The 62,835-nt window shown below is 41.3% G+C and overlaps 5 protein-coding genes across 7 annotated transcripts; all 5 read right to left on the minus strand.

Moving 5' to 3' along the window:
• Nucleotides 1–764: 764 nt before the first annotated feature.
• hsf4 (heat shock transcription factor 4) lies at nucleotides 765–17,468 on the minus strand. 2 transcript variants are annotated; one of them, XM_061076024.1, is made up of 13 exons: nucleotides 17,343–17,468; nucleotides 14,870–14,978; nucleotides 14,651–14,778; nucleotides 13,966–14,090; nucleotides 12,320–12,395; nucleotides 11,639–11,706; nucleotides 11,032–11,131; nucleotides 10,648–10,766; nucleotides 9,877–10,107; nucleotides 9,614–9,731; nucleotides 9,297–9,362; nucleotides 4,239–4,304; nucleotides 765–3,606 (listed from the first exon to the last, which is right to left on the minus strand). In XM_061076024.1, exons 1-12 carry the CDS (start codon nucleotides 17,466–17,468, stop codon nucleotides 4,245–4,247), a joined length of 1,326 nt encoding a protein of 441 aa, XP_060932007.1. In that variant the 3' UTR covers nucleotides 765–3,606; nucleotides 4,239–4,244. The 2 variants fall into 2 exon arrangements, with proteins under 2 accessions (XP_060932007.1, XP_060932006.1); XM_061076023.1 differs by lacking the exons at nucleotides 765–3,606; nucleotides 4,239–4,304 and having other exon boundaries at nucleotides 9,086–9,362.
• Nucleotides 17,469–18,450: 982 nt separating this feature from the next.
• LOC133008745 (cytochrome P450 2F2-like) lies at nucleotides 18,451–23,252 on the minus strand. Its single transcript, XM_061076019.1, has 11 exons — nucleotides 23,055–23,252; nucleotides 22,380–22,542; nucleotides 21,828–21,992; nucleotides 21,454–21,614; nucleotides 20,605–20,673; nucleotides 20,070–20,174; nucleotides 19,839–19,977; nucleotides 19,521–19,606; nucleotides 19,321–19,422; nucleotides 19,040–19,181; nucleotides 18,451–18,948 (listed from the first exon to the last, which is right to left on the minus strand). Exons 1-11 carry the CDS (start codon nucleotides 23,214–23,216, stop codon nucleotides 18,737–18,739), a joined length of 1,506 nt encoding a protein of 501 aa, XP_060932002.1. The 5' UTR covers nucleotides 23,217–23,252; the 3' UTR covers nucleotides 18,451–18,736.
• Nucleotides 23,253–23,615: 363 nt separating this feature from the next.
• LOC133008742 (cytochrome P450 2F2-like) lies at nucleotides 23,616–32,061 on the minus strand. 2 transcript variants are annotated; one of them, XM_061076016.1, is made up of 13 exons: nucleotides 31,653–31,882; nucleotides 29,805–29,967; nucleotides 29,047–29,199; nucleotides 28,675–28,835; nucleotides 28,508–28,576; nucleotides 28,305–28,409; nucleotides 27,457–27,595; nucleotides 26,571–26,656; nucleotides 26,292–26,393; nucleotides 26,074–26,215; nucleotides 25,558–25,741; nucleotides 25,196–25,254; nucleotides 23,616–25,109 (listed from the first exon to the last, which is right to left on the minus strand). In XM_061076016.1, the coding sequence occupies exons 1-12, from the start codon at nucleotides 31,812–31,814 to the stop codon at nucleotides 25,209–25,211; spliced, it is 1,512 nt and encodes a 503-aa protein (XP_060931999.1). In that variant the 5' UTR covers nucleotides 31,815–31,882; the 3' UTR covers nucleotides 23,616–25,109; nucleotides 25,196–25,208. The 2 variants fall into 2 exon arrangements, with proteins under 2 accessions (XP_060931999.1, XP_060932000.1); XM_061076017.1 differs by having other exon boundaries at nucleotides 23,616–25,254; nucleotides 31,653–32,061.
• Nucleotides 32,062–33,429: 1,368 nt separating this feature from the next.
• LOC133008757 (cytochrome P450 2K1-like) lies at nucleotides 33,430–35,304 on the minus strand. The gene is made up of 5 exons (XM_061076034.1): nucleotides 35,291–35,304; nucleotides 34,623–34,708; nucleotides 34,340–34,441; nucleotides 34,114–34,255; nucleotides 33,430–33,819 (listed from the first exon to the last, which is right to left on the minus strand). The coding sequence occupies exons 2-5, from the start codon at nucleotides 34,635–34,637 to the stop codon at nucleotides 33,650–33,652; spliced, it is 429 nt and encodes a 142-aa protein (XP_060932017.1). The 5' UTR covers nucleotides 34,638–34,708; nucleotides 35,291–35,304; the 3' UTR covers nucleotides 33,430–33,649.
• A 10,659-nt stretch (nucleotides 35,305–45,963) lies between these two features.
• LOC133008749 (cytochrome P450 2J6-like) lies at nucleotides 45,964–58,979 on the minus strand. Its single transcript, XM_061076025.1, has 11 exons — nucleotides 58,818–58,979; nucleotides 58,200–58,362; nucleotides 55,889–56,041; nucleotides 55,516–55,676; nucleotides 52,981–53,049; nucleotides 52,693–52,809; nucleotides 52,182–52,308; nucleotides 48,051–48,136; nucleotides 47,675–47,776; nucleotides 47,452–47,593; nucleotides 45,964–46,366 (listed from the first exon to the last, which is right to left on the minus strand). The coding sequence occupies exons 1-11, from the start codon at nucleotides 58,977–58,979 to the stop codon at nucleotides 46,179–46,181; spliced, it is 1,470 nt and encodes a 489-aa protein (XP_060932008.1). The 3' UTR covers nucleotides 45,964–46,178.
• Nucleotides 58,980–62,835: the final 3,856 nt, after the last annotated feature.

The raw sequence follows: 62,835 nt of genomic DNA on the forward strand, positions 1-62,835 counted from the left end.
TTCACACAAAATGAATGTTTCTAAAAATATCTCTTCAATGTCCCGATGGCAGCGCTGAAAAGAAGCTCTGTAAAAAGGACAGGCTGTTTCTACAGGGTTGTTTATTGGTGACATGTAGAGGACAAAGGAACATTTGCATTTCCAAATGAAAAGCAATTTATTTCGAAGCCATGTGTTTGACGGTGTGTGTTAGTTATTACGGATGAGTCCACCTTTGGTTGGTTGTCCTCACAGGCCCAGAGAAGATAATACATGTATTCAAAATAGGGTTTTTTACATTACGGGAGGAAAATGTAGAAGGAAAACTAAACAAGCAAAGAGAATGTGGCGAATGGACATAGAATTGATTTTGAATCATGTCACTTTATAGTGGAGGTACAACCAGCACTGTGCATGGGACAACGTCCAGGTCAGAACATTACCACCGCGTGAAGCAGCTCTTCATGATGTCCCCGAGAAACATTGGCTCAGGAGGTAGAGCGGGTCGTCCACCATCCAGAGGATTGGCCCTACGATGTGTCCTTGGGCAAGTAACTGAGCGGGCAGCGTGTGAGTGACGTACACAATAAATAATTTTCCCATAAACACGATTTCTGTCATTTTCAGTAGATGTTTTCTCTGGTGCTCATTTAGGTTTTTGTTCATCATGTTGCCAACTGGGACGAGTGCTTTGTTCAGACAGGAGTTAAACTAACGAGGCACAAGGATTCAGAAGACACGGAAAGTAAATGCATAAAAAAGAAGGAAATCATAGTCCCTTAGTCTTTCTTTCTCCATTTTTATTTGTTTGAACAACTTAAATATTTCATACACAGGTGGAATACATGTCCAGTTCCTTTGGGTCTGTGTTACAATACACTTTAGTCTTTGCAAAAATCCACGTAAAACAATTCACATGTTCAGCAGGTTGTGGCCCACTTTCAAAAGCAGCTCGGCACTAAGACCCTCTGTGTGTGTGTGTGTCGTCTCTGACAGCAGCTGCATGTTGTCGGTTGATGCTCCACACTGACTGGTGGCGTCCCCTCATAGTGCCGAGGTGCTTTCTGGATGCCAGAGATCGTTTCACTCACAAAAATACTTCTATTTGCAATCCTGACAAGTATAAATGTCATTGGAACACACATCCGTTTATTTCCAGTGCAAATGATTAAAATGGGTAAAAACAGAATAAGTTAAGAACACAACAGCAACTGAATGTGTGTATTTGTCACTCCTTGGAAAAAATAAATCATTAACACTCATATTATCATGAGGAACAAGAATAAATGCTATGTCTAAAATGTACCTTATACTCGCAATTATCATACATGTGTGATTTTTTTTAGTGCAATTTCACTTGTTACACACCACAGCTTGCTTTTCCTCCCTTCTCCTCAAAGCATGCACGTGCACAGATGGAGGGTCTGCCGGGAAAATGTTAACCAGCAGGGGGCAGTCTGCGTGGGCTTAATAACTGAAGCATAATGTTTACGTAAATCAATATGAACACATTCTTTAAATTGCTTCAAGAGCATCTCTAACCGTTTATTGATGAGGCTTCCAGTCTGTTGTGTAAAGAGCTTTCAAGTTCCTACAAAGTTAGCATTTAGCAGTAGCCTGGTCCTTGGCTCACGCTGGGACACATCTTAGCTATTGTGCCTCCCATTTGTAAAGATGGACGCCATGACAGCTTTCCAAAAGTGAAGCCAAAACATCTGGATCACACTCTAGTCGCTGCTGATTCGTAGGACGTGGTTAATATAAAGTGTTTATGGCAAATAAATTATTTTCAAAGATGGTTTCTGTCATCTTATCTAGTTCTTATCACAATAATGTTAAAAGTGTTAATTTATCCAATAAGTTCGCCATGATTGACATGTGAGACTGACTCGCTATTGGTCGAGCGAGTCTCGATACTGAGACCCCGCCCCACGCTGACTTTGGCACAGACTCTGCCTCCAGATGACATCACCAGGGCAAGATGGCCGCACCCATATCTGGTATATTTTGGCTTCACTTCTGCAAAGGAAGTAGAGATGTGGCATCCATCTTTATTTACGGATTGTGTTGCCTCCCCTGGACTTTAAACACAATTTGGGCTTCTATATTCGCAGGCTAACATTCTCCTCCGGCAGTGCATCTCCCTGTGTTCCTGTCCACCACTCACAGTTGTTGTTTCCTACATTCCTATGGTCATCCATGTATTGCAATTTTGTGAGTTCTCACAGTTCTGTACATTATTGCACAATTCAACTCTATATTCAACAGTTTAAGTGTTGCCTGCAACCAGCGCTGAGGATTAATATTTTACATCGAATGGCATAATCATTAAGAATTTTTTCATAATCAAGAGAATTCATATGCATTTCTTCAAGCAGGTATTCAAAGTCTTACATCAGATTAAATTCTCAAGTAACCACCCCACCATACATTGAATAAAACATAGTGAACCATGATGATGATCTTTTTAAAGACTGGCTCCCGGACAAGTATGAAAACCAGCGTCTCGACTGTTTATCGTTAAAGTTCCTCAGTCTCGACTTGTGGTCTTTGTTTCCAGATGACAGCAGCAGTCACATTCAGACACCTCCTGGTGAACGTCCTGTTTCTGAGTTTTTGGAAAAGTCCTGCCGCTGTGGCCAGTATCTCTATTAGACACACATGTCTAGAGCCACAGAGTGTTAGTCATCTACAGACAAACAGTAACTGACCTGTTGTCTATATAACTAAATATATCTAGTGATACAGGTTGTGCAAAAACGCAGCGGTGTTCATGCTTTTGTCGATGAGAAGTCTTTCTTCACACTTCAAACTTCACATGTAAATGGACAGAAGAGAAGGAACTAAGTCTCTGGCGACATGTCAGACATGTGCAGAGATAAGTTGAGTCTTAAAATGTGTAAAATCTCAAAAATCTAAGGTTTCTTGCAGGATTTAAAATTTTCGCTATAGAAGAACCTCTGATATCACAAAGGTTAACGCACCTCTCGTCCGTCTCAACACATTTATCGTCGTGTGAAATGCATTAATCATCTGAGGAGCCCGTAAATTTCCTACACCTTTACACAGACAGACAATATTTACATAACGTGTAATATATTCTACGTTGTCCACCAGTGACTTTTTTATATATATTTTTTTTTAACTAAAGTTTGCCCCTCAATAAAAAAGTTTTTTGTAATAAGCATAAAATATAAAAAAATATTAAATAGTAGATTATGTAGAGGAAGAAGAAAAATCACTTCCACAAGCAGGAACTCCCTCTCACACAAAGACTAAAGTGCTGGAGCCACGAATGCAAGGTCTGCATCCAGCTGGCTGAAAACTGGAGTCTAGATAGAATCATATCTCATAACACACTAGTTTTTTTGGGGGGAGGCGGGATATGTGTTGAATACTCAGACCAGCGTCTTTGCCAATGCTGGTAGTTTTGATTCCCACGGAGCCAGTAGCTGATCGATAGCTCTCAGTTAACCAGGAACTATAAGCTTTTATCAGTTCTTTAAAAACAAAAATCATCCACATCACCTGTAGAGATCTGTTGTATGTATGTGGATGTAAGAATGCAAATAAAGCAAGCAAACTCCTGCAGAGTGGAACCACGAGGGAAACAGCAGCGTCTGGGGCCTGAGGACAGAAACAAGGTGACAGGAAACAACAGATTCATTAATCACCTGCAACTCTTCACCTTCACCTGGTTTCCTGTCTGAGTCGCTGCATTCAGTTATAGACACGAATTATTCGAAGTCAGCGTTTGTCAGACAGATAAAATAACCTGTAATGTCCTGACTATTACGACATATAAATGGTAGATCTGCCACGTGTCCACATTACAGCTGCTCAATAAAAAGCACCTCCATGTCACCATGGCAATGAAATGATTATTTGATAATGTGCAGTTTCAGGGGAAAATAGTTTGACTGAACTCAGTTTTCTAGGAAAAACGCAGTCGGTTCCTCGTATCTGTAATGTCTGACGTGTGATTCTCCGGTTTTCAGGAGCCAATGCCCTTCTGACATAAGTACTTATCAGTTAGATCCCCATTTCTAAAGAGTCTCCAGAAACTTTTTGAGTTTGAGTTTTAAACCAACAGTGATTAACCTGATCGGAAATGTCTATTTTGTGGCTGGATGCTGCAGACAGATGGAAAGCATTTAAAGACACAATAAGACAATGCAGGTTTTCATTGGATTCAGGGACATAAACACAAAATGTAAAAAGTCTTATATGTATAACAAATAAAGTCACATGACTCTTACCTTCCATCACTGTTCCTCACAGCCTGGAGCTGGAAAAGCCTCCGCCTCCTGATTCTGAAACATGTACTGTAGGAGAACATAAACACACATTAAACACATTACTCTGCATGTCATAAAAACAATATAATATACAATACACTCCATAGTGCACGTGAATACAACAAATACATGAGTTGAAGAACAACACAACACTATGTCAGGGAACGTTTAGGGACGACTGCTTCATGGTTTCCTGTAGAAGTGGTGAGTAGAATAAAGAGGAAGTAAAAATATCTCAGTGAAAACCCAGAAGTTTGGCTTTTGAAAGACAAAGAGAAAACAGACGATAACGAAATGTTATTAAGTTAGAAAAAATGTTACAGTGCTGCTTTTAACCTTTTAGCTTTTTAGTTGTGTTTCCAATTCTCCTTAATGTACTGACACGATGTATAATCTATTACATGCAGGTACAACTAAAGTAAAATGTGCTCTACTGGTGTGAGATTCCCTCAGTGCTGCATGGAGCCAGCCTCATATGTTATCTATCTCATTACAGTGTAAATGCCACAGGTCACACAAGCTCAGCTCTTCTAGTTCGTCTCCTAAATGAAGTCCCTGGAGCTGAATGAAAGGAGCACGGCTTCAACAGGAAGTTTAACCCTAACTTCCACTTTCCGTCACGGCCACCACATCCTCGTATGAAAGTGCTGCTGCTGAGCTGCTCAGCACAGATGGAAGGAAAGGAAGCAGCAGTGGTGAATAGGGTAGAGGTGAGAACACACACACACACACACACACACACACACACACACACACACTCACACACACACACACAAATACAGTCACAAAAAATAATGTAGAGAAGGAAGGTTGTAAGTTGTCTGCTGGCCCTGAGAGAAGAGAAGACAGTGACAGACACGGTGTGAGGCAACCAGCACAGAAAGAGAAGCCTCAGCACTGGAAGGCAAAATCATTTCTCAGCTAATAAAAAAGAGATTTTCCCCCGTGAACAAAGAGAGATCTCTGAGTCGTGCGGAGGCTTCTTGCACAACGTCTTCGGGGTATAAACGGCACGGAGAGTATGTTATAAATTACCAGAGCGTGAGGCAAAAAAAGGGCTGTGACAGGATGCGGAAGAACCTGCAGCGCTCTCTAATTAGAGGGAGGATGGTGCTAACTGTCAGCGGCACACAACAACACAAAAAGAACAGACACAAACTCTATTTTAAATACGTTTTTTACAATGAGCATGAAGAAATCTGCTTCTTAGAGCGAGGACTCTGGATGATGGATGATGATGACTCTCTCTCTCTCTCTCACAGGAGCTGTTGACGTATAACGATCCAGTTTTATATAGAAGCACTTACAGGAGAGTAAGGCTTTAAAAGGATTTTTGTTATTTGCACAGCTCAGTTGCAAAGAACTGTTCATTACATCGGCACAGGTTGTGATATATACTGAAAAATCCTTTTCCATCAGGGTGTATTTTAAACTGTTAATTCTAGGATATACAACATGATTGTAAATGAGGGACAATCATCAATTAATGAGAATAAATATAATGATAAATTACTAATACAAATTTTGAATTTGCTTGCTTGAATATGAATCACTGCACCGCGTCATCTTATGTCTGACTTGCTGGGAAGGCCCTGCATTTATCAACTATCTGTTAAATGTAAACATTGATTAATTATTGTAAACATAATTTATTAGTGGCTTGACAAAATCAAGCATTGGTTCTAAGTAGTCCAGGTCCATTTTGCCTTGGGCCCCCAAAGTCCCCTGAAACACTCTTCTTCATAATTGCAGACTTAATGGCTAATTAGATAGAAACTCACAAGCTTCAATAACGTTTTGACCAGTGAAGTTTCTCAGTTTGAAGGCTTATGACTCATAATAATTTATTAAATAACAGCATGAACGTCATTAGTTACAACTCATAAACCTTTTTTAAAGTCTCCATGAGAAAATCTTCATGGCTCATTGGGGACACGTTTGTCACTTTGGGGGAAAACACGGCAAAAATTAGATGTGAAGATCAATACCCCTTATCTTCTGTGTGTGTGTGTGTGTGTGTGTGTGTGTGTGTGTGTGTGTGTGTGTGTGTGTGTGTGTGTGTGTGTGTGTGTGTGTGTGTGTGTGTGTGTGTGTGTGAGTCATGCAGCTGGAGCCAGGATATGATCAGTGTAGCTCAACATGAATAATGGAAGCACGGGGAAGCAGCGATTGATGCTGTACTCAAAATGTAAGAAAATCGATTAATTCCAGCTCCTGTAAAAACGTTGTAACCATCACACATGTGATTCATCTGAACGAAAACACGTAATAAAGCATCCCAGCATATGGGGGGAATATTGAATCGTATTCAGCTGTTGTTGATCATTTCCAAGAGAGAAATAAGTAGCTTTTTACATTTCCAACATGTGGTCGAGTTATCCAGATCATTCCTATTGGAATAAAAGAAAATGATATATATATAAATGCAATGATCACAGCTAGTGAGGTCTACATTACAGCTGTGTCTGACTGTCACTTAGACCTGAGTTGAGTTATATTGCAGAAGGATTGATTGCACGTCCTCAGGAGTTTGGACTTTTGAACTTCTTGGAGCCAAACACTTGAAACAAGGTAGGTCGACTTTCTGTCTCTGAAAGTACTGCAGAGCACCAGGGACAGACATAACCCTCCTTCAGAAAACACTGTATTCTCCTAATGCCACCACTGGGGCTTTTAAACATGGGACTCTTTGTGAAAGCACTCAGGTTGTGACCATAAACTGTAAATAAAGATGTGAGGCCAAAATCATGATCGCCCCCTAGTGTCTAACTACAGCATAGCTCATAAACCTCACCTCCTCCATGTTGGCATAAGGGGTTTAGACCAAACGTTTCTGGTAAGTTTGGATTTAATGAATTATTTGATGCCGTAAAAACGATGACAAACATCATGATTGACAGCTGAGACTGACTCGTGATTGAACACCTCGACACACATCTACAATGGGAGGAAAAGAAAACGTGCCGGCCGTCTTTCAGGAGTAGAAAACACTTCCATTACGAGAAGGTCAAAGATTAGTCGTTTTCAAGAGACACTTACCTTCTGATATTTAGGGTCAACGATGAGGACAAACACAAATTCACAGTGTGAATCATCAACTCACAGAACCAATTTCCCGTCTAATGTCTCCGAAGCTGTTAAACACGATGCAGCAGATGGCAAAGTATTTTCAGAGAGGCACTGTAAACTATTAGCTGGGGGTGAGAGAGCTTTTCATGGGGTGAAGTGCATGATAAACTTTTAGAGGTTCACAATATATCAAGAGCGGCCTCATTATCCTGTCTCTCCGGAGCAAGGTGGATAGAAAATTGGACTTCAATGACGTTATTGATTCATTTGCCTGCACAGAGTTACTCATGGGCTCTGCAGGTACAGACAGTAAACACGGGGTCGGGGGGGGGCAGATGTGTTTTTTTTTAGCTGTGACCCAGTTCTGCATCCTGGTTCTGTGAGTGACATCAGAGAACGTGATCGTCATCCACAAGCACAACTGTTCAGTTTGGTAGATAACCTCCCCCTGGTGGTGTGTTTCCACTCTGCAGTGTGGTTAACTACAGCCTCCATGTTAATCAGACATGTGTCTTTGTGCCTTAACGTTAACTCTGCATCAGAAAACAGAAAGCAGCTTCAGTTACCTCCTTTAAACCAGCAGATGTCTCGATGAGGACATTTCTACCAACATCCTGTTGAAACACATTTCTGGATGACGACCAATGTTAATAAAAAATACTGGATTGCTGTCGAATGGAAGCTGTGGAGTTTGGTGACTGGGACTTGTGGACGTGTGACTCAGACGCTGCCTGCACACCAACGCAGCCCATGTGTTGTTCAAGCTGTTCATTCTGAATGCAAAGACTGAAGGTGCAATGCAGGGAGATCCCCCCCCCCCCCGCCTCATTCATCCAACACATCACTTCTGTGCAGAATGTGTCAAAAGGTTGAGATTTGAGTACAGTATATATTTTGTATATTGATGCTTGATGAAATAAGTAAGGTAACGTGAACAGCGTTGCTCACAGTGATGAACCCACGGAGAATGATATTAGTGTTTCAGCACATTTCAGCTCATTGCTTCAGTTGCTATGGCCACAGCTTCACTGTTTTCAGTTCAGCATCAAAGCTCTTATCAGTGTCAGCCCCCCCAGCCAACATACAAAACTAGCTAGGAACACAATAGAGAATTTAGCAGCTAAAGAACAAGATATTTTCTTTCAACAATTTAAATACTAGAATTTAAATACAAGATATAAATTCAACAAGTGGACAGAACGATGCTTGTTCGATGGCTCACATTCACCCTAACAACCTTATATATGTATGTTGATAATATGTCAGTGCTGTGTTGCAGTGCCCCCAGGTGGCCAAAAGGTCAGTTGTTGCAAGTTGAAAGAAAGTAAATTTAAACAAGAGGCCTCTCAACATCCAAGAAGCTAATCTTTTCAAGAGATAAAGAAAATCCCTGAGTCTGATGTTTTGACCATCTATTCTTTTAATGGGTCTCTGGCCCTTTGTTTAGTCCTTAATCTTCTTACTCTTGTTAATTATTGATCAGTAAAGAAACTGCAAGAAAATTGCATTAAGATTAAAGGTGGAGTTGGTTTAGTGTAAAGTCATCATTCTGCTCCGTTGTATCTTCATTAAGTGGTTTGGTAAATTAGCTTTTACATCGCGCTTTCATTTTAAATAGATTATGATGACCACTTTTACCCGACAGTTATGTTTCACCCTTTTACACACACACACACACACACACACACACACACACACACACACACACACACACACACATATAGGCACATTGCATCTATAAGCGCAGCACTTTATCCCTTCATCCATCAATCACACACTGCGGTGAAGGCATCAGGAGCAATTTGGATTTAGTATCTCGCCCAGGGATGATACGTCATTGCAGAATGACATAGACAGGGATCGAACCACCATCGTACTACTCTGTGGACAACCCGCTCTACCTCCTGAGCCCAAACCGCCCAGATACATAGCAGAAACTTTGTGACTTACTGATTTGAGGTTGGACTCCATCTCTGTGAAGTTCCACTCAGTGAGAGGTAGGTTTAGACTGAAGGGCTGCAGAGGCACAGGGGAGACAAGTCAGGTCAGTGATAAATAATAGATCACTTAAATGTCTGCTGTGTATAAAAAAAGACGGAAACAAGTACCGGTTTGAAATTTTAAATATCAGTTACTTGAGGACAACCTGACGCCTGTCAGAGTGTTTCTGTGTGTGTGTGTGTGTGTGTGTGTGTGTGTGTGTGTGTGTGTGTGTGTGTGTGTGTGTGTGTGTGTGTGTGTGTGTGTGTGTGTGCAGGTTCACTGACGTCCATCACAGCGCTGGTCCCAGCTTCCACAGAGCTCTGCTGGTGACTCCTGAGCAGCAGCTGCTGCAGCTCCTCAAGGCTCATGTCCACGTTCTCCACTGCATCTGAAACCTCCACTCTGCAAACACACACACACACACACACAAACACACACACACACACACACACACACACACACACACACACACACACAGAGTTGTATATAATTCACAGATCCTTCAAACATATGAAAGTTGGTGTGCGTTCACCTTTGAGCACCTTACCTGTCCAGAACCGGCCTCTTACCCCTCCTCTCCACCACAGAGGCCGCGGAGCCCCTCCCCTCCAGAACAGACTGGACCATTGCCACAGGGAGGACGGGAGGTTCTGAGGAGCACACCTCACAGGTGGAGGTCAAGGCCACGGCCTCTCCTCCACCCACACCGCCTCCTTTCCCTCCTCCTCTCACTCCGGGACTCACAGGCTCCTCTTTGATGAGCATCATGCACTTCTCCCTGTTTGGTGGAGTCAAACAGTGTGAGACTTAAGTGTGGAGGAGCGAAAACTGACAAAGTTAAGAACACATAAATGAACAGTTCGATCAAAAATGAATATGTACGAAATAAATGCTTGAATACATAAGTAAAATACATACAGTTTGGCAATGAATTGGGCTACTGATGCATTTATACATGTATTTACTTATTTATTTATTTCTAGATAATTATTTATTTTTGTATATCTACATTTATCTATTTATATTCTAAATTCAATTTTTTCCATATTTCTACATTTCTTTCTTTCTGTAATTCTGCACTTACTTTTTCTGTATTTTTTTACTTTCCCATATTTATTAATTTCTACATTGATGTATTTCTATATTACCCATTGATGTATATCCGTTTTTTACTAATTACTAAATTTATTTATTTTTGTATATTTTGTCTTCATGTTAATTAGGTAGGCGGGGATAACTCAGAACTTTAAATGTCACAATATCTTGGAGAAAATGCTTTCAATGATGGGAAATATCGATGTGACTCTGCATCACCCACCTCGTCTCATCGGATTGTATCTGCAGCGCCATGCTGGCCTGAGACATGTCAGTAACGTCTGATATGATTGGTCCTCCTGTCAGACCACTAGTGGAGCAGGAAGCCGTGTCACTGGATGGCTGAGGATGAAGAGGAGGAAGACTGTGATTTAGTTTTTTTAATAACATTGTGTGTACATTCATACCGAGTGGCCCTGAACCTGTCACTGCACACTGCTTCCCTCTAGTGTTGATACAACCTCACAGCTATGAAGACTCACTGCAGGAGGATGTTAAATTAGTTTTAATTCTAATAATAATCCCTATATCAGTTTTCAGCTGAACTGTCTTGAGCTACTGAACAATGTGATTTCCCTCCGTGTGTGTAACTTGTGTTATTTCTCACCGACTGAATGTAGAAGGGCTCGTGAATGGGCTCCATCGGGTGAGTGTGGTTGAACTTGGAGGCCGGAGGGCTCGGAGACCCATCGTCCAACATCAGGGGCCTGGGGACAACATCCGTCCTCAATCAGTGAGTGGACGACAACATGGTGATTGTGGGTTTTTAAGAGTCATGAGACGCAAACCTGGTTTCTTCAGCTCTCTGGTGGCGCTCCGGCCTTGTTCACACTCAGCAACAAAGCTGAACCAGCATTTTTACACACACAGGCCGCAGGGTCACGCACTCTGCTCTGCCTTCCCTGTGTGTCAGCGTGCGTGTGTTTGTGTGTATGTATGTATGTGTGTGTGTGAGTGTGTGTCTGACTGATTCAGCACTTGTCTCCATTCATAGCGCTCGTTGCGTTAGATTGTTCAGTTTGTCAGCTGAGCCAGCCCTTCCCTCTGCCCCACTGTGGCCCTGTTTGTCTCACTTTTGTTGATTGCCCCACTGTGTGTGTGTGTGTGTGTGTGTGTGTGTGTGTGTGTGTGTGTGTGTGTGTGTGTGTGTGTGTGTGTGTGTGTGTGTGTGTGTGTGTGTGTGTGTGTGTGTGTGTCTGTGTGTGTGTACTCACAGCTTTCTTTTTAGGCCCACAGTACTGGGTGTGTTGGACTGCATCTGGCTGAACAGAAACTGAATCAGCTGGTAGGAAGAGAGAGAGAGCACAGCATGAGTCAGCATCTTCGCTCTGTCTCATATACACACAGACACACAGACACACACACACACACACACACACACACACACAAAGACACACACATACAGTAAATACACACTGAAAGTAGACACACAATTTCTAATTATTATCTGCTTGAAACATAAAAGCAGGAAAAGGAAAAACTACTGCATCCACCTGGTAGCATGTCATAAAATGTGTTGGTTATTTGAACATAACAGATATGGAATCTCCATCTATTACAGTTTTAAAATGGAGAAAGTACATCTGGAAATATCAGAAAACCTAAAACCAAGCATTAAGATTTCACAATGAAAATAAAACTTCTGAGAGGGATTTTCCATCTCAGACAAACTGTTGATATCTAAGTAGTTGTAATAGTAGTTCAGAGGTGATAGTACAGAGATATTATTCTGTTAATCATTCGGAGTAGATGCAGATACATGCATTTACAGTCTGTTTGCTTCCAACAGTGCATATGCCCCCTCTACATACACACACACACACACACACACACACACACACACACACACACACACACACACACACACACACACACACACACACACACACACTGACCTTGTTCATGACTTTCTGTTGCTGCGTGTGGTTCTGCCTCAGTGACACCACCTCTCTCCACAGAACCTCGTTCTGTCTGCAACAAGGAGATGACACAGGTGGATGAGAGCAGAAGGACAAAGATAAAACATAGAGCTAATGTTCAATGGAGTTTTTAAATTGTTGTAAAAGTAGATTTCCATAGTCTCGAGGTAACGATGAAACAAAAAATACTCCTGACGACTTCTCCTGAAACCAACATGCTCATGGGTGCTCATACGGGCAAAGGTGCATTCGGTAATAACACAACACGACAAGTTGTGAAACACACTGCGCCTCTTTGCATTGGACGAGAGATTTGGCCTGAAGCCTCTGGACCCAACTGACATGAGAGCATCACACTCTGCTCCCTATGAAGATGTTTTCACTTTAGGAGGCGAATCCTGAATAAAACCAAACAGGTGTTGGTATTATTCCCTCTGGTTTAAAGTTGTACCCTCGTCACATTTCCCTTCAGGCAGATTGAGGTGTATAAATCTGTAAAAGGTCAGTTTTCACATTTAAATGGGCTCATTCTCATTGACTTAGCTTACAGCTGGTAGGTGGACAAGTCATGTCCATATAGCTAAGCTTACAACATTCAGGAGGCAACCATCAGGATTCTAATTCTATCAGATGTGAGATGGTTTCAGATTCAGACTTAAATCCATTTCTAATTTCAAGGATAACATCAAAAAAGACAGAGCAATACTTTATCTGACCATTGTTCATACCTGCGTGCGTGTGCACACATGTGGTCAGGCTTTCTAAGAATGTCATACGTGTGTGTGTGTGTGTGTGTGTGTGTGTGTGTGTGTGTGTGTGTGTGTGTCGGTCAGGTGAGCAGGTGAACATTCTCTCCTCTCATTAGCAAACAATGCTGAGCACAAAGCAGCTCCATCACACAATGGACACACTGCAGCTATTTTCAGCAACAATAGCTTCTAGAGAAACAGTCGGTTCATCCACCGGGTTGATTTGTTCCAACTTAGAAAAGAGGAATAACGGACGGGTCCATTTCTCCCGGAGCAGCAACGCATCAGGACTTTGGTTTTTATAAGAAACTAGAAGACAAATGTGGCGTTTTAAAGTAGTTTGTTGCTGTGAAGGGTTTAATGTGTTTCTTTTTAAATCATATTAAAAACAAGAAGATAAGAGGATTTCCTGTGTTAAAATACAGGATCTGAGGATCTGTAGTCGCCTGCTTGTTAATCCAGTCCTGCTTCACACTGGAGAATTAAACATTTAACGTTGATGATCCTGTTCAGATGATCGATGAACCACTTTACTGAAACAACTGTGACTTGAGTACCTGGATCGTGTTTTTCCAGTTTAACCAATAATTCAAACCAGCAAAGACAACCAACATCCAAACAGCTTTTCAACTGTGACGGACTAAAACATCTTATTAAAAATGATCCTGCTGTAAATTAAACCTTGACTGTGCTTGTGTCATTAACACATCTCACATGTTTTAGTCCCTGACAGGGCCACATCCAGTCTCACACTCATTTAACCATAAACCAGAGCAGGGACAACACCGACAGTTTGGTTTTTCCCTGAGCCTAAAAATGTCTTTGTCCATCTGTGTGGTGCTTTTGTGGCCAGAGCAGAAAACACTGACTCACTGTTTCATGTCCTGCATCTGACACTCCATGTTGTCCTGTTGCGTCCTGAGGAGCTGGACCTCATACAGCAGCTTACTCAGGTCCTCCTGACGGACCTTGGTCTCCTCACTCTTCACGATGGAAACCTGCAGACACAAAGTACAGCCTGATTCGGTACATTATTCTCTTAAAGCACACGTACAACCATATATTTCCACATTTTCATGACTCAATAGACATTGATGGTCCCCAGAGGATGAATCCTAATGACTTTGAATCGCTTGACAACCACTGAATTGATCACCATGAAATTTAAAACATCCGGAGCATTCACACTCCCATCAGGATAAACTGTGATATTCTATTCTCATTTCATCCAGCACAGAGTGTCCATTACAAAAATATGCAGTTCCTATTGTAAACTTTGTAAAGTGATTGCAGACTTAATTAAAACAATTTACTTGGTTTTATTTTTCAGGTTTGTGTCGAACATCTCTGCAACTGAATCCTGGCTTTTACCTTTTAACCATGTCAGCCTAATGGCTTTGATTGTTATTTTACATGCTCACGTTACATGAGCACTGCATTCAAGTTCAGACACTGCCCCAATGTGTGTGTGTGTGTGTGTGTGTGTGTGTGTGTGTGTGTGTGTGTGTGTGTGTGTGTGTGTGTGTTTTTGTGTGTGTGTGTGTGTGTGTGTCCAGACCTTCCTCTTGATGTGTTCCAGCATGTGTTCGTGTCCCTGGAGGAAGTACAGATGTTGGAACTCTGTGTCGTCTCTCTCTGGCTTCACCAGACCGCTCTGCTCAATGTTCACCACCTTACGGAAACCATCTGGAAAAAAAGAATACGGTTTGTAACGAAGACAAGAGAAGAGGAGTAGAGAGAGGAGGAGAGAGGAGTAGAAGAGAGTGTATGTACTCACACATGTTGAGCTGTCGAACGAAGCTCGCCATGTTATTGTGTTTAAAGTATTTTGGCAGAACTTCTTTGGCAAAACGTCCCTGATCAAACACATGGAAACTGGTCCCGGTCTGAAACAGAGAAGAGAGCCACAGTGGAGAGTTGGTTTAAAATAGCAACTTCAATTAAGTAATCATTCTTAACATCAACCAAATATCAAATGAACCACCATATTTTCCTTTTTTTTAAATGGCGCTACTGCACCAAAACAGAAGAAGTATCATGTTGTATCGAAATTTGAATCTGTAACTTTTATCATAGAAATGGTGCAGAAAACTGTGTGTAAACATAATGTGTAAAGCAAATTTAAAGGTATTTTCAGTCAAGTGGAGAAAGAGAACTTCTCACTAAATCATCTCCTTCATATTCACACACCTGGAAAAAGCGATGTATTTGTTTTTAAAAACACCAAATGTGCTTCAGTAGCTGAGTTACACCTCGTTCACGATCAGTTCTATATAAATTTGATTAAAATGTAAATATGAGCAGATATATAAAACATAAAGAGGACAGTCAAAGTGAAGATCTCCTGGTTAAAATAAGAAGATAGTTCTGCACTGAGGATTTTTAATCACATGTACAGGATCTATACACACATGATACACAGCTTCTTCTATGGAAACATCAAATCCTTCAAACTAAGTTGACTCACATCCCAAAATCAAATCTGCGATGTTATTAAAACACTTTGATGACGGTGATAATAATGTTCATGTAAATATAAAAGGAATTATTGGACTGTTGAACATCAGATTAAAGAGGATTTGTGCATTTCTTGGATTCTAAAGACAGAAAAAACATCTCTGATGATTCACTAACATCAGAGGATTCAAGAAAAATTCAGTTTAGTTGGACTTTAAAAAATTTAACCGAAGCTGAGTATCTGATCATTTCTTCATTTTGATGAGTCGGCAAAACAAATGTAGGTGAAGTGATGGAACGTGAGCGATGACAGGATGTGTGCAAGGTGGTGATTTATGTTTCCCACACAGTGGAACATCATCAGCAGATATATCAGCTCAGTCAGCCAATCAAACTCTCTCTCTCTCTCTCTCTCTCTCTCTCTCTCTCTCTCTCTCTCCCTGAGTGATGAGTCATGCTCTCTCGCCCAGTCAACCTCCGTCGCTCTGTTTTGCTCTGACAAAGCTTGTAAATGCATTTTTTATTATATCTAAATAAACACTGGTGCTAAAAGTATTTAAGCGTAACTTTATTAAAGTTTGTAATATGATGTTTTTACTCATACGTGTTGAGTGACGATGTGACGGCTGATGCTGCACTCGTGGGATCGGACAGCTGCTGCTTTGTGTTTGTTTCTTTTCAAACCAGAGCAGAGAGGCGGTGTGTCCTCTCACACTTTACTAATGCTGCCTCACCTTCACATTCTACTGTCAGCCAAGTGTCCGGGGTCAAAGGTCAAAAGGAAACCACAATAACATCATCAGCTTCGTGCTTCAACAGAGGACGCACATGATTTTAATGGATCCCTCACACAACATGAAAAGCGAAACGTTGGGTTCAGAGACCCATTCTGAAGCGTTATGACTGACGGACAATGAATTGTTAAAGAAACCATTATTATTCTATAAATCCTCCACTTTAGTTTAGTTTAGAAGTTTAGTAGAGGTTTATATACTTTATAAACAAGTATTTTTACATTATTGTTTTGGTATTTTTACATGAATAAAGGATCAGGGCTCTTCTGCACATCCTCCATCTGCACTGAAGCCCACCTGTGGTCCTCAGAGTCTGTAGTTAAAGTCCTCCCAGAAAGGCAGTTAGTTATTAATAATAAATTAGAACAGTGACACCCTGGGTGGTGAACTGTAGATCATCTCCTGTTGGACTGTGAAATTACTTAAAGATCCTGCAACCATCAATTTAAATAAAGGTAAATGCAAATAGATTGAAGACACTAAAGTATCAGGGTTGCTCTTCCTGTGACAGCCTCAATTAATCAATAAATCAATCAATCAATCAATCAATCAGCCTGAATCCATCTGTGGCCTTGACAGCGGTTTTGAAACAGGTTCCTCAGCAAGAAAACGGTATTTTGTGTCATATTATTTAAATGTAATTGTATCCATGAGTATTTCTATTATCTAATAAAAAAACTAATGGATACTAATTCCTATTAAAGTTTGCCGTTTTATATATTTTTGATCTAATGAGCCCTGAGAAAACGTGTCATTTTCACCACAGCTTTCTTCCTCGTGCCATGGAAATATGGTTGAAGGTACAAAACTGTTTCGAGTCACAGTTACTTTTTGATTTGTTTGTACATTATTGGTACAAAAATGATGAGGGAAACCAGAGTCAGTGTGACTGATGATTCAGAGGACATTTACATTTGATAATGTTGTTGGAACTCCCTGGTGGAAACGGGAACGCTCATGACTACTTGTTGAGTATGTGCACAGTGTGTTGTGACTCACAGCGCTCCAGCAGATCAGGTGGTTGGTGTCCGGATCCTCCACCAGCGTCCACAGTTTGGTGAGAAAAGCTGGAACGTTGCTGGCGTAGCTGCCGTCTACACCCATGGCCCCTGGAGACTCCTGCATACTGACACCTGTCCACTGCCAAGATGTTTACAACAGGAAACCAAACGTGTGTGTGCGTGCGTGTGTTTGTGTGTGTGTGTGTGTGTGTGCGTGCGCGTGTGTGTGCCAAATCCCAGACTACTCCATGATAAACTCCACTTCTGATGATGTGTTACTGATAATCCCAAGTTTGTCTTTGTCTCTTGGATTCCATCTCAGTCTCTGTTTGTCCTCGATGACACAATCTCCTCTTTGTCTTTAATTTCTTGTGGGTTTTTTTGTCTTAGCCGACTCGGGTCCGTTTTTTATAAATCCTCCTGTGATCTCTCCGTTGGTTTCTCGTGGCTCTCCTCTCTCTGTGCGGCCACACCACTCGTCCAGCTGACTGTCATCACAGAAGGTCCATGTCAGCACACGTACGCCATTCAAGCCCGACCCCGACACCCCTGCTCCCCCTTCGCTCCCCGGCCTCCTGCTCACAATCGAAAGAGACCGCCCAGTAAAACAATGTGACACAAAGGCTTTGATACAACACCAGTGTGCAACCATCAAAGGGGGCTGCTGCTTCCAATGACCAGTGCAGGGCTCAGTGGGCTTGTATGTAGAAAAGATAACATATGTCTTAAAGTGAAGTTTTATTTGTGTATTAACACCACAACAACTGGAGGCTCACTGAAGCAAGAGTTAGGTGTGTGTGTGTGTGTGTGTGTGTGTGTGTGTGTGTGTGTGTGTGTGTGTGTGTGTGTGTGTGTGTGTGTGTGTGTGTGTGTGTGTGTGTGTTCTATTTTGTTGACCTTTTCCAGCATAAACATTGACCTCGTAGTAGATGGTCCTTATTAGTGTGTTTGTGTGTGTGTGTGTGTGTGTGTGTGTGTGTGTGTTTTGCTTGTTTGTGCATATTTTGGACACTTGGGGATAGTATGAACATCACAAACACAATGTATTATTCACAAACAATTGGCAATTGAGAGCAGATGTGGATCATTTTAAGTTTGAATGACAGTTATTATTATGTATTCATTAATTTATTTATTTGTATTTACTTATGAAAATACAAAACATTAAACATTTAATTGTCTCATGTTGCTTTTACAACATATCATGATGCCTGTTACAACTTATGAAAAGACCATTGAATTGCCTTGCTGTTGAAATGTGCTCCATTTCTTGCTATGTATTTTGAATTAAATTAGATCATAGGCTCAAAAGAAAGGTTTACACTTAATCCTCTCATCATGTAGTTTGTGCACATTATTCAGAATTGCATAGAAGTTCAGTAAGTCCCAGTATTAGGATAAAGTCTGGCTTAGACTTGTGTCGGTTCCTCTGAGTTGGACCTTCATGCGATACGGTTTAGGCGTCTGAGTCGTCCCAAACACCGGCGTGAAGTCGGGCTCGCCTCCGTCTTCGGGCCAGACGAATGTAAACTTCCTCAGCAGCGTCACCACGATGAGAAACAGTTCCATACGAGCCAGACCCTCTCCCAGACACACCCGAGGACCTGCAGGTCACAAAACCCACAACAGGAACTCTGTCAGTCTCCATCTATGTCAAGTATGTTCATCTGTGAAAATAATACTGATGTCACTCACCTATGGAGAAAGGCATGAAGGCCTCTGGTTTAAAAAACTCCCCCTGCTCGTTCAGGAAGTTTTCAGGGTTAAATTCATGAGGGGATTTCCACTGTCCCTCCTCGGACAGACATGAGGACAGGTTCGGGACGACGATGGTTCCCTGAAGAGCAAAAAGTATATTACCCCAACCGGCCGAGGCAGAAGTCCGCCCACATCTCCACAGTCGCCAAAGTGCTGCTCGTTGTGGGAACTGTTGGGTTTCTCTATAATCTGATTGTCTCAAGACAAAGTTAACTCACCTTGGGTAAAGAGTAACCCATTAGCTCTGTGTCTTTGGTGGTCTTGTGGAAAACAGAGAGAGGAACCGTGTCAGCCCTCCTCTGGGTCTCATGAATGACAGCCTGCGTGAAAAAGACGGAACATGTCACTGATCAGGTTTGTGATTTATTGAAAATCAGATAAAAACATAGAGGTGTAATTGACCCATTTAGTTTGATACCTGCACATAGGGCATCTGGTGTCTGTCCTCATAAGTGACCTGATCCTTCCCATCAAGGACTTTGTCTATTTCCTGCTGACAGCGCTCTGATGGAGACAGAGACGTCAGAGGTGAAGGGAGGAAGGGAGAAGACGGAAAGAAAAGAACTATGCAGGTTTATGTTTATGTGCTACATGACAAGCTGAGGTGGGGTATATATCTTCACTGCCACAGCCAGCCACCAGGGGGCTTTATTGGCTTCACTTCTAGGGAGCTGTCATGTGGTCCACTGTTATATACAGTCTACGGAGCTAATGCTAACGCCCCCCTAATAAATACCCTGTGCGTGTGGGTAATTCATGAGGTACAGGATGGCAGTGAGCAGGGTGTTGGCCGTCGTGTCAGTTCCAGCGAAGTGAAGATCCAAGAGGAACGCAACGAGCTGGTCTTCAGAAAACGACGAGCCGTCGTCTCCTCTCTTCAAACACAGCAAGAGAGAGAATAACGTAAGGTCTTCCATCAATAACAGTCAGGCAGATGCTGGCCTCATGTTGGAAAAGAGAGACACACCTTTTTCAGTTCATCCAGGTAGCAGTCTATGAAGTGTCGCGGTTTCCCAGGAACCCAAGTCTTTTTGTTCTCAGTCAACATCTGTAAATGTCTCTCTGTTGCACCCTGGAAAAAAGAAAAAGGTTCTGTTGAATGTTCAGATTTACATTGGCTCTGAGGTTTGCTGCCCTCCGGTGGCGATTTCCCACTCTGCTTCATTCACTTTAAAAATAACATCATCAGCAGCTGTGTGTGTGTGGGGGGGGGGGCGGATTTCTAATCACTTTGTCATCGTACCATTCAATTGTTAAAGGACTAGTTGTGTCGAGTTGTGCTTTCAGTGACATGTGGACAATGAGTCAGGCAGGATCATCCAGCGTCACCTGGACCTTTGTGTCTCTTAACATCTTCTTAGTTCCTGGCTTCTGTCTTCATGTGTTAGTCAGTGTGATGGCATAAAACTTCTCAATGACTTTGGTAAGCGCCTTTATTTATAAAGTGAAAGGTTAGGGGTTAACCCTAACCACAACCCTAACCCTAAACCCTACACACGTACCTTGAACAACTTGAAAGCTTTCTGGAAGGGGAGCGGCAGGTAGCGCACCATGGGAATAGAGTCGTAAATCTGCATATGAAAAAGAAAAAGATATCTGAGCTGCAGGTCACATGAAGCAGAAACACTTACTACTCATTTATGAGCACATGCACTGCAGTTCTCCAGGGGTAAACTTCAGATAAACCTTCCAACACAGTAAACAACCATTTTAACACAAGTTAGGGTCGTAGCACTTTAATTTTTAGGACTGACCATCAATGTGTGAACATGTAAAAGGCGAGTAGGAGGAGAAGATTAAACAACTTGTTAATAGAGAACTTAAGAGTGTCGATATACAGCTACTTCCAATTGTATAAGTGTAGACTTGAGTTGTATTGAAATAATCAAAAATAAATCCTGTGAACATTTCAGCTCGAGGTAAAAATTTGATGATTAAATTAAATATATGTACTGTATATATTATACAGCTTTATTCTAAATTAAATTAAAATTCAATCTGACGTTGATGAGTTGGTCAAGTTGCAGGTTTACAGAATTGTTTAGAGCCTTCAGAAAGGCCATGATAACAAATATGAAAGAGACGGAGTGTGACTGGGACAAAAGTAATCTCCAGATCCGCTTGTTTTCACGGTTCAGTGTTCATGATCGACTGTTTTTAGTTTATTTTCTTAAATATAAATGTTACATTTCGTCTACATTTCCTTCAAGTTTCTTTAAATTGGTTTTATTGAGTTTTAGCAATGCTTCTACTTCTATTTTATAAATTTATTTCTTCGCTTTGTGGCTTTGTTCTTTGTTATGGCACAGACACGATATTTCATTGAATAACTTTGTTCTTATCTCACTCACCATTCCCCAGCGCCCGTTGATTATTTTGGACGTCTTTTGAAAAACACTGACAAAATACTTCATAAAGTCGTCGGCGTAGTCGAACTGTTTGGCAAACAGAACTTGGCAGATGATGTTGGAGGCTGCGTTGTGGAACAGCATCTGAGGATGCATGGTCTTACCTGGAGAAACCACACGGACAATGATGTTTGTACGTGACCTTGACGAAGGAGGAGCAACTAATGGTCTAAAGTAAAACAATGAAATGCGAAAAGGATACAAAATATACAATTATTCTGCTTTTAATCTCCAATATCAAAAGGTCCCTTGTCAGATCTTATATGTTTAACCCGATAACAGACAATCCCTTCGCCCTATTCAGAAAGTAGGCGTACCAATATTCTCCTCCAGAACCTTTGTGATTTGGCGTATCTCTGCCAGAATCCTCTGCTCCATGGAGTGCTTGCCCAGACCAAAGTTTTTCAGGGTCATCAGGCCAAAGCGTCGCTGCTCTTTCCAGCTCTGGTTGTAATCTGCCAGGATCACTCCTGGAGCGTGATCTGCAAACACAAACAGTTTGCTTGTTCAATCATGTTTCAGCATCCTACAAACCTTTATATCTGGATTATCACAGCTGGCTTATTTATCTGCCTGAACCAGAAATCTATTGATTAACTCCAACCTGCACAAAACTGATCACATCACTCTTGTGTTATCCTCTTTGCACTGTTCAAGTATTGATTTCTTCTCTCCTCTTTATAGATATCTGTCTGATATTTACTATCTCTGGCCTTTTAGTTCCCTACACGAGATCCACAGGTAGAAGAAGGTTTTACCTGATCGGGAGATCTGGTTGGAAACTAAAAAGGGACTTGAGAGTTGCAGTGAAGGGACCAACACATTGATATATTTAAAGAGGGAGGGAGCAGCAACGAAGTCAGATGTACCTTTCATTCTAACGGCATGATTGACCATGAGGTCTTGAGGACGGCCTGAGAAGTCGACAGCTTTGTTGACCAAAGCTTCCTTCATGGCCTTGAGCCCGTTGATTATCACCCATGGCCTGGAACCAATGAAGATGCTGTAGATGTTTCCATAGCGTTTGGCCAGCTGCAGAGGGAGACAGAGGAAGTTCACATGACTTTTATACGGTGCAATGATCCATTTATTTGTTGTTTATCTGTTCTATAAAGGTTGCATACATTTTTACACACGAACGTTAATGTGACGGACACAAGTCTAGTTGTCTTTTATTTCTGATGTATGTGTTTGTATTGTCTTGTGTTGCTTTTATAGAAAGCCCTTTGCATGGCCTGGTTTAAAACAATGGCTGTTAAACGTTATCAGAAAATAATTATCAAAAAAATCTACAATCCAACTCAGCCACACAAACAACACACATGCAATTCGTTTAACAACCTGCATAATTATATGCAAGATGTTAAATCTCACTCTTTTCTACTTCATTAATTTAGTTAATCTCCAAAAGAATAATGAATATTTCGCAAGAAAGACCTGAGCACAGAAGAATGAAGAAAAAAACTGAGACCAAGCAAGCATTCAAAATTAAGATCAAGAATTCAGTTTACAAATACAATAAACATGGTTTATTTTAACGTTACCCTCTCCAGATCTGCAATGGGACTCTCCAGGTTGAGCTGCAGCAGGTTTCCAATGACGGGAATGGCTCGGGGTCCCGGGGGGAAACCTTTCGCCCTGTGGCTCTGCAAGAGGAGCAGAAAGAGCACAAGGACCAAGAAGACCAAAGCCACAGAGGTAAACATGATGTGGTTGGGATTCTGATTGATTTACTCTCTCTGTTTGATTCTTCCTCTTTTATATAACAAAGCCACACAACCTTTGAACGATCATGTGGTCTGCACAAATGTTACATCAGGTCAATCTCCTATTCACCGAGGATTTGACCTAAATGTCAGAAGATTTGAGATCAGGTCACAGCACGAGGACTATAAAAACCTCCTGGAACCAAAACAAACCCACTGTGACTGAGGTCACACACTGGTTTCTGTCTGTGTCTGTTTTTCAACATGAATATATTCTCTTAATATTCAACTGAACATAAGTTTGTATCCAGATTACATGTTCACTTTGATGAGATACCGAACAAATACACAAAGAGAGGAAAAGGACAACAAAGAGCGACAAAATATGAAAAACACAAATAATAATAATAACCTTTATTCATATAGCATTTTTTGAAAAACAGTTTACAACGGGCTTTGACAACAAAGTAAGAAAAATATGTAAAATCTTAATATGACAATGAAAATAAGTGACCAACAAAAAGAAAAGGTGAAAATAAAAAATAACAATAAAACACTACAAACTAAACATCCCATGAAAGCAAGTCTATAAGAATTTGTTCTAATAAGTGGTTTTAAAAAGGTCACTGTCCAATGAGAAAAACACTTGTCTTTGACCAAGTAAATTATTAATGAAAATAAGGTGAATGTCATTTAACTTCATTTTCTCTGGCAGAAACAATATTTTTTGTCGATATATCGAAACATAACATCTTTGAAATTAATGGTTTTAATTAAAAGTTACAGATGAGTCCAACATTTTAAATGCTTCTCATGAAAATATGAATTGATGTAAAAGATGAATATACTTCAAGCTCTTCTGCCTGTCCATTGAAGTTGCTGCCCCCTGTTGTGATTTCCCACTCTGCCTCATTCACTATCAAAATAACATCATCAGCAGCCGTGTGAAGTTTGGCTGTTTGTGTTATTGTTTATAATAGGATAGGATATTTTTGGGTGATGTTTCATTGACCAATCCACTCAAGCTAACTTGTAGTAATTGTGAGATCATGTTGGGAATATGTCACTTTTAAAAGCCCACTGTTAGAAAATGTCATTGCTGAATTGCAGTCATTTTTTACATGTTATTTAAATAGAGTCAATCAACCTCTGTTTATTGAAGGAATGAATTCCTAGAACATATAATTAAGCAGGAATGTAAGAGCGTTGTCATGTGTAGCCTCAAATATATAAATAGTTAGATCTAGAAAATGGCTTCAGTTCTGTCAGCTTCATGAAACGTATGGTCTTAACAGGAAACATCAAAATCTGCTCAGCAGCAGTATAATTATAATCTATAATTATATAATAGGTTCATAGAAACGCAGCAGTTTTTGATGTTTCCTGTTAAGACCATACGTTTCATGAAGCTGACAGAACTGAAGCCATTTCTCACAGATTTGTGTTTGTATGTGAACTTTTCATTCTTTTTATTTTCATTAAGGTTCAATCTGCCTGGTTGACAGGTGATTTTTTAAATTCCTTGATCCGAGGGGAAGGAGGTGTGGGTGGGTGTGAGCATTGTACAGTATCTCTTTTATGTCCTCATTTTGTATCGTCGATGCTCAATAAACAAACTATAAAAAATCAAATTAAAAAAAATCCTTGATCCATGCAGAGGTGGCACACTATGGGAATACATTTATAAATATGTACATAAAACAAGAAAAACACATGTTCTGAGTGTTGTTCAGGTGATTCTAAGATGTGAATGCAGTATTGAGTGTCTGACGGTATTTTTCAGTGTTGCAGTGTTGTGCACATCTCAGGCCACAAGAGTGCTGGGCACACTAATCTGATCTGTGGTTCACAACCGCTCCTCATTATTCAGGTGAGAGGGGAAACAGGCAGAGGCTGGAAGTGCAAATTAACTATTAACTATTATGTCAACTTTTATCACCACAAACTCTCTCTTGACGTCTTTGTCGGTTCTTACTCACTCGGACATTGGGTTCACACGTGCAGCTCCTCTGGAGAGAGTACGGAGTTCAGTGCATTTCTGAAAGCAGCTTTATATTCAAATTGGCATACAAGGGCATAGTGTCCATCAACATGAATAAGAGACATAACAAGGAAACATTTTTTTCTCAGTATTGAAGTTTGTTTTCCAGCCCATCAATCCCATAGATCAGTAACATATATAAATGCATTTGATACAATCATAAAATTATCAATCATACATTTGTAAAGAATATGTACGATGAGTTATTTTTGTTAAATGATGAGCTACAAGGATATGATTTAAAAGCTAATGAGAGGTAAGATAATATCGACTGGATTATTTGTGTGCATAGCTTCTTACTGTGTCGCCCTGAGCTGGACATTCATGCAGTAAGGTGTGGGAGACAGGGTGATCCCGTAGACCGGAGTCAAGTCTGGCTCTCCGGCATCCGGAGGCCAGACAAACCTGAACTTCCTCAGCAGAGTCACCAGGATGAGGAAGAGCTCCATACGAGCCAGACCCTCTCCCAGACACATCCGAGGACCTGAGACGTTAGAAATAAAAAAAGACCTGAGAGTGTGAAGGTCATGAAACCACGCTATCTCCTTTTTGAGAAGTTGAACTCCCTAAGACGTTAATTTTAGCCAATACTTTCCTTTTCAATTGTTTGTCCATGACATTTAGAATAACTGTCAACTGCCCCCTACCCCCATACCTTTTTAACAATAAACTTTATTCATGATGTTTTTCCCGACCAACATCCCCTCAATACTTTTAGCTACGGTTTTACATTTTAAGCCAACTAAATCAACGTTTAGCCAAGTGTTTGTTGATTTGACAGAATGGCAAACACACAGCAGCTTGTTTGGTGTTTACCTGCAGAGAAACAAAGGAAGGCCTCGGGTTTGAAAAACTCTCCCTTGTCGTTGAGGAAGTTTTCTGGGTGGAATTCATCAGGGAATTTCCATTGTCCCTCCTCTCTCAGGGCTGAGCCCAGGTTAGGGATGACCAACGTACCCTGAGGCGATAAACGACTTTGTAACATTTGTAACATTTACTGAAGTAATTTTTTACTATGTTTTATTGCCGCTTACCCTGGGAATGGAGTATCCCATGAGCTCAGTGTCTTTAGTTGTTGAGTGGATGATGCTGAGTGGAACGATGTTGCCTATCCTGTGCACTTCATGGATCATAGCCTGCATTGAAACAAAGATTTTATCATCATGTTGTTATACTTTGTCTGATTTGGGACAAAAGATCAGACACAGAAAGTAAACGTTCTCCTTTAAGAAATGTGCCTCTGACCCACACCCATATGTCAATTAGAACGTTATTGATGAATCATCACAAGAGAAATGTGTCTGAACATATACCTGCATGTATGGCATGTTATGTCTGTCATCATATGTGACCGAATGCTTCCCTTCCAGCACCTCATCTATCTCCTGCTGGCAACTCTCTGAGAGACAAATTCTTCATGTTAAAAAAAATAACATTTCATCAGATTAAATAAAAAGGAATGTATATTTTAAAACACAACATTTGAAGGTCGTAGTGTATCAACATAAATTAAACTGCGAGAAGTCACAGAATGAATCGCCCATTTTTTTTTGACTGTTGCTGGGAACTTCATATAAACCAGCAGCAGATGTACACAGTGTTTTTGGAAGGCAAATATATATCAAGAGAATAAACAAAGGAGCTTGGTCCAACCCACAACCTGTTTGTCCAGATGGATGACATGAATGAATTTGTCATTCCAGGTAGGTGCACACTGATGTATGTCCATATTCTGGTAAGTTTGGTTATTCTTAGTTTTTTAGTTCTGTAAAAACTACCATGGCTTCAAGACTCCAAGTGTTTGCAGCCCTCTTAAATGTAGTCTTTGGTTCAAGCCCATTCTTAGAACTGAATAAAAACTAAATATTAGGAGAAGCAAGTTTCATTTCGGTTATAGTCCATTTTCTTGAGGGGGACACCAGTAACTAGAAAGGTATGAGTTTTTCAGCAGGACTTTGAGTTAAATGATTGTACATAAGTTATGCAGTTTAGGAAGCTAAGATCATAATCTGAGAGAACACCAGGAAAAGAGTGAGAATTCCCAGTGTGTTGAAAGCAGTCTTCCCATGTCCCCATGGGTGACACGCTGGGGAGTGGCGGAACTGTTCAGCAATGCTCACCCAACATATATATTTGGAGACAGAGCCGTGTCCACGTGACGACAGAGGTAAATTCTCACATGGGCACATGTAGACAAACCTTGTACGTGTGGGTAGGCCATGAGGTAGAGGAAAGCAGTAAGCAGGGTGTTGGAGGTCGTGTCAGTTCCACCAAAGTGAAGATCAAGGGAGTTCGAAATTAGTTCTTCCTCTGAAAATGAAGAATCCTCACCAGCTCTCTACAAAAGAAGAGTGATTGTTTAAAGATAAACCAGCACACACACACAGACTGATAGGAATCAGCTCATTTTGTGAGCTAACAGTTAAAGTGACACTGCAACGTTCTTACCTCAATATAGCAGCAAATAGCTAAATTACAATATATATCCTCTTTGGTGGATCATAAAATTGATAGCCTTGGTTAATTCACTGCAAGAAAACCACTTAATCATGGAGACATGGCGCCAACAAAATAAATACCCACAGAGGGCAATGTAGCTCTCCTAATAATTACATAGTGTGGCTTTAAAGGGGTCATATTATGAAAATTCCACTTAATTTGTTATGGTTCCTTTAAGTCAGAAACGTCATGCTTGAGTGACTGAGAATGAGCTGCCGTATCCTTCTCTTGTCAAAATGAAATGGGACTGTCTCTTATAGAGCCTGGCTCATGAGCTTTTAAAGGAACAGGCACTCAAAACAGGTCAATCTGAGGAGGGCTGTTTTAGACAGGGTAAAAGGGGTGCTGTTTTAAATGATCCTTGTGGTATTTTGACCAAAATATGTTAGAGACATTTCATTAAGACCCCAAGGAACCATCTCAACTTGTGGTAAAATGGGCATAATATGACCCCTTTAAGTTCATGGCGTTATCCAAAAATGGTCAAATTCAATATTAAACCATTTATTTAAATCAAGTATAACATGTAAGTTCACAGAAACACACACCTTGTCCAGTTCGTCCAGATAGCAGTCAACGAAGTCGCGTGGATCTCCAGGATCTCTGGTTTTCTTGTGCTCGTCCAGGAATTGATGTACATATTTCATAGCAGTCTGATAAATATAAGATGTAAGTTGTATGTTCACTTCATATCCCTTTTTTAAATGTTCACATCAGTGTTATGAATTTTTTCAAGGCCAAATCAACACACCTTAAAATTTTCAAAGGCCTTGGCGAACGGCAGCGGCAAGTTACGAATCATCGGAAAAGAGTCGTACAACTGTAAAAAAGAAAAAATGAACAATCATTGGTTTAAAAGAGAGAGAGAGAGAGAGAGAGAGAGAGAGAGAGAGAGAGAGAGAGAGCACTCAGACTCACCATTGCCCAGGGTCCGCTTCCTAACTTGGCGTTTTCTCTAAAGCACTGAACGATCACTTTGATGAACTCGTCGTCGTACTCAAAGCGAGTTCCAAACAGAACCTGGCATATGATGTTGGAGGCCGTGTTGTAAACCAGAATTGCAGGATTCACACTTTTGCCTGTGAGACATGATGCAAACGTCAGCGTTACAAAAAAGATAAGAACAACAGCACAGCAAGAAACACAAACAACAGATTGTAGTGATGACGTAAATGGAAGATCTCGTTCAGCTGACACTGACACAGGAGATCGTACCCACTCGTCTGAGTTACAAAGAGGGAGAACAGTGCTTCATGTTTTAACTCTCAGAACAGTTTAAAGATAACACACCAACGTTTTTTTCCATTGCCTCCACAATGTATTGTAGCTCTCCATGGATCCTGTCCGCCATTGAATTCTTCCCCATACCAAAGTTCCTCAAGGTCGACAGAGCGAAGCGACGGTGATCCCTCCAGCTGGGGCCAACGTTCGCCAGGACCAAGCCTACGACAGAGAAGAGCAGAGGGCGGCTCATGACTTTGCTATAACGTGCTTTCAAACCTGAGACGTCAAGTAGTGGATTCACAAGAAACGGATATGTCATAGTCATTTAGAGTACACAACTAGATATGAGAACAGACTGTTGTAAGTGCAATGATGTCTATCTTGGAAACATATGCCGATGACATTTTGCTTACAAGACCGGGAGGACATGATGTTGCAGCGGTTGGCCTCCTTGCAAAAAGGGTTGTTTGTTCAAATCCTGGTGCATAGTTCCAGGTGGGGTTTTCTACGCTAAGCTCAGCCTCATCCACTTTCAATTATGATAATATCATGATGGGTCAAAGTGTTATTAGATACTCCCATCAATTTCTACATCTTGTTGTGCATTGGAATACAATTTCCCAATTGAGTTTCTTCTGATTTAACAATTTTTTCTATATCTTTATTTTGCAGCCTGTGTGGGTCCAAGATAAACTGAGAACAGTACCCTTTAAATCTGACATTACGGACGCCACATTCAATTGGAAAACTCTTTGGTGTTAACATCCACTATCACATCGGGATGAGCCTCAAATGACTATCATAGACCATCATGTGTTTCCTGCCTCTCTTCTGGGTGACGTCATTCACGAACAGGTCATCAGGTCGTCCAGCAAAATCAATTCCTTTGGTCACCAGAGCCTCCTTTATCGCACTCTGCCCGTTGAGGATGACCGCAGGCTTGGGGCCGAGGTAGAGGCTGTAGACGTCTCCATACTTCTTCCTCAGCTGCCACAGAACAAGACGACACATGTCAGTGTGTAAAGTATATATATCACATAACTTAAGGTGGAGTTACCTGGTCAAAAAGAGTAGTTCAGGGTTGTTGGGACCTGGTATTTGTGAACTTTAGTTGCTGCCCACACGTGTAGTAAAAAGCCTGAAGCTGCATGTCCTTTGTTCTGGAGAAAACCAGAGCCTTCAAGCAGCAACGCAAAGTCGTGCCGTAGAACTTCAAACAGCAACTGAGCTGTCCCGCACAGCAGAACCATGAAGGCAGGAGCCACAAACCAGCAAGACAACTTCACAGAACTTCGAACAGCACAGCAACCTTTTTTCCTTTTCCATGGACGGGTAACACAATTGGGCCTAATAATTATACTAGGCTAAGCAAAGACTGTTTATTCGATTCCGTGTGATGTTTATATTTTGGTTCCAAGTTATTAGAAAGTTATTGTTAGTTATGCTCTTCAGTCTTTCCTTGCATGCATCTAGTAACTTTCTCTAATTTGGCACCAACACAGACACACACGCATATCTCTACACCAATCTCTCTGACCCTCGCCATATGTCGTGAACATTCCAAAGGGGGGAGTCCGTTATCTTTGGAGTGGCCAACCGCCATTTTGGAAGCAAGTGAATTTTGCCAACCTCGACACTGTCAAGAACTCTATATCCTTCAACTAAGCTTACTATCCATATGGTAATTTGGTTATAGTTATTCATTTAATTGTTAATCAAAGTTCTAAATTTGTAGTTAGTACTTTTTATGAACTCTTTTCCCTTCATTTGAAGGGTGGTGCCCCGACGTAACTTTAATCAATTCAAGATATCATTTAATATTAATATTTTGAATATTAATATTCAATATTTTATTTTGATAACCACATTTATTGAATGCCGAAAGGCACACCATTGTACGGAATCACGTTTAATGCATTATTGCACAACAGTGTGGAACATGGAAAAACAGACGGCATCAATAAAGTATTTTAAAAAAAGAAACATCACATATTGAAATCATTAACTTAATTTACAAAGAGCACATAAAAAAATGCTAGCAAATAGTTTAAAAACATTACAGCTAAATCTAGCAACAATGACTAAGTTAGAAATAACAAACAGGACGACAGACGGTTCCAACAAAGAATTAAGATGAATGTGTCTGAAACCGTAACATTTGTCTTTCACAAGTCTAGACCTGTGTGTCATGAAGGAAACTGCCTGCACGGCAGGTTATAGGATCGGAGAACCCAAATCCAGAGGCACGTTCAGACAGGAAGTTGTAGTGAAGTAGTGAACAAAGGCTCAACTATGTTAAAAACATCATCTGCATTCATGCATTGAACTGATTGTAAGCTTTCAAACTCCTACACTCCTGGTTGTGTGCCAACTCTGTATAGACAAGCAGGTTTATTGTTTTCATTTGTTTCTTTTTTCCGTTGAGTTTTATTGCATTATTGACAATAATCAGTTTTTTCTATGATTTGTTAGCTTTTGGTGATATATCTTTTTTTGTGAAGCACCTTCTAACTTTGGTTTTGAGAGACAAAATAGAGAAATTTCTTATTATTATTATTATTTATTCATATTGATAAAGGAGGAAAAGCACTTAAGTAGTAATACTATGCAATAAACATAATAAGTCAAGGGATATTAAAGAGCAGCGTCACTGATTTCAGTGTTTTTTTTACCCTGTCAAAGTCCTTCAGAGGATTCTCCAGGCTCAGATGTAAGAGGTTCCCCAGGACGGGCAGGGCAGGGGGTCCCGGTGGGAAGTTCTTGGGCCTCCGGGATTTCAGTTGAAGGATGATGAAACCAACGCAAACAACCAGGAGGATAATAGAAACGAACATGGTGGCACGGGTTGCACTGAGAGCTGCTGGACTCGCTGTTAGTGCCCAGATCGTCTCTGAACTCTGCCTCCTCCTCCTCCTCCTCCTCCTCTTCTGTTTCCTCGCATGCAAGTCGAATGTAAACAATACAGAGAAGCCTAAGTTGTGACGTAAGCTCTGAGCGGCTGCCGAGTGGAGCCAAAACAAGAAATCACTGAGCCAATTTATTTGTAATCTTCCTTGAGTATTCGCTGCAAAGTAAGCAGGAAATCAAAGTAAAGGAAAGTCAAAGGTAAGTGCTTTTATCACCAGCTGTTACATAACTCCAGTGTTGATGAAGCATTGATCCCAGAGAGGTCGAGCGAGGACAGTGTTTGAGGGTCTGTTTGTGTCGCCAGGGTAAAGCTGTCATAGAACACAACTTGAACAATAAACCAGAGGGGGATCGGTGTGCAAGGACAGAAGCCCTGAACAGACATGTAATCATACATTATATTTCCTCTGTTTCCCCGTGATAACTAGTTAATTAATTAGAGATCACGATCATATATTTTGTCAATCAGTAACTGATGGTTGACTTGAACACTCATGTATATGGGTTAGCCTATTTCTGCATTTGTTTTGTGCTTTAGAAATGCTTTATCTTAAAGGGGTCATATTATGAAAATTCAACTTTTTAAGTGCTTCTACACGATAATTTGGGTATCTGGCATGTCCACCTACCCGCATCATTCTCTCGGCACAATGAAATGGGAGTGTCTCTTACATCAAACACATCAAACATTGCTACAATGATTGCAACAGTTGCTGTAATGACAGGCTTTATAGAGACTTATCTCATGATAGTGAGTTATTTATCCCGTTTTCTCGGGTAAACAAAGGTTTCTTATCACAAGATAACAGAGGAAATACAATGTATGATTCCATGTACGGTTCAGGCTTCTGTATGCAAGCCTGATCATGCACAAGCCTTTTTTAATTTTCATTTATTCATGTACTTCATATTCAACTTCTGGAGTCTTTGGTCTTGACTCAATAATAATATCTACCTCCAACTCTGTAATCTGCCGACAAAACAATGACATGTACATTGAATAAAACTGTTATTAGGGCCCGAGCACCGAACGGTGGAGGGCCCTATTGAAATGATTATTATTATTATTATTATTATTTTTCTCCGCTTAAATGAATCGGCTTTTTGAGGGCTTTAATTTTTAACTAATTTGCGATGTAAAAATAAATCTGATTGTAAAATCTGAACATGAATCTGGTGAGTGTTTGAACAAAGTTTACATATTATATAATTTGTGTCTGCCCTCTAGTGTTTGGAATGAGGAGCTGACACGCAAGTCTGTTCAGTGACTCACATGTTACACCAAGGCAGATCCAGGGCCAGTTCGGAGCCAGTTGCTGATCTCGAACCAGTTCTTTGTGTTTCGATGGCCAGAACAACTTGTTCCAGGCTCAGCTATTGTTCAAGTTTAGTTTAATTTTGTCTCCTAATTCTGCCCCATTTTCTGTGATGATATCAAAACTTCAGTTGAAAATTTTTCCCTCAAGCTAATTTTTATTTCTCTTTCTTCTATTTGTTGTCCAATGCATCCATCAACATGAATAAGAGACATAACAAGGAGACTTTTGGCTCAATATCGCGGTTTATTCATCCATCAATCCCATACATATAAAGATGCATTTCATACAATCATAAAATTTGCAATTATACATTTGTAAAGTATATTTACAATGTGTTATTTTTGTAAAATGATGACCTACAAGCATATGATTTAAAAGTTAATGTGAGGAACCTAAGATAATATCGACTAGATTGTAAGACCTTTTTACTGTGTCGCCCTGAGCTAGACATTCATGCAGTAGGGTTTGGGAGACAGGGTGACCCCGTAGACCGGAGTCAAGTCTGGCTCTCCTGCGTCCTGAGGCCAGACAAACCTGAACTTCCTCAGCAGTGTCACCAAGGTGAGGAAGAGCTCCATACGAGCCAGACCCTCTCCCAGACACACCTGAGGACCTGAGACGTTAGAAATAAAAGAAAAGACCTGAGAGTTTGATCTTACCAACCCACATCCGAGGACCTGAGACGTTAGAAATGAAAGAAAAGACCTGCGAGTTTGACCCAGTCATGAAACCACGCTATATCCTATTTAGGTGATTGAATTCGCCAAAAACGTAATTTTAGCCAAAACTTTCCTTTACAATTGTTTATCCATGATATTTAATAAACTGTCAGTTTAGCTAAATATTATATTAAGTGTTTGTTGATGTGACAGAATGGCAAACACACAGCAGCTTGTTTGGTGTTTACCTGCAGAGAAAGGCAGGAAGGCCTCGGGTTTGAAAAACTCTCCCTTGTCGTTGGGGAAGTTTTCTGGGTTGAATTCATCAGGGAATTTCCATTGTCCCTCCTCTCTCAGGGCTGTGCCCAGGTTAGGGATGACCAACGTACCCTGAGGCGATAAACGACTTTTCAACATTTGTAACATTTACTGAAGTAATGGTACATATTTTTTACTATGTTTTATGCCGCTTACCCTGGGAATGGAGTATCCCATGAGCTCGGTGTCTTTGGTCGTTGCGTGGATGATGCTGAGTGGAACAATGTTGCCTATCCTCTGCACTTCATGGATCATAGCCTGCATTGAAACAAATATTTAATAATCATGTTGTTATACTTTGTCTGATTTGGGACACAAGATCAGACACAGAAAGTAAACGTTCTCCTTCAAGAAATGTGCCTCTGACCCACACCCATATGTCAAATAGAATTAACGTTAGTGATGAATCATCTCAAGAGAAATGTGTCTGAACATATACCTGCATGTATGGCATGTTATGTCTGTCATCATACGTGACCGAATGCTTCCCATCCAGCACCTCGTCTTTCTCCTGCTGGCAACGCTCTGAGACAGACAAATTCTTCATGTTAAAAAAAATAACATTTCATCAGATTAAATACAAAAGAATGTATATTTTAAAACACAACATTTGAAGGTCGTAGTGCATCAACATAAATTAAACTGCGAGAAGTCACAGAATGAATCGCCCATTTCTCTTAAGTGTTATAATAACTACCATGGCTCCAAAACTCCATGTGTTTGCAGCCATCTTAAATGCAGTCTTTGTTTCAAGCCCATTCTTAGGACTATATATAACAAGAAGCAAGTTTCAAGTCGGCTAAAGTAAATTTTTTTGAGGGGGATACCACTAACTAGAAAGGAATGAGTTTTTCAGCAGGACTTTGAGTTATATGATTGTACATAAGTTATGTAGTCTATGAAGCTAAGATCATAATCTAAGAGAACAGCAGGAAAAGAGTTAGAATTCCCAGTGTGTTGAAAGAAGTTCTCCCATGTCCCCTGGGGTGACACGCTGGGGAGTGGCGGAACTGTTCAGTAATGCTCACCCAACATATATATTTGGAGACAGAGCTGTGTCCACGTGATGACAGAGGTAAATCCTCACAGGGGCACATGTACACAAACCTTGTACGTGAGGGTAGGCCTCTGGTTTTCTTGTGCTCGTCCAGGAATTGATGTACATATTTCACAGCAATCTGATAAATATAAGATGTAAGATGTATGTTCACTTCAGCATTAGGATTTTAAATTGTTCACTGACTGTACATAAATGTGTAGGTAGAGAAAAAAATATATGATTGATGTTCATATCCCTTTTTTAAATGTTCACATCAGTGTTATAAATATTTTCAAGGCCCATCAACACACCTTAAAATTTTCAAAGGCCTTCACGAAAGGCAGCGGCTATTAACGAATCAGTGGGAAAGAGTCGTACATCTGTAAAAAGGAAAAAATGAACAATCATTAGTGTTGGGACAGTGTTTTTGTGAAACCAAGGGCCTCCTCTTTGGCCTATATGTGTAGTCAAAAGCCTGAAATCACATATTCTTTGTTCCGGACAAAGCCAGAGCAGAGGGATCTCAGTCTCCCAGGATTCTTCAACTTCACACAGGTGTGTGAAAAGCCACAAGGGTCAACTCCTATTGGTCACTCTGGACCACATGACCTTTGAGGTCCCAGGCCAATATAAGGCAATTTCTCACCCTCTTCTATCTCTTTTCTACAATCCGTCTGTGGGCTGCCAGCCGCTCTTCCTGCATCGCAGAAGGGAGAAGCCTGATTTCCCCCGCTCGCATCTTCTCTTTGAATCCAACTCTTCAAGAGGAGCAAAAAATTTGCAGTTTCCAGCTCATCTCACCAAGGAAACCTCCTTGCAACTCAAGCTCTACCAAACTCCGAGTAGTGACTCGACGTCCGGCAGACAGTGGTGTATAAAGTACTTGTAAGCCATACTTGAGTAAAAGTACAGATATCTTACTTGAAAGTGACTCCGGTTAAAGTAAAAGTCACCCGTCAGAAAATGACTTGAGTAAAAGTCTTAGAGTTGCTCATATTAAATGTACTTATGTATCAAAAGTAAAAGTACAAATACCAAAATTAAAAATGCTAAGTGCTTTTTATAGTAGGCCTATACAGACACAAAACAACCCAAAATTGTTCAGTTCAGGATTTATTTCAACTGACTAAAAAATTATAACAATACTATATATATATATAATGCATAATTTTACAAATTTTGAACTTGAGATGCTGAGGATAAAAAAGTATTGGACAAGTGCATCTGAACTTATAGAGACAACAAATAATCAATACAACAGAATAAACAAGTGCCTCTTGATTCTATCCAAGAACACTAATAGACCTGCCACTAATAGACCAAATTAACCTTTTGTGTCTATTAGCTGTATTGTGTAACTGCCTGGATGTTTACCTGCCTGTAATCCTGCCCACCAGCTTGTCCTCGCATCTACATGTAAGCCTGTTTATTTATCATTAGACTATCTTCACTGAATGGGCCTGCGTTTGTGTTTGCATTTGTTTCCAGCAGGCTGACAATACACCTGTAGGGTATCTTGCCTGTAGGGACGACAAAGTGAAGACACAACCCTGCTTGAAGTTGTACACATTAGCCAGTTTGTAGAATACATATATAAATACTCAACAGCTTCTAAGTTGTGTTGAGTCAGCACAAAGGGCGACTAAGGATTGGAATTGGCAATATATAGATATATAATATCTTTGCAAAAATTATATTGGCATTATAGTGAGTGGAAAACTGGGCCTGATTACCCAGGGTTCCATTTGGCGAGGTCTATTAAAAAACCTGAATTGTGTGTGTGAATATGCAGTAGTCCACGACACAGTGTTTGTTTTTGGTTGTGTTGGCTGAAAGTTGTTTTTGCGTTTGATATATAAATGGTTGTGTTGTTTGTTTTTCCATCTCGACTTGTTTTAAATATGTTTGTTTTGTTTACGTGGACGTGTAAGACTAAGTAGACACGGCCAACCAATGATAGTCTATTTGCCGACAGTTTTTGTTTAAACCAACTACTTCCAATATTTCTTTAAGAAAAGTTAACCACTTGCTGCTTCAAGCTATGTATTTATGTGGAGATGTTGACACGAAGCAGGAAAGGGTAAACGAATGTGAACGAAAAAGGAATACCTTCAAAAAATTATGTAAAGTCACCTAATAAAAGCCCTCAAAAGGCCAATTCATTTGCCTGAATAATAATCCTTAAAATTTCAATAGGGCCTCACGTCTGTCAGTGCCTGTCCGTAGATATGTGAAATATCTACTTAAGTACAGCAACAAAGTATTTCTACATTGTTACTTCCCACCACTGCCTGCAGGAAAACTTTAACCAGCTCAACAGAACCGCGAAGGTAGAAACCACACAACCAGCCATGAAGACTTCACAGAACTGCGAACTGCACAGCAACTTCCTTTTCCCCTTTCCACGGACGGGTAAAACAACTGGGCTTAATAATTATGCTAGGCTTAGCAGGACTATTTATTCGATTTTGTGTGGGGTTTATAAGTTTGATTTGTGTTGTGATACTTTGGTTATAAGTTATTCGAAAGTAATGTTAGTTTTTTAGGCTCTTCACAGTCTTTCTCTGCATTTCATTCTACACTCTTTGCCTAACTTGGCACAAACACACACACACAGACACACGCATACAAGTCCTCATAAGTCTTTTGGGTTCTCTCTTTATCCCCTTTTCAAAATTGGTTGTACATGTAAGATATTTATGTATGTATTTATATATATATACTGTATATGTAATAGTAGAACATGAAATGTGGCATTTTATTTTTGAAGGACTTTTTGTTTACTTTTGCCGTGACGCCTCCAGTGTTTACGGTAAGCGTGCTGCGTCATTTCGTCACTTCCTGTTATTGCCACGGGACACGGGTGGTGGTCGCTATCTGAATTAGCTCCTCCGCTAAAACACAACTGTCTTTCTGTTCTACTACGGCTAAAATCACCGGTATATAGCTCAGCACCCTCACATACCAGCCCCTACACTCTGGTGCTTTGTGACTCTGTGTTCTGTTTAAATCTCACCCTCGTAGTTTTAGCAGCGATGTGTTCTCTCTCTCCCTCTCGCTCCACCGCTCTCTCTTGCTCCGGGTGTCTCATGTTTACTTACTCCTCCGCCTCCATTAACAGTAGTGGTAAATGTAATAAATGTAGTATGTTGGTAGACATGGAGGCGAGGCTTAGCAACTTAGAAGCTCGGCTCCTCAGCTTAGAACCCCCGTTAGCTGTAGTTAGCCGGCCCGTGCTAGCCGCAGCGAAGCCACCTAGCTTAGCTCCAGCTAGCAGTCCCTCGACTTGCCCCGGGCAGCCGGGAGCCCAGGGTGGCTGGGTGACGGTCCGGAGGGGGCATAGTACCACCCATAGAAAGCCCACGATTAAAGACCCACCAGCTCACGTCTCAAATAGATTTTCTACACTCAGCGACGCACCCGCTGAGAATCAAACTCTGGTTATTGGCGACTCGGTTCTGAGAAACGTGAGATTAGCGACACCAGCGGCCATAGTCAATTGTATCCCGGGGGCCAGAGCCGGAGACATCCAATCCAAATTGAAGCTGCTGGCTAAAACTAAACGTAAATACAGTAAAATCTTAATTCACGTCGGCAGCAACGACTCCCGGCTTCGTATGTCGGAGGTCACTAAAGTTAATGTTGAGTCTGTGTGTGCTTTTGCTAAAACGATGTCGGACACAGTAATTTTCTCTGGCCCTCTCCCTAACACAACAGGTGATGACATGTTTAGTCGCATGTTTTCTTTTAACCGCTGGCTGTCGAGGTGGTGTCCTGTAAACGGTGTGGGCTTTATAGATAATTGGCAAACTTTTTGGAGGAAACCTGGTCTTGTTAGGAGAGACGGCGTTCATCCCACTTGGGATGGAGCAGCTCTCTTATCTAAGAATATTACTAAGTCTATCACATGACAACCCAGAGTTGGGACCAGGAAGCAGAGCTGCAGTGCTAAACACTTCTCTGCGCTCCCTCTGGATCAGTCACCCAACCGCATAGAGACTGTCTCTGTCTACCGTCCGATTAAATTATTTAAATTAAACAATAACAGAGCAAGAACTCCACACAATAATCTTATACTTATTAACACAACCTCTGGAACAACATAGGAAACAAAGATTTTCAAATGTGGTATTTTAAACATTAGATCACTGTCCTCAAAGGCTATTTTAGTTAATGAACTAGTCTCAGACTACAATATAGATTTATTGTCCCTTACTGAGACGTGGCTGCATCCTGATGAATATGTCAGTTTAAATGAATCTACTCCCCCCAGTCATATAAATTCACACGTCCCCAGGGAACTCGGGCGAGGAGGTGGAGTTGCTGCTATTTTTAACTCCAGTCTATCAATTAATCCTAAACCTAAACTTAGCTACAACTCATTTGAATGTCTTGTTCTTAGTCTTCCACGTCAATCCAGGAAACACCAACAGCCAATCATATTTGCTGTAGTTTATCGTGCTCCTGGGGCTTATACTGAATTTCTAACAGAATTCCCTGAGTTTTTATCAAACCTAGTCCTAAAGACCGATAAAGTTATTATTGTTGGTGACTTTAATATTCATGTTGACAATAATAAAGATAGCCTGAGCGTAGCATTTATTTCAATACTAGACTCAATTGGTTTCAGTCAGTGTGTACATCAACCTACTCATTGTTGTAACCACACACTTGACCTTGTGTTATCATACGGTATCATACGTTCTCAATTGGCACTAATACCCTCCCAACAATAGAGATCTCAGAAACGGCTGAGAATCCTTCCCATTACTTAGACAGCTTCTCTCTGATCACCCGTGATCAGTTTACCAAAATAGTCTCAGGTTCTAAACCAACAACCTGTATTTTAGATCCGATTCCAACTAAATGACTTAAAGAAATTCTGCCCCTAATAGCTAATTCGTTACTTAACACAATCAATCTGTCATTATCATCAGGTTATGTACCACAGTCTTTTAAAATAGCTGTAATCAAACCCCTACTCAAAAAACCCACCCTAGACCCAGAGGTTTTAGCAAATTACAGGCCAATATCTTATCTCCCCTTCCTATCTAAAATATTAGAAAAAGTTGTAGCCAATCAGCTGTGTGAGTTTCTCCAGGAAAATAATAAATATGAAGACTTTCAGTCTGGGTTTAGAACCAATCACAGCACAGAGACAGCCCTGGCAAAAGTCACTAATGACACTGCATGAAAAGAAGCGTTTGTGTCAATCTGTGTCGCAAAGAAGCGTTGGCACATCCTTCGGTTAACGACTTTCACACGTATCTGCAGGCAGCAAAGGAAACGCTAAAGTTTCCTGCAGTTGTCAAGCCTCAGAGCTGTTGTGAGGTGACCCCCCCTGCTCCAACGCCTAGAGGACGGTTTCACATGCAAATTACACTGAGCAACAGTGCTCTGAGCTTCACAAATGCAAATCAGTTTCCCTGAGTGAAGATAACACCTTTTAGTAAGAGGCACCAAACAAACTATCTGGCTGAGTAAACCAGGCTTAAAATAAATATTAAACCTGAATTTTAAATTGTTCTTAAGTAAATAAGTGTGCTATAATGAATTACATTGTATACCACGCACAAAGGTCAATGCTGTTGTTGCGGGTGGAAATCAAAGGCAGGAGGCGTCGTTCTCAAGTTAAAATTAAGCAGGTTTATTCAGACTACTACATCTGACTACACGTTAAAGTGTGTGTATTAGGTGTGAACAGTGGTGTATTGTCAATACTGTCAAATGAAACAATTCACTTTATTTCATTGTCATCCAAAACAATCCTGAATCTCGACCACTGTACAGAGTGGCATGATTACAGTCACTTTTTCAATTTTGCTGGTTAAATGCACAGAGGATTTGTTAACCACACATCTACCAGCAATCCGCTCAACAGGAAGAAATGATGCTGGGTATGATGTGTCTGTGCCCTGTAATCTCCAAACTTCTCCCGGCTTTCCATAAAAATATCTGTCCTCCCAAAATACTGGCATCATATTCATTTGCCGTTGACATTTATGCCCCCCCACGGCTCTTTCTCCATATCCCCCTTAAGGTCCGCAAACGCCGATAGACCCACCTTATCTTCACTGGCGAACGCCGAGGTAACATCATGGAAACAGTTGGTTACAGCAGGGGATTAGGCCTGTCCGAAGAGGTTCACTGTGACAATAATACTGCTTTTCGTCTAGTGTGACCTTCTAATAGCTTCAGATCAGGGACTTGTGTCTGTCCTTGTTCTGTTAGATCTCAGTGCAGCATTCGACACAATTGACCATCAAATTTTATTAGAGAGACTAAAACAGTTAATTAATATTAAAGGAACGGCCTTAAACTGGTTTGAATCTTATTTTGCTGATCGCTCCCAATTCGTTCAAATCAATGATGAGTCATCGGTGCGCACCAAAGTTAACCATGGTGTCCCACAGGGGTCTGTGCTCGGCCCAATTTTATTCTCATTATATATGCTTCCACTAGGAAACATTATCAGGACACACTCGGTAAATTTCCACTGCTATGCGGATGACACCCAGTTATATTTGTCAATAAAACCTGATCAAAGTAATCAATTAACTAAACTTCGAGCATGTCTCAAGGACATAAAAACCTGGATGACCCGCAATTTTCTCTTATTAAACTCAGATAAAACAGAGGTTATAATACTCGGCCCTAAACACCTTAGAGATACATTATCTAATGATATAGCTGGGCTAGATGACATTGCCCTTGCTTCCAATGACACAGTCAGGAACTTGGGAGTGATCTTCGATCCTGATTTGTCCTTTAATAGTCACTTAAAAGTAATTTCTGTGACCGCGTTTTTCCACTTGCGTTATATCTCAAAAATCAGACATGTCCTTTCGCAAAAAGATGCAGAAAAACTAGTCCACGCCTTTGTTACATCGAGACTGGACTACTGTAATTCACTATTATCAGGCTCCAGCAGCAAGTCGTTAAAGACTCTGCAGCTGGTCCAAAATGCCGCAGCACGTGTCCTGACAAGAACTAAGAAAAGAGAGCACATTTCTCCAGTATTAGCATCGCTACACTGGCTTCCTGTTAAATCTAGAATAGAATTTAAAATTCTCCTCCTCACCTTCAAGGCCCTTAATGATATGGCACCTCTTTACCTTAAAGAGATGTTAGTTCCATATCAACCTACTAGAGCACTCCGATCCCAGAACTCAGGTTTACTTGTTGTCCCTAAAGTCTCTAAAAGTAGAGTAGGAGCCAGAGCTTTTAGCCATCAAGCCCCACTCCTGTGGAATAATCTCTCACTTTCAGTTAGGGAAGCAGACACGCTCTGTTCGTTTAAAAGTAGACTCAAAACCTTCCTTTTTGATAAAGCTTATAGTTAGAGCTAATTAGTGCGATGTTCCAAAATTGATTAAATGGCAAAAACCCCTGATGATGCTAAGACGCACAGGGAATTTATGACACAAGACACACGGAGCTTCTCTTTCCTGCTTCTCCTTCCTTTTCTCCATATTTATCACATCAAGATAATTCTTATCTGATCAGTACATGTTACTAACTTGACCCCTTTCCCGGAGTTTCTGTGCCTTAGCGCCCGCGGATGCAGGGCCACAGCTGTGGCCGCACCATGGATTATGATTGTGAATCGCGCGTCAGAGGTCGCAATGGTGGATCCAGTTCGGTGGATTCTGTATCGTGCCAGCTGATCGTCGTTGTAATGGAGGATCCTTTGTCGCGTTGGCATCGGATGATGAGGGACCACGACCGAGGCGGCAGCTGATAATGGATTCTAACTGGCGGCGGTGGACAATGACTGTGGATTATAGTGGATCCCATCCTGATGCTGGATCGTGGTCTTGCTGGCTGCTGGCCAGAGACTGTGATTGCAGCGGGACTGCCTGACACATAGTATTGAAAAATGTTTACCCTCATCGATGCTGCTAAAAATCCTGATGATGTTTTCTTACACCTGACATCTATTGCACTTTTGTCCGTCCTGAGAGAGGGATCCCTCACATGTGGCTCTCTCTGAGGTTTCTACATATTTTTACCTGTGAAAAGGGTTTTTAGTAGTTTTTCCTTACTCTTGTTGAGGGTTAAGGACAGAGGATGTCACACAATGTTAAAGCCCTATGAGACAAATTGTTATTTGTGAATGTGGGCTGTACAAATAAACTTGATTGATTGATTGATTGATAATCCTTCACCTAATTATCTCTGCTCCCACTACCGGTGGTAAAACCACTTCAAAAGGGGGGATCCGTTATCTTTAGGTTGGCAAGCGACCATTTAGAAAGCATACTGAGGAAGGTGTTAATGTCTGGCCAGCTGCCATCTTGGGAAGCACGCAGACTCACTTAGACACACACACTCACATACACATTTTTGTTTAGTAAGTACCATTAGTAATTTGTATTTGTTATACTTTATTTTATTCATAATAAATCTTTTTCTTTCACAATTGTTCTTTCATTAATGTTGCCTAGGTGAACTTTGCCAACCGCTACACTGTCAAGAACTCCATATCCTTCAACTTAGCTAACTATTTAAATGGTAAATTTGATTATAGTTAGTAATTTAAATGTTAATCAGTGTTCAAATTTGTAGTCAGTACTTTTATGAGACTCAATCAATACATTGGCTATCTTTCCCTTCCCTTAAATGGTGGTGCCCCCGAGGTAACTTCAACCAATTAAATGTAATTAATTTAATTATTAATATCTAATATTTTATTTTGATAACCATATTTATTGAATGCCGATAGGCAGACCATTTTATGGTATCACTTTTAAAGCATTATTGCACAACATATATATCACACAACTTTAAGTGGAGTTACCTGGTCAAAAAGGATAGTTCGGTGTGGAACATAGCAAAACACAGACAGCATCAAGAAAATATAAAAAAAAAAAGAAACATCACAGATTGAAATCATTGACATTTATAAAGAGCACAAAAAAACGATGCTAACAAATAGTTTAAAAAACATTGCAACAGCTAAATCTAGCAACAATGAATAAGATATAAATAACAAACAGGATGACCGATGGTTATAACAAAGACTTAAGATGAATCTGTCTGAAACCGTAACATTTGTCTTTCACAAGTCTTGACCTATATGTCATGAAGGAAACTGCCTGCACAGCAGGTTATAGGATCGGAGAACCCAAATCAAGAGGCACATTAAGACAGGAAGTTGTACTGAAGTCATTAGAGGACAAAAATGTGGCTTAAATTCCCAGAAGGCAGAAGACGAGAACTGAGAAAATTGATGTTGTTTAAATGGCAACTTTGCAAAACTAAATATTGGCAGCGTCGATTCCACGAGACAGTGACGAGTGGTCATCCGCCAGGAAGTTGTTGGTCTCGAGGGAGTTTCAGTTGAGCTACACAAAGCGTTTCCCCTCTCACCTACATGCATTGAACTGATTGTAAGCACTCAAACTCCTACACTCCTGGTTGTGTGCCAACTCTCTACAGACAAGGAGGTTAATTGTTTCCATTTGGTTCTTTTATCCGTTTAGTTTTATTGCATTATTGACCAAAGTCTGTTTTTTCTATGATATGTTATCTTTAGTCATAAATCTTATTCAGTGAGGCACCTTTTAACTTTGGAAACTTTTAAGAGATAAAATGGAAAAAATGCTTATTATTATTATTTATTCATACTGATACAGGAGGAAAAGCATTTAAGTTGTAATACTATGCAATAAACATAACAAGTTAAGGGATATTAAAGAGCAGCGTCACTGATATCAGTGTTTTTCTTACCCTATCAAAGTCCTTCAGAGGATTCTCCAGGCTCAGATGTAAGAGGTTCCCCAGGACGGGCAGGGCAGGGGGTCCCGGTGGGAAGTTCTTGGGCCTCAGGGATTTCAGTTGAAGGATGATGAAACCAACGCAAACGACCAGGAGGATAATAGAAACGAACATGGTGGCACGGGTTGCACTGAGAGCTGCTGGACTCGCTGTGAGCACACAGATTGTCTCTGAACTCTGCCTCCTCCTGCTATTCTGTTTCCTCGCAGAGTTTAATGTAAACAATACTGAGAAGCCTAAGTTGTGACGGGAGCTGTGAGCGGCTGTCGAGTGGAACTTAAACAATAAATCACTGAGACAATTTATTTGTAATCTTCCTTGAGTATTTGCTGCTAAGTAAGCAGGAAATCAAAGTAAGGGAAAGTCAAAGGTAAGTGCTTTTATCACCAGCTGTTACATAACTCCAGTGTTGATGAAGCATTGATCCCAGAGAGGTCGAGCGGGGACAGTGTTTGAGGGTCTGTTTGTGTCGCCATGGTAAAACTCTCATAGAACACAACTTGAATAATAAACCAGAGGGGGATCGGCGTGCAAGGACAGATGTCCTGAACAGACATGGAATCATACATTATATTTCCTCTGTTTCCCCGTGATAACGAGTTAAATAACTTGAGATCACGATCTAATATTTTGTGATAATGAGGAGATGACACGTGAGTTCATTCTGTGACTCACATGTTACACCAAGGCAGATCCAGGGCCAGTTTGGAGCCAGTTGCTGATCTCGAACCAGTTCTTTGTGTTTCAACGGCCAGAACAACTTTTTCCAGGCACAGCTCTAGTTCAAGTTTTTTTTTGTGTGTTTAGTTTGATTATGTCTCTTTATTCTGCCCCATTTTCTGTGATGATAACCAAAACTTCAGTTGAAACTTTTTCCCCTCAGGCTAATTCTTATTTCTCTTTCTTCCATTTGTTGTCCAATACATCCATCAACATGAATAAGAGACATAACAAGGAAACATTTTGTCTCAATATCGCGGTTTATTCTCCAGTCCATCAATCCCATCTATCACTTACATATAAAGATGCATTTCATACAATCATAAAATTAGCAATTATACATTTGTAAAGTATATTTACAATGTGTTCTTTTTGTAAAATTATGAGCTACAAGCATATGATTTAAAAGTTAATGTGAGGAAGCTAAGATAATATTGACTAGATTATAAGACCTTCTTATTGTGTCGCCCTGAGCTGGACATTCATGCAGTAAGGTTTGGGAGACAGGGTGCCCCCATAGACCGGAGTCAAGTCTGGCTCTCCTGCGTCCTGAGGCCAGACAAACTCAAACTTCCTCAGCAGTGTCACCAAGATGAGGAAGAACTCCATACGAGCCAGACCCTCTCCCAGACACATCCGAGGACCTGAGACGTTAGAAATGAAAGAAAAGACCTGAGAGTTTGATCTTACCGACCCAGTCATGAAACCACGCTATCTCCTTTTTGGGTGGTTGGATTCGCTAAGAACTTTATTTTAGCCAACAATTTCCTTAATTGTTTATCCATGATATTTAGCTAACTGTCAGTTTAGCTAAATATTATATTAAGTAGGGCTGCTCAATTAATCGAAATATAATCGTGATTACGATTATTGGGTCAAACGATCTCCAAACTACTATAATCGAGTTGAACCGATTATTTGGCATTTTTTCTAAAGAGACGCGCATGCGCAATTCAGTCCCTCCCCCAAAGCATTCAACACGGCCCCGGTGACTGGCACTCACTCTCAAGCAGCTGTGAAGTGAAAGAGGCGAGTTGTGTGTGCGCGAACCGGAGGTATTTAAAAAACAGCGCGAGTGGAAAATGGCAGAGGGAGGGCAGCCCCGTCTGATCGACTCTTCGAAACAGACGGGCAGCAGCACCACACAGTGAAGCGGCCGCGCCGCGCAGCGTCTATTCTCCAGCGCGCAGCCGCCGGCTGCTCACACCGGACCCGCGCGGGTCAGCTCACGATTCTCCGCTTGTTGTTGTATGGAACCCGTTCAATGTAGGGGTTCGGGGGTAAATGATGATGGTCTTCATAGCCCCCCCCCCCACCCCTCTCTTTCTCTCTCTCTCTCTGTGTTTGTAGTGGGGGGGCAGATGGGGACATTTAATATTGAGAGGAAATTTTAAAGTTCTCAGTTACAAAGGGTTTTTTAGGGAGAGTGTTAATGTTGCCATCATTAAGGGTTTGAACCAGGTACCGATATCCTGCATGGTTTCACGGAGGAATAAGACACGCAGCCGTAATCAGTGTTTACCGGAACCGGAAGTGACGGGTACTTCCGGTTAGTCATTTAAAGAAAAAAAAAATAAGGGCACATATAAATAATCGTTTGAATAATCGTGATTTCGTTTTTGCCCCAAATAATCGTGATTATGATTTTTTCCATAATCGAGCAGCCCTAATATTAAGTGTCTGTTGATGTGATGGAATGGCAAACACACACAGCTTGCTTGGTGTTTACCTGCAGAGAAAGGTAGGAAGGCCTCGGGTTTGAAAAACTCTCCCTTGTCATTGAGGAAGTTTTCTGGGTTGAATTCATCAGGGAATTTCCATTGTCCCTCCTCTCTCAGGGCTGAGCCCAGGTTAGGGATGACCAACGTACCCTGAGGCGATAAACGACAGTATTTGTAACATTTACTGAAGTAATGGTATGTTTTTTTTTTACCACGTCTTATGCCACTTACCCTGGGAATGGAGTATCCCATGAGCTCGGTGTCTTTGGTCGTTGAGTGGACGAGGCTGAGTGGAGCGATGTTGCCTATCCTCTGCACCTCATGGATCATAGCCTGGATGGAAAAAAAGATTTTAGCGTCATTTTTTTATAGTTTGTCTGACTTGGGACACAGGATCAGACACAGAAAGTAAACATTTACTATGGATACCTGTCAAAAATATCCTTAAAAACCATACTAAGTTTTGTCAAAGTGGATCTTACACCATGTGCCATTAACGGACTGTGTCCTGCTTTAAGAAATATGCCTCTGACCCACACCCATATGTCAAATAGAAGTAACGTTATTGATGAATCATCACAAGAGAAATGTGTCTGAACATATATACCTGCATGTATGGCATGTTATGTCTGTCATCATACATGACCGAATGCTTCCCTTCCAGCACCTCGTCTATCTCCTGCTGGCAACGCTCTGAGAGACAAATTCTTCATGTTAAAAAAAATAACATTTCATCAAATTAAATACAAAAGAATGTATATCTTAAAACACAACATTTGAAGGACGTAGTGCATCAACATTAAACAAGAGAAGTCACAGAATGAAGCGCCCATTTCTCTTTAATGCTATGAAAACTACCGTGGCTCAAAGACTCCGAGTGCTTGCAACCCTCTTAAATGTAGTCTTTGGTTCAAGCCCATTTTTAGCCCATTCATCATTTTGGCTCTGTACACCCCCACAATGGATTTTGAATGAAACAATCCAGATGTGCTTTAAGTGCAGACTTTCAGCTTTAATTTGAGGGTATTTACTAGAGATGAGCCGGATACTCGGCTGAAACGAGTATCCGGTACGGATAAAGCACTTTTGCCGAGCACGAGTATTATACGAGTAATACGAGTCAATATCTGTGCTCGGACTGAATGAAAATCCTCACACAGCGTCACAGCACTCCTGTGACGCTGTGTGAGGATTTTCACACAGCGCTCTGCCACCGCCGCCGTTGAGAGAGCTGTGGAGCCGGCAGACAGCGGAGTGTGAGCGCACATGCACATCACTCCGCCACGCACGGCTTGTCGCTGCGGCTGCAGCCGGTGCAGCGAGGGAAGGGGACATGGACATGGAGGCACATGGAGGCGGAACGGCCTGAGAGACACACACGAAGGACTCGTCTAGATCGGCCGCTGCACGATGATCTTCTGACTGTCAGTCTTGTCCTTGTGTGTGTGTGTGTGTGTGTGTGTGTGTGTGTGTGTGTGTGTGTGTGTGTGTGTGAGTGAGTGAGTGAGTGTGCGTGTGCGCGCACTCATACACACACACACCTGGTGTGAAAATAAATTTAAAAAAAATAAAAATAAAAAAATCATAAAAAAATTTCAGAGTTAAAAAAGAAAGTTATGTTGAGTATGAAAACACTTTTTATTACATTTCACTAGGGATGAGCGAGTACAGCATTATCTGTATCTGTTTACCATATGAATTATCCGTATCCGTACTTGGAGTGGGCGGGGCCTAACACGGAAGTGGGTGTGATTTAACCCGGAAGTGGGCTGGTTCAACATAACTTTCTTTTTTATCTTTGAAATTTTTTTATGATTTTTTAAAATTTATTTCCACACCAGGTGTGTGTGTGTGTGAGTGAGATGCGAGGGACGTTCACTGTCTCCCAGAGAAACGAACACTCTGTGTCCCCAGCACAGAAAGACGCAATCCACATTCGTTCACAAGTCACACAGTCTGGCCTTGCTATTTTCACCTTACATTAACACTTAAAGTTTAGTGCAGTGTAATTTTTTGCCGTGATAATTAAATGCCAGTGTGATAATAAATGACAATTTCAAACCATACAAACTGTCATGTTGTACTGTATTTAATAGAGGTTTACTTTACTGTAAAGTAAGTGTAAATGTAAAGTGAAAACAACAAAACCAGTCACCATGACCCGTGAACAAATACAATTCACGTCTTTCCATACTAAAAACACAGAGCGTTCACTTCTCCGGGAGACAGTGAACGTCCCTCGCATCTGCAGCGCTCCTCTACTGAGCCAATGCAGGTCTCGTGAAAATTTTTCCAAAGACTCGTACCCGAAGACCCAGTGGGGAAATGAACGAATCATTTCTGCTTCCTTGACTGAGCCTATGGAACAGTCCCGATGCGCAGTGAACCTGAGTGACTGAGAGACAGAGAGCTGTTCTGTGAGTGAGTGAGCAGAGCCGTGTGTGACGGGAGGAGCGCTGTGACGCTGTGTGAGGATTTTCATTCAGTCCGAGCACAGATAATGACTCCGATTACTCGTATAATAATCGTACTCGGCAAAAGTGCTTTATCCGTACCGGATACTCGTTTCAGCCGAGTATCCGGCTCATCTCTACATTTCACTCCATAATTGTAACAGCATGTGTTGTATTCATTGTTGCAAAACTTGTTCTGTAAATAGTTCGTTTGCTATTGTGATAAAAATCATTGATCTGAAGCTCAATGCTGATGCTGTCCTGTAATAGTTTTCTACTTCCGGGTTAAATCCAGCCCACTTCCGGGTTAAATCCCAACCACGTCCGGGTTAGGCCCCGCCCACTCCGAGTACGGATACGGATAATTCATATGGTTAACAGATACAGATACAGATAATGCTGTACTCGCTCATCCCTAGTATTTACATCCAAATCTGGTGAACGGTGTAGGAATTACAACACATTTTATATGTGGCACCCCCTTTTTAAGGGACCAAAAGTAATTGGACAATTGGCTGCTCAGCTTTTCCATGGCCAGGTGTGTGTTATTCCCTCGTTATGTCATTGACAAGGAGCAGATAAAAGGTCTACAGTTAATTTCAAGTTTGGTATTTGTGTTTGGAATCTGTTGCTGTCAACTCTCAATATGAAGTCCAAAGAGCTGTCACTATCAGTGAAGCAAGCCATCATTAGGCTGAAAAATCAAAACAAACCTATCAGAGAGTTAGCAAAAACATTAGGTGTGGCCAAATCAACTGTTTGGTACATTCTTAAAAAGAAAGTGAGCGCACTGGTGAGCTAAGCAACACCAAAAGACCCGGAAGACCACAGAAAACAACTGTGGTGGATGACAGAAGAATTATTTCCCTGGTGAAGAAAACCCCCTTCACAACAGTTGGCCAGATCAAGAACACTCTCCAGGAGGTAGGCGTATCTGTGTCAAAGTCAACAACCAAGAGAAGACTTCACCAGAGTAAATACAGAGGGTTAACCACAAGATGTAAACCATTGGTGAGCCTCAAAAACAGGAAGACCAGATTAGAGTTTGCCAAAAAACATCTTAAAGAGCCTGTACAGTTCTGGAACAACATCCTATGGACAGATGAGGCAAGATCAACTTGTACCAGAATGATGGGAAGAGAAGAGTATGGAGAAGGGAAGGAACTGCTCATGATCCAAAGCTTACCACCTCTTCAGTGAAGCATGGTGGAGGTAGTGTTTTGGCGTGGGCATGTATGGCTGCCAATGGAACTGGTTCCCTTGAATTTATTGATGATGTGACTGCTGACAAAAGCAGTAGGATGAATTCTGAAGTGTTTCAGGCAATATTATCTGCTCATATTCAGCCAAATGCTTCAGAACTCATTGGACGGCGCTTCACAGTGCAGATGGACAATGACCCAAAGCATACTGCGAAAGCAACCAAAGAGTTTTTTTAAGCAGAGAAGTGGAATGTTCTGCAATGGCCAAGTCATCACCTGATCTGAATCCAACTGAGCATGCATTTCACTTGCTGAAGACAAAACTGAAGGGAAAATGCCACAAGAACAAGCAGGAACTGAAGACAGTTGGAGTAGAGGCTGGGCAGAGCATCACCAGGGACGAAACCCAGCGTCTGGTGATGTCTATGGGTTCCAGACTTCAGGCTGTGAATGACTGCAAAGGATTTGCAACCAAGTATTAAAAGTGACAATTACATTTATGATTATGTTAGTTTGTCCAATTACTTTTGGTCCCTTAAAAAGTGGGTGCGACATATAAAATGTGTTGTAATTCCTACACCGTTCACTTGATTTGGATGTAAATACTCTCAAATTAAAGCTGAAAGTCTGCACTTAACGCATGGCTTGATTGTTTCATTTCAAATCCATTGTGGTGGTGTACAGAGCCAAAATGATGAAAATTGTGTCAATGTCCAAATACTTATGGACCTAACTGTATGTCCACGCGCTAGCCAGTGTTGGGGAGTAACGGAATACATGTACCAGCGTTACATATTTAGAATACAAATTGTGAGTAACTGTATTTCGTTACAGTTAGAGAGCTTAAACTGCTGCTGCTCCACTGACTATAACAATGCCGCATTCCTACACTTAAAAAATGCAATTCGATGTGGAAGTAATCCAAGTACTCAGAATACGTTACGCAGATTAGTAAATGTAATGGCATACGTTACAGATTACATTTTTGGGCATGTATTCTGTAACGGAATACGTTTTGAAAGTATCCATCCCAACACTGGTGATGACAGAGGTAAATCCTCACATGGGCACATGTATACGAACCTTGTACGTGTGGGTAGGCCATGAGGTAGAGGAAAGCAGTGAGCAGGGTTTTGGAGGTCGTGTCAGTTCCAGCAAAGTGAAGATCAAGGGAGTTCGAAATGAGTTCTTCCTCTGAAAATGGAGAATCCTCACTGACTCTCTAAAAACGAAGAGTGATTGTTTAAAGATAAACCAGCACACAGACTGATAAGAACCAGCTCATTTTGTGAGCTGACAGTTAGAGTGACACTATGCAAGTTTTTAACCTCACTATATGAGCAAATAGCTAAATTGCAATATATTTCCTCTTTGGTGCATCATCAAATTGATAGGTTTTGTTTATTCTCTGCAAGAAAACCACTTAATCATGGAGACATGGAGCCAACAGAATTAATACCCACATGTGACTGCAGAGGGCGCTGTAGCTCTCTAATAACTACATAGTGTTGCTTTAAGTTCCAGGCGTTATCAAAAAATTATCAAATTCAATATTAAACCATTTGTTTAAATCAAGTATAACATGTAAGTTCACACAGACACACACCTTGTCCAGTTCGTCCAGATAGCAGTCAACAAAGTCCCGTGGATCTCCAGGAACTCTGGTTTTCTTGTGCTCGTCCAGGAATTGACGTATATATTTCACAGCAATCTGATAAATATAAGATGGAAGTTGTATGTACACTTCAGCATTAGGATTTTAAATTTTTCACTGACTGTATAGAAATGTGTAGGTAGAGAAAAAAAATTACATGATTGATGCTCATATCCCTTTTTTAAAACAATCAGTGTTATAAATATTTTCAAGGCCCAATCAACACACCTGAACATTTTCAAAGGCCTTGACGAACGGCAGCGGCAGGTTACGAATCAGTGGAAAAGAGTTGTACATCTGTAAAAAGGAAAAAATGAACAATCATTAGTGTTGGGACAGTGTTTTTGTGAAAACAGAGGCCTCCTCGGCCTATATGGGTAGTGTCGAAAAAACAACGTGTTCTTTTATCCTTTAAGAGAAGTAGAGCCAAACTCAGCTTTGCTCAATTAAGAAATAATTTAGGAAAGCAATGAACAGGTTACGGCAAAAAAACAATGGGCTTCCAGCGCATTAGGTGTATCAGAGCGCGCTGGACATCCGGTGTCTGTCCATTTTATAGCAGTAGATCTTCGTCCCTCCTCCTCGGAAGTACGCACGCGTAGTCCATCCTCCTGGCTTTTGGAATACGGAAGTGAACAGGGAGACACTCCCAATGAATCTATAGTTGCTAGACAACGAGTTTTACCTCAAGAACGTCCTTCAACCTCAGATGCAATATGGGCCAAAGGTGTTTACAATTGGAGAAAAGATTATTATGCTTTAGCTTCATCAAAACAAACCTCACTGTGTAAACATTCGCAGCAACTTAACCAAAACAATGTCCCAAAATGTAGTCAACAGAGTCGCTCTGTCCAACCTCGAGACTTATCAGACAGCTGTGGAACTCTGTGTGAGTTTAATGAATCTAATGAAATTATGCTTTAATACAGAAGTTAGAAATGAGATCAAGTTAACGTTCATTCTTAATTTGTAGATTAACCCCATGGAAGGAAAAGGTTATTATTAAATCATTTGTATGGAGGCCTTATATCTAGCTAAAAATACCTCTAGCTTTATTTTTAAGAGTTCTTTCAGACACAGACTATAGTTAAAAGTTTGAAATTCCTAACAGTAGTCAAAAGCATGAAACCACATGTTCTTTGTTACGGACAAAGCCAGAGGACAGGGAACTCAGTCTCCTAGGATTCCTCAACTTCACACAGAGGTGTGAAAAGCCACAAGGGCCAACTCCTATTGGTCACTCTGGATCCCATGAACTGTGAGGTCCCAGGCCAATATAGGGCAAGTTCTCCACCTCTTCTATCTCTTTTCTACAATCCGTCTGAGGGTGGAAGGCTGCCAGCCGCTCTTCCTAAATCGCAGAAGGGAGAAGCCTGTTTTCTCCAGCTCGTATCTTCTCTTCGCATCCAACTCTTCAAGAGGAGCAAAAAAGGTGCAGCTTCCAGCTCATCTCACCAGGGAAACCTCCTTGCAACTCAAGCTCTACCAAACTCCTAGTAGTGACTCGATGTCCTGCAGGAAAACTTTAACCAGCTCAACAGAACCGCGAAGGTAGAAACCACACAACCAGCCATGAAGACTTCACAGAACTGCGAACTGCACAGCAACTTCCTTTTTCCCCTTTCCACAGACGGGTAACACACCTGGGCTTAATAATTATACTAGGCTAAGCAAGACTGTTTATTCGATTCTGTGTGGGGTTTATAGGTTTGATTTGTGTTGTGATACTTTGGTTATAAGTTATTCGAAAGTAATGTTAGATTGTTAGGCTCTTCACAGTCTTTCTTTGCATTTCATTCTACACTCTTTGTCTAACTTGGCACACACACACATGCATAATCCTTCACCTAATTATCTCTGCTCCGCTACCTGTTGTAAAACCACTTCAAAAGGGGCCGCCATTTTGGGAAGCACATGGACTCACTTAGACACACACTCAAATACACATCTTTGCTTAGAAAGTACCGTTAGTAATTTGTGTTTTATATACACTATTATATTCATAATAAATGTTTTTTCTTTCACAAATGTTCTTTCATAATGATGCATACGTGAATTTTGCCAACCTCTACACACTGTCAAGAACTCCATATCCTTCAACTTAGCTAACTATCTATATGGTAATTTTGGTTATAGTTATTCAGTTGATTGTTAAATCAGAGTTCCAAATTTGTAGTTAGTACTTTTAAGAGACTTAATCAATAAATTGGCTATCTTTTCCCTTCCCTTCCTTGGTGCCCCGAGGTAACTTTCATCAATTAAAGTTATAATGTTTAATTTTGATAACCAAATTTATTGAATGCCGAAAGACACACCATTTTACGGTATCACGTTTAATGCATTAGAGGTAAAGCATTATTGCACAACATTAGTTTAAAATCTGAATCCAAATGTGAAGATTCTGCTTCGACACTCGAAACAGAGGATTTTGAATCTTGTATATTTCTCTATAATGGGAGGAGAAGTACTGCTGCAGATAACTCCTTGCAAGTTTAAATCCTTTCAGTAAAAAAAAATCATCTCGTGCCTGAGAGGTGGTGGGTGAGGTTTGGTTCACGTCCCATCCACTTACATGGATAAAGCAGGGTTCATGACCTATACGGCAACCAGCCACCAGGGGACCATTGGCTGTCATGTTGTCCATCATGTCTACAGTCTATGTTCCAAACAGTTCTTCACCTCGGACTTAAGGAGATTCCCATTGAATACCATGACCTGAGCGAGAGAGAGAGAGAGAGAGAGAAAGAGAGCACTCAGACTCACCATCGCCCAGGGTCCGTTTGCTAACTTGCCGTTTTCTCTAAAAACCTGAAAGATCACTTTGATGAACTCGTCGTCGTACTCGAAGCGAGTTCCAAACAGAACCTGGCATACGATGTTGGAGGCCGTGTTGTAAACCAGAATTGCAGGATTCATGCTTTTGCCTGTGAGACATGATGCAAACATCAGTGTTAAAAAAAAGACAAGAAAAACAGCACAGCAAGAAACACAAACAACAGATTGTAGTGAGGACGTAAATGGAAGATCTCGTTCAGCTGCGACTGACACAGGAGATCGTACCCACTCGTCAGAGTTACAAAGAGGGAGAACAGTGCTTCATGTTTTAACTCTCAGAACAGAATTAAAGATAACACACCAACGCTTTTTTCCATTGCCTCCACAATGTATTGAAGCTCTCCATGGATCCTGTCCGCCATTGAATTCTTCCCCATACCAAAGTCCTTCAAGGTCGACAGAGCGAAGCGACGGTGATCCTTCCAGCTGGGGCCAACGTTCGCCAGAACCAAGCCTACGACAGAGAAGAGCACAGGGCGGCTAATGACGTCGCTATAACACAGTGGTGGGAAGTAACGAAGTAGAAATACTTCGTTACTGTACTTAAGTAGGTTTTTCACATATCTTTACTTTACTTGAGTATTTATTTTCCTGACGACTTTTTACTTTTACTCGCTACATTTGAGCACAAATATCTATACTTTCTACTTTTTACATTCTCAAAACTGGCTAGTTACTTGAGCAGCGGAGGTTGGACTCCAACGTCGACATACATGGACCATGAATCCTTCGACGCTGAGCCGTAAACAAACAAATCCACTCCTGTGGTCGAAGATCAAAGGAATGTCTTGCAAAGGTGACGTCTCTCTTTCTCTCAGAATTGGGACATTTACCTCAAACCGTGTAAACATTGAGGTACGGCGAAGGTTCATCCTTCGCCAAAGGAGACAATGTTGTCATAACTCCACTGTGCATTGTCCTATCACCACCAAACTTCTGTCTCAATTATTGTTTTTATTAGGTTTTTATTAATGTTATTAGGTGACTTTACATGATTTTTTGAAGTTATTCCTTTTCGATTCACATTAATTTACCCTTTCCTGAACATTAATACATAGCTCGAAGCAGCAAGTGTTTAACTTTGCTTAAAGCAAATATTGGAAGTAGTTGGTTTCAACAAAAACTGTTGGCAAATAGAGTATCATTGGTTTGCCGTGTCTGCTTCGTCTTACACGTCCAAGCAAACGCAAAAACAACTTTCAGCCAACACAACCAAAAACAAACACTGTGTCGTGGACTACTGCATGTTCACGCATACAATTCAGGTTATTTAATGGACCTCGCCAAATGGAACCCTGTGTAATCAGGCCCAGTTTTCTACTCACTATAATGCCAATATAATTTTTGCAAAGATATTATATATCTATATATTGCTAATTCTAATCCTTAGTTGCCCTTTGTGCTGACTCAACACAACTGAGAAGCTGTTGAGTCTTTCTATATGTATTGTACAAACTGGCTAATGTGTACAACTTCAAGCAGGGTTGTGTCTTCACTTTGCCGTCCCTACAGGCAAGATACCCTACAGGTGTATTGTCACCCTGCTGGAAACAAATGCAAACACAAACGCAGGCCCATTCAGTGAAGATAGTCTTATGATAAATAAACAGGCTTACATGTAGATGCGTGGACAAGCTGGTGGGCAAGTATACAGGCAGGTAAACATCCAGGCAGCTACAAAATACAGCTAATAGACACAAAAGGTTCATAAACCGACTGAGAGCTGCTGACAAAGGCAGCTGTATATACTGGTTTGGGTGATGAGGGCGGTGGGATCAACATTTCTTTTTTTCAGGCAGAAGGCAAAACGCATGCAACGCGTCAAAATGCATGTGATTGGGCCCACTCAGTGCTGCTTTGCAGTCCAAGAAATTCTAGAAATTGTATTTTATAGTTGGTACTTTCCGGGGTTGAGCAATCCTGGTTAGTGTTGAAATGCCGTCAAGCAAGACACTGACAATTTATGAACTTAAAAATAAAGTCACCAAAATACTGTAACCAAATTTGCACCTTAAGATTTTCAATTGGATGTATTTTGTAGATGTAATTTAGCATTCAAAAAAACTTTGGTCTTCAATTATGTATTTCCTTGTTCAGTCTGAAATTTGGCAGCAAAACCAGACTGTGTTCAGTGATAATTTATTCTCTGTTCTAGCACTGTCCAGGCTGTTAACAAAAGAGAAACTATCTTATTTTGTGTGCCTAGTTTCCCTTTGCTTAGTTATCATAATGGATATTGTGTATCATTCCTGCTACTGATGAAAGGTCCATGTTCAGTGATATTCACAGACTTTTTAAGTGGTTATACTTTGGTCTATTAGTGTTCTTAGGTAGACTCAAGACGTGCTTTCAAACCTGAGACATCAAGTAGTGGATTCACAAGAAACAGATATGTCATAGTCATTTAGAGTTTACAACTGAAGTCCCACTATATAGACACTGACTGCAGTGGAAACACAGAAGCTGTCCAAGATAAACTGAGAACTGTAATGTCCCTTTAAATCTGACCTTATGGACGCCACATTCAATTGGAAAACTCTTTGGTGTTAACATCCACTATCACATCGGGATGAGCCTCAAATGACATTCATAGACCATCATGTGTTTCCTACCTCTCTTCTGGGTGACGTCATTCAGGAACAGGTCATCAGGTCGTCCAGCAAAATCAATCCCCTTGGTCACCAGAGCCTCCTTTATCGCACTCTGCCCGTTGAGGAAGACCGTAGGCTTGGGGCCCAGGAAGAGGCTGTAGACGTCTCCATACTTCTTCCTCAGCTGCCACAGAACAAGACGACAGATTGAAATCATTGACATTTTTAAAGAGCACACAAAAACAATGCTAACAAATAGTTTAAAAACATTGCAACAGCTAAATCTAGCAACAATGACTACGTTAGAAATAACAAACAGGACGACAGACGGTTCCAACAAAGACTTGAGAGAAGGAGGTTTATTGCTTCCATTTGGTTCTATTATCTGTTTAGTTTTAATGCATTATTGACCAAAATCTGTTTTTTCTATGATGTGTTATCTTTAGTCATAAATTGTATTTTGTGAAGCACCTTTTAACTTTGGTAACTTTCTGAGACAAAATAGAAAAATTGCTTATTATTATTATTCATTCATATTGATACAGCAGGAAAAGCACTTAAGTAGTAATACTATGCAATAAACTTAGCAACTTAAGGGATATTAAAGAGCAGCGTCAGTGATTTCAGTGTTTTTCTTACCCTATCAAAGTCCTTCAGAGGATTCTCCAGGTTCAGATGTAAGAGGTTCCCCAGGACGGGCAGGGCAGGGGGTCCCGGTGGGAAGTTCTTGGGCCTCTGGGATTTCAGTTGAAGGATGATGAACCCAACGCAAACGACCAGGAGGATAATAGAAACGAACATGGTGGGACAGGTTGCACTGAGAGCTGCTGGACTCGCTGTGAGCGCACAGATCGTCTCTGAACTCTGCCTCCAACTCCTCTTCTGTTTCCTCGCATGAGAGTCGAATGTAAACAACACCAAGAAGCCTAAAGGCTTCTTTATGCTACTCTGTTTTGACGGACGCGGACATAGGACCGCCCTATCCGCCGTGGAACGCCCTCTCCGAGCGCCCTCTCCGAGCGCCTCAGAGAGCTTTTCGTGCACCTCTGATTTTTCTAACTGTCCGTGTTTATTTCGGATAGCCTATGGACAGCCCTTGGCTGTCATTGGTCCGCTAACGACATCATTTCTGTACGACGTCATTTCCAGACCTCAAACTTCCTGCTTCTTTCCCTGTGTCACAACAAACCCAAACACAACTATGATTTTACGATTAATGTGACGTGTGTGTTAAGCCAGCGGAGTTGTCCGGCTGACGGTGGCTGGTGAGAGCACTGACGGCATGTGTGCACGGTCACATACGGTTATAACAAGCTTTCATAATGGCGCTAGCATTACAGTACGGTGGTAACAGTGCAAAAACCCACTGTCACAACTTTAATTCCACTTCTATCATGACACTGTTTCTACAATACCGTCAGGTTAGAAGCGGGAGTCCCTGCTGACTGTGTGGAAGCTGGGGTTGAAGCTAGGTGAGGGGGAAGCTAGCTAGCTCCGTGTAGCTTCAAGCTACATGTAGCCTCAAGCAGCTTCAAGCTGTGGGATTAGCAACACAGTTCGGAAACAAGACCGGGGAACCGCTGCGCTAAGAAACGATTACATCAGCATTTTGACCTGCTGGGTGTCACTTTATTTTATTTAGTTGCCATCGTAGCCTACACTGTGTGTAAGGAAAGTGGGGAGTAAGTAAATAAACAGCGTGGACTTCTTCTGACCACTCTTGAGGTAGGCTTCTCCAAGCTTGTCTTCCGTTGCGCCACCTACTGTTCTGGCGGTGAATTGTTTTCAACACGTAGAACTATAGTGGGAATCGTCCGTCTCTTCGCGCGCCACGGACGGACGGATCTGACAAACACTTTTTCATTTTTGCTTTTCCGACGACTGTACGTCTGAAAACAATTCACGGCCAAACAGTAGGTGGTGCAACGGAAGACAAGCTTAGAGAAGCCTACCTCTATATGTGCGAAGAAGTCCACGTGTGTTTATCTTCCTGCTTATCTTCCTGCTCCCGGCTTTCTCCACACACAGTGAACGGTGGCAACTAACAGCAGAGCTGCCAACTTTTCGGGTTTGTCGGGGGTGACCAAAATTTTGCCGCGCACGCAACCACACACGTTGGTGGCTTAATTATCAGGGAATTGAAGTAATTTGACGTTGTACCCATGACTCATTCTGGTGGTTTGTTGGGCCCAAAGTCGTTGATAGGGGCGGCCTACTGGAGATGGACAACATTGGTTACATTCTGTGAAGCAAAGACAGCTGAAGGTTCACACCCAGGAAATTTTGGTTTAAGTAAATGTTATTTCCTGCATTCTTGTGGATTTTTGGGTGGTATGCTAAAAATGTGCAATACCTGAACTTATTCTGATTCATGTTCAACTGATCATGACTTGTAGGGCCTTCTAGACTTGAGCTGAACATACAAACAGAAAACTATTGTTGTGCCTCAATGACTGTCTATGCACCACAATATAGCCTAATTAATAGACCTGTGTTTAAGAATAGACCAAGGTAGGTTGATTGACATTTTGATTACAATGGTATTCAACTAATTCTTAACTGAAACCTAACCTATATTGTTAATAATTGCCCACTGATGTGCCTACGCACGCGCGTGCCTACGTGTGTGTGTGTGTGTGCTTGCGTGCATGTGGATAGAAGGAAGTTTTAACATTTGGTTTTCCATGTTGGTTTAATTTAAAAACCTCAAACAAATCTGGAAAAATCTGTGATAAAACAACAAAAACGGTTGATTTTCAGTGCTTAAGAATTGAAAACAAAATTAAAATGCAGTTTGTAGTTCTACTGCATCTTGGAACCATATCAAGATACGTTTTTTATTATCCCACACACATGCACAGACATGCACAGGCACACTCATGCAAGGGGACATTTAACCTCTGCTTTTAACCCATCTGGTGCAAGACACACACAGAGCAGTGGGCAGCCATGTACAGCGCCCGGGGAGCAGATGTTAGGGGAGTAAGGTGCCTTGCTCAGGGGCGCTAGACAGGGTAGGGAGAATCCTCTTGGATTTTTGGACAGATCAATCCAGGTTTGTCTTTTTGTTGTTTCTCCGTGGAGTCGAACCAGAGACGAACCAGAGACCATTTCTGCCCATAGTCGAAGTTTCTGCCACTAGTCCACCGCCTCTCCTCAATATGTACATCAATATATAACGTTCATTACTTAAATGTACAGACATGTAGCTGACATGTTGAGAGAACGTTAAAGTAACGGTGATCAATAACGATGGGGTCAATGACAAAGTAATGCAGAATATGTCACAAATGATAATCATACAATATCACACAAACAATTGAGGCCTACTTAAGTTTAACCTCATGATCACCAGCACCTTTATATTATTTGAGACATATTTTTCTTATTTTAGATATTTTTCACGATATTCAAGAGTAATCTGGAAATGTGTTGAAATATCAAAGCGAATTTCGCGGACCCCAATGCCGTCACGGACCACCAGGGGGCCGCGGACCCCCGGTTGAAAACCCCTGCTCTAGAGGAAGTAAAACTCGTAACATAGTTTCTGAAGATGAACCTGCGGAGGGATAATCACCGGTACAGCCTGCTCGACCCCGGTCGGCCAAGGCACCCCGAACAACCTCCGGACGCTTGGGTCTCGCGCTGCCATCCTCCCCCCCCCCCCGACGGCAAACATGCCCCCGGACCTCCACATCTCCCGAGGCAGCGGGCACGCGAGTGAGCGAGAGAGAGAGAGAGAGGTGCGCCGTGCTTCTCGGCCCAAAATCAGATTTTTTTTTTTGGCATGAGAAATTGGATGTGTGGCGTGAGTGCGTGTGAAATCATGCAAAAGCGTGTGTCACACGGCGAAAGCATGAGAGTTGGCAGCTCTGTAACAGACCTAAATAAAGTGACACCAAGCGGGTCAAAATGCTGATGTAATCGTTTCTTAGCGCAGCGGTTCCCCAGTCTTGTTTCCGAACTGCATTGCTAATCCCACAGCTTGAGGCTACACGGAGACAGCTAGCTTCCGCCCTAGTCAGCAGGGACTCCCGATGCTAACTACTACCCAGTGTTTGCTTCTAACCTGACGGTATTTGAGAAACAGTGTCATGATAGAAGTGGAGTTAATGTCGTGACAGCGGGTTTTTGCGCTGTTACCACCACAGTTAGCATGGTGGCTAGCAAGTTAGCTCTGTTATGAAAGTTTGTTATAACCGTATATGACCGTACACACATGCCGTCACTGCTCTAAAAAGCCACCGTCAGCCGGACAACTCCGCTGGCTTCACACACTTGTCACATTTATCGTAGAATCGTAGTTGTGTTTGAGTTTATTGTGATACAGGGAATGAAACCAGAAGTTTGAGGTCCGGAAATGATGTCGTTCTGAAATGCTGTCGTTAGCGGACCAATCACAGCCAAGGGCTGTCCCTAGGCTCTCCGAAATAACCATGGATAGTTAGAAAAATCAGAGGTGCACGAAAAGCTCTCCGAGGCGCTCGGAGTGGGCGTTTCTCTGTCCGTTTCTGTCCGTGTCAGTAAAGTTTAAGTTGAATGTAAACGAGAAGCCCATGTTGTGACGTAAGCTGGGAGCGGCTGCCAAGTGGAACTTAAACAATAAATCACTGAGCCAGTTTATTTGTCAGATGAATAATCTTCCTTGAGTATTTGC

This window comes from Limanda limanda, chromosome 8 (genome assembly GCF_963576545.1).
Source record: "Limanda limanda chromosome 8, fLimLim1.1, whole genome shotgun sequence".
Classification (NCBI taxonomy): domain Eukaryota; kingdom Metazoa; phylum Chordata; class Actinopteri; order Pleuronectiformes; family Pleuronectidae; genus Limanda; species Limanda limanda.

Excerpts from the sequence above, each read along its gene's own strand:
- hsf4 (XM_061076023.1), bottom strand. The coding sequence starts at position 17,468 with ATGCAGGAGTCTCCAGGGGCCATGGGTGTAGACGGCAGCTACGCCAGC. Across the intron at positions 14,779-14,869 it reads CGTTCGACAGCTCAACATGT|ATGGTTTCCGTAAGGTGGTG; the intron begins GTGAGTACATAC and ends CTTTTTTTCCAG. Across the intron at positions 9,363-9,613 it reads GGACCAGCGCTGTGATGGAC|CCCTTCAGTCTAAACCTACC; the intron begins GTCAGTGAACCT and ends GTGCCTCTGCAG.
- LOC133008745 (XM_061076019.1), bottom strand. The coding sequence starts at position 23,216 with ATGTTTACCTCTGTGGCTTTGGTCTTCTTGGTCCTTGTGCTCTTTCTG. Across the intron at positions 19,607-19,838 it reads GAATTACCCACACGCACAGG|AGCGCTGTCAGCAGGAAATA; the intron begins GTATTTATTAGG and ends TGTCTCCATCAG. Across the intron at positions 18,949-19,039 it reads CTTCATGCCTTTCTCCATAG|GTCCTCGGGTGTGTCTGGGA; the intron begins GTGAGTGACATC and ends TGTGACCTGCAG.
- LOC133008742 (XM_061076017.1), bottom strand. The coding sequence starts at position 31,814 with ATGTTCGTTTCTATTATCCTCCTGGTTGTTTGCGTTGGTTTCATCATC. Across the intron at positions 28,836-29,046 it reads GGCAATGGAAAAAAACGTTG|GCAAAAGTGTGAATCCTGCA; the intron begins GTGTGTTATCTT and ends CATGTCTCACAG. Across the intron at positions 27,596-28,304 it reads ATCTGGACGAACTGGACAAG|AGAGCTGGTGAGGATTCTTC; the intron begins GTGTGTGTTTCT and ends CTTCTTTTGTAG.
- LOC133008757 (XM_061076034.1), bottom strand. Across the intron at positions 34,256-34,339 it reads TGGGATACTCCATTCCCAGG|GGTACGTTGGTCATCCCTAA; the intron begins GTAAGCGGCATA and ends TTATCGCCTCAG. Across the intron at positions 33,820-34,113 it reads CTTCCTGCCTTTCTCTGCAG|GTCCTCAGGTGTGTCTGGGA; the intron begins GTAAACACCAAA and ends CTAACGTCTCAG.
- LOC133008749 (XM_061076025.1), bottom strand. The coding sequence starts at position 58,979 with ATGTTCGTTTCTATTATCCTCCTGGTCGTTTGCGTTGGGTTCATCATC. Across the intron at positions 53,050-55,515 it reads CAAACGGACCCTGGGCGATG|ATGTACAACTCTTTTCCACT; the intron begins GTGAGTCTGAGT and ends TCCTTTTTACAG. Across the intron at positions 52,810-52,980 it reads AGGCCTTTGAAAATGTTCAG|ATTGCTGTGAAATATATACG; the intron begins GTGTGTTGATTG and ends TATATTTATCAG.